Here is a 71,691-nt window from a genome sequence, read left to right as displayed (position 1 = left end):
TGTGAGATTATCCACTTTGGTGGCAAAAACAGGAAGGCAGATTATTATCTGAACGGCAATAGATTGGGAGAAGGGGAAGTGCAATGAGACCTGGGTGTCTTATAAGTATATTAAGGGCAAGAGGATAACTAGGGAAAGAGTAGGGCCCATTAGTGTGGTGTATGTGCCTTTAAGAGCAATTGTGGTGTATGTGCCTTTAAGAGCCCCAGGTGTGCGTAATGCCGGTAATTGCCACTTGGGCTATATAAGCCTGTGTATTGTGTATATCCTTTAGAACCCCCCCCCAGACTTGCTTAGTAAATACCTATGAACCAACTCCTGTCTTCAGTGTCTTTATCTACACACGGACACTACAGTGGCGACGAAGTGGAAACGGACTTACCTGCAATTCGGCAGCACCTCAAGGACACCGATTCCTCCAGCGTCCAGAAGACTCAAGGAAGTAATAGAAACTGTGGTTTCACCAGCTGGCCAAGCTGGTGTCAGGTACTGCGCTAATCCTTCCTGGGCGTCAGGCTGGGGCTCCAGCGGCGGGCTCTACAGCTGAGACAGGCAGCGAAATCGGAGGCAAGCAATAACGGACTGGGAGGGTGCACTCGGGAGACGGCCGGCGCGGCAAGCAGGTCAGCGTTTAGACCTCCGTCGGGAACGAATCTCCAACAGTGAATAAACAGAAACCACAGTAAAACAGCGTTGTTATCGGTAGCAGCGGCGGGAAAGCGCGGGAAGCGCCATATTTTTTTTTTGAAATGCCTAAGTCTGGCAATATTGATGCTTTTGATAACGAAACAGAGCCTAACTTTGGCAATATTGATGTTTTTGATAACAAGATAGAGGATTGGACCACATATGTAGAAAGAGTGGAGGTGTTTTGCACCGCAAATGGAATAGAAGATGAAAAAAAAGCTTCAGTGCTTCTGGATCTAATGGGCGCAGAAACATACAAGCTGTTACGCAACTTAATCACTCCAGCTGAACCGATAGACAAGAATTTTGAGGAGATTGTCGATACCCTACACTGCCAATTCGAGGCAGGACTGGCAGATTCTCTGCAAGACAAATTCATCTGCGATCCCCTAAGTGTAGAAACACAAAAAAAGGTATCTTCTGGAAAAGATTTAACACTGGACAAGGCTTTCAGTGCAATAGGAGCGGCAAAGATACAGCAAAGGCCACAGGACTTCGGCACCCATGAAATGACACGGGGTTTCAAGAGATGTTATCGCTGCGGCAGATCCAACCATGACCAGAGGGATTGCTGGTTCAAAGAAAAAGCATGCAGGCGATGCGGAAAGATGGGACACATTCCACGTGTATGCCGATCTGAAAATAAAAAATCCACTAACGGGAAAAGAATCAATAAGGAAAAGCACAGAAAGGTACAAATGATGACGGACAGTAGCTCCAAAGACCAGAAGAGCGATAGCGACTCCGGGAACAAGAGACTAAGCTCTCTCAAATTACATAATGTAATGGCCAATGAAGATTACCAGACCATTTGGGTTACCCTCATAATAGCAGGGTCCCCAGTTAAAATGGAGCTAGATACAGGATCAGCTCTAACCGTAATAAATCGACGAGATTACGAGAGGCTATTTTCGCATATACCTCTAAAAGACACATCCATTATCTTAAAAACATATACGGGGCAGAAAGTATACCCCAAAGGAAAAATAAAGGTGCCTGTGGTATACAACGGCAAAGAAATACAAAAGTTGTATTTATACATTCTACAAGATGGTGGTCCACCGTTGTTGGGACGTGAATGGATAAGGAAGATACGTTTAGATTGGCACTCCATTCAGGCACTGACGGTGACAAGTAAGGAAAAAAACAATGATGACATCATACCTGAACGATTAAAAGACATCTTGGCCAACGCCAAAGAAGTGTTTCAAGAGAAACTAGGAACCTTGAAAGGCATCACCGCCTCAATAAAAGTAGAAGATGCAGCAATTCCAAAAAATTTTAAGGCAAGACCGGTGCCATACGCAATACGTCCGGCAGTCGAGGCAGAGCTGGAGAATTTGGAAAAGGCAGGAGTATTATCCAAAATAGATTGGAGCGAATGGGCAACACCCATCGTTCCAGTCATGAAAAAAGCATTGAAAAATAACTCTGAGGAACAGAGAAAAATTCGCATCTGTGGGGACTTTAAGGTGACTGTAAACCCGGTCCTTCACATGGTACAGTATCCTCTTCCGAGGATAGAAGATATTTTCGCCTCACTATCCGGAGGAAAACGTTTCACAAAAATTGACTTGGCACAGGCATATCTACAGATGGAGGTTGAGGAGACCTCTAAAAAGTATCTCACAATAAACACACACAAAGGCCTGTACCAGTACAATCGACTGGTTTTTGGAGTAGCATCAGCTCCAGCTATCTGGCAAAGAGCTATGGAGCAAGTCCTGCAAGGGATTCCGGGGACTCAGTGCTACCTAGACGACATCCTTATAACAGGAGAAAACGACAACGAGCACCTTGCCAATTTGGAGCAAGTGCTCACTAGGCTGAAAGAACGGGGCCTACGAGCAAATCGCCCCAAGTGCGAATTTTTCCAAAATCAGATATCATATTGTGGCCACATAATTAATAAGGAAGGGTTGCATAAGTCACCTGAAAAAATTGAAGCAGTTATAAAAGCCCCAGCACCTGAAAATGTTTCACAATTGAGGTCATTCCTGGGATTAATAAATTACTATCATAAATTTTTGCCGAACTTATCAACTATTCTACACCCTCTTAATGATCTTCTACACACAGGAGTGATTTGGAAATGGAACGAAGACTGTAAACGTGCCTTCCATAAATGTAAAGACTTAATCACATCCGAGAAAGTTTTGGCTCATTACAACCCATCACTACCAATCAGACTGGCGTGCGATGCATCCCCTTACGGCATAGGAGCGGTATTGTCCCATAGATTCCCTGATGGCTCGGAATGGCCGATAGCTTTTGCGTCACGCTCATTGAACTCAGCTGAGCGTAACTATTCCCAGGTAGACAGGGAAGCACTCAGCCTGGTATGGGGAGTGAAGAAATTCAACCATTACCTACACGGACAAAAATTTACCTTACTGACTGACCATCAACCCCTCATCTCCATATTCAACCCTAAGAAAGGTGTCCCCATTATGACGGCACAAAGACTACAGAGGTGGTCCCTTTTTCTAGGGGCACACCAATACAACATTGAATACAAAGGGTCAAAACAGCATGGGAATGCTGACGGTTTATCGCGCCTGCCGTTGCCAACGATAGAAGAGGCACCTACAGTAGACCCAGTAGAGATATTCCACTCTACCATAGTGGAATGTCTACCGGTGACAAATTCTGCCATTGAAAGGGAAACAAGAAATGACCCTACTCTCTCATGGGTCTACGATTTAACAATGAAGGGATGGCCAGCACATGGCGAACCACTGTTGCCAGCATTCTCGCAAAGAAGAGAACAGCTGTCAGTGTGCCGAGGAACCTTGATGTGTGGATCCAGAGTGGTGATTCCACCCAAACTCCAGGATAAAGTGCTAAAGGAGCTTCACGAGGGGCATCTGGGTGGAGTGAAAATGAAGAACCTAGCTAGGGCGTTTGTATGGTGGCCAGGTATCGATGGAGACATTGAAGACATGACCAAGAGCTGCCTAGGATGCCAGAAGGTCCAAAATGCTCCGCCACAGGCCCCTCTACATCCATGGGAGTGGCCCTCATCTCCCTGGCAAAGGGTGCACATCGACTTTGCTGGTCCATTTATGGACTCAATGTTCTTAATCGCAGTTGATGCACACTCCAAGTGGCCGGAGGTAATAAAGATGTCCTCCACCACCACGGAAAAAACCATCACAGTATTAAGGACCATATTTGCCAGGAATGGGCTGCCGGAACAGATATGTTCTGATAATGGACCGCAATTTGTGTCCGAAGAATTCAGAAAGTTCTTAAAGAACAATGGGGTAAAGCACTACACGTCCGCCCCATACCATCCCGCCACCAATGGATTGGCTGAAAGGTTTGTCCAGACCTTTAAGAAGGCCATAAAGGCCATGGGTAATGAAGACATAAAACTTCAGCACAAGGTGGATAACTTCTTATTTGCATATAGGAATGCAACACATATGGTTACAAACCAAACTCCCGCCATGATGTTCTACAATAGAAACCTAAGATGCCGGCTGGATTTGGTCAAGCCCAACGTCCGAAGGGACGTGGAGAACCGGCAGTTTCAGGGCATGAATGAAAGGCCAACTAGGGCCTTCCAGATAGGCCAACCGGTTTTGGCCCGGGACTACCGTACCGAGAAATGGCAGCCTGGAACTATCTGCACACGACTAGGACCACTGATGTATACCGTGGACATCGGAGAAAGCATAATAAGGCGCCATGCTGACCAAATCATCAAGTCATCCGAAAAGGGACAACCTACACCACCACGCTATACATCTAACGATGAAGTAGAGCTACCCATATCTACCTCCGATCCAGTGATACTGGAACCCGATGAACCCGACACTGGCCTTCAAGCCGAATCAGCCTTGCCAGAAGAACCTACTACACCACCAGAAACTACTACACCCCCGAGGCGCTATCCGGACCGAGTCAGGAAGCCTCCTGAGAGACTAACTTATAATTAATTAATACAGCAATGTATATTATTTTGCATATAACATGTAAATTAATAATTACTTAAAATATGATGTACTAGTTAGCTAGAAGGGGAGGAATTGTGGTGTATGTGCCTTTAAGAGCCCCAGGTGTGCGTAATGCCGGTAATTGCCACTTCAATCACAGAATCACAGAAACCCCACAGTGCAGATAGAGGCCATTTCGGCCCATCGAGCCTGCACCGACACATATCCCACCCGATCCCCGTAACCCCTACACCAACACATATCCCACCCTATCCCCGCGTATTTAATCCCCCTAACACTAAGGATCAATTTTTCATAGCCAATCAACCTAACCTGCACATCTTTGGACTGTGGGAGGAAACCGGAGCACCCGGAGGAAACCCACGCAAACACGGGGAGAATGTGCAAACTCCACACAGACAGTCGCCCGAGGCCGGATTCGAACCCGGGTCCCTGGCGCTGTGAGGCAACAGTGCTAACCACTATGCCACCGTGCTATATAAGCCTGTGTATTGTGTATATCCTTTAGAACCCCCCCCCAGACTTGCTTAGTAAATACCTATGAACCAACTCCTGTCTTCAGTGTCTTTATCTACACACGGACACTACAATTAGGGACCAAAGTGGCAATCTGTGTGCGGAGCCAGAAGATGTAGGTGGGGTTTTAAATGAATTTTTTGCATCTCTGTTTACTATGGAGAAGGACGATGTAGACATAGAAATCGGGCAAGTGGACTGTGATATACTTGAACATATTAGCATCAAGAGGGAGGAGGTACTAGCGGTTTTAGCAGGCTTAAAAGTGGATAAATCCCCAGGCCCGGACGAGATGTATCCCAGGCTGCTGTGTGAGGCAAAGGAGGAGATTGCAGGGGCTCTGACACAAATTTTCAGAACCTCTCTGGCCACAGGGGATGTGCCAGAGGACTGGAGAACAGCTAACGTAGTACCATTATTCAAGAAGGGTAGTAGGGATAAACCAGGATAGGCCAGTGAGCCTAACATCAGTGGTAGGGAAATTATTGGAAAAAATTCTGAGGGACAGAATTAGTCTCCACTTGGAGAGGCAGGGATTAATCAGGGATAGTCAGCATGGCTTTATCATGGGAAGATCATGTCTGACCAATTTGATTGAATTTTTTGAGGGGGTGACTAGGTGTGTGGATGAGGGTAGTGCAGTGGATGTGGTATACATGGATTTCAGTAAGGCTTTCGATAAAGTCCCGCATAGGAGACTGATCAAGAAGGTAAGAGCCCATGGGATCCAGGGTGCCTTGGCACATTGGATCCAAAACTGGCTTAGTGGCAGAAGGCAGAGGGTGATGGTCGAAGGTTGTTCTTGTGACTGGAAGCCTGTGTCCAGTGGGGTACCGCAGGGATCGGTGCTGGGTCCCTTGCTGTTTGTGGTCTACATTAATGATTTGGATGTGAATGTAAAAGTTATGATCAGTAAGTTCGCAGATGACACGAAAATTGGTGGGGTGGTAAATAGCGAAGAGGGTAGCCTCAGTCTGCAGGACGATATAGATGGGTTGGTCAGATGGGCGGAACAGTGGTAAATGGAATTTAATCCTGAAAAGTGTGAGGTGATGCATTTTGGAGGGACTAACAAGGCAAGGGAATACACAATGAATGGTAGGACCCTAGGAAAGACAGAGGACATGGTGTGCATGTACATAGATCTCTGAAGGCAGCAGAACAGGTGGATAAGGTGGTTAAAAAGGCATATGGGATACTTGCCTTCATTAGCCGAGGCATAGAATATAAGAGCAGGGAGGTTATGATGGAGCTGTACAAAACACTGGTTAGGCCACAGCTGGAATACTGTGTGCAGTTCTGGTCGCCACACTATAGGAAGGATGTGATTGTTTTGGAGAGGGTGCAGAGGAGATTCACCAGGATGTTACCTGGGCTGGAGCGCTTCAGCTATGAAGAAAGACTGGACAGGCTGGGGTTGTTTTCCTTGGAGCAGAGAAGGCTGAGGGGGGACCTGATTGAGGTGTACAAAATTATGAGGGGCATAGATAGGGTAGATAGAAAGGAACTTTTTCCCTTAGTAGAGGGGTCAATAACAAGGGGGTATAGATTCAAGGTAAGGGGCAGGAGGTTTAGAGGGGATTTGAGGAAGAACTTTTTCACCCAGAGGGTGGTTGGAATCTGGAACTCACTGCCTGAAAGGGTGGTAGAGGCAGGAACCCTCACAACATTCAAGAAGCATTTGGATGAGCACTTGAAATGCCACAGCATACAAGGCTACGGACCAAATGCTGGAAAATGGGATTAGATTAGACAGGGATTGATGGCCGGCGCGGACACGATGGGCCGAAGGGCCTCTTTCTGTGCTGTATAACTCTATGACTCTATGACTATGACTCCTTGTGCACCAGTCACTGAAGGTAAGCATGCAGGTGCAGCAGGTGGTTAAGAAGGCAAATGGTATGTTGGCCTTCATAGCGAGAGGGTTCGAGTACAGGAGCAAGCATGTCTTGCTGCAGTTGTACAGGGCCTTGGTGAGACCACACCTTGAGTATTGTGTGCAGTTTTGGTCGCCTCATCTGAGGAAGGATGTTCTTGCCATGGAGGGAGTGCAGCGAAGATTCACCAGACTGATACCTGGGATGGCAGGAATGACGTATGAGGAGAGATTGGCTCGATTGGGCTTATATTCGCTGGAGTTTAGAAGAATGAGAGGGGATCTCATTGAAACTTATAAAATTCTAACAGGACTAGACGGACTAGATGCAGGAAGGATGTTCCCGATGGCAGGGGAGTCCAGAACCAGGGGTTACAGTCTAAAGATAAGGGGCAAGCCATTTAGGACAGAGATGAGGAGGAATTTCTTCACCCAGAGAGTGGTGTACCTGTGAAATTCTCTACCACAGAAGGCAGTAGAGGCCAATTCATTAAATATATTCAAGAAGGAGTTGGATATATTTCTTAAGGCTAAAGGGATCAAGGGATATGGGGAGAAAGCAGGGACAGGGTACTGAATTTGGATGATCAGCCATGATCTCATTAAATGGCAGAGCAGGCTCGAGGGGCCGAGTGGCCTACTCCTGCTCCTATCTTCTATGTTTCTATGTTTCCAAGAGATGAATATTGAATTCTTGGGGAGTCCAGGACAATCCTGAAGGGTTGGCAAACCTGGAGGTTCCTCAATTGAATTAAGAATGTTTTGATTCTTAGCAATGTGAAAGGATGTACACATCCATTCCTTATTGGAATTGATTACCAGGAGTAAACCTGATTATCTGTACATCACTAACCTAGCAGACAGCAGTCAGCATGGATATAGAAGGGGAAGATCTTGCCTGACCAACCAACTTAGCTTTTTTGAGGAAGTGACAACCCAAGGGAGCTGTGGAGTGCCCTACCACAAAGCCCCACATGAAAGGCCATTAGTCAAACTCAAAGCTGTGGCGCTTCAGGGTAAACATTTGGCTTGGACAAGAAACTGGCTGAAGAGTTACAAGCGATGAGTATTCATTAGAGGTTGTGTCAGAGAGTGGGGGCAAGTGCTGAGTGGGGCGCCCCATGGGGGCTTGGTGTTGGGACCAGTATTGCTTTCAATTTACAGAAGTGAGCTCGACTCAGAAACTCAATGTAAAGTGGTCAAGTTTACAATTGGTACCAAACTGGGAGGGGCAATGGAATCGGAGAAAACAGCTCAGAAATTACAGAGAAAGTTATAATATAAAAACGGATTGTAAAAGCTTCTACAGGTATGTGAAAAGGAAAAGACTGGCGAAGGTAAATATAGGTCCTTTACAGTCAGAGATGGGAGAATTTATCATGGGGAATGAGGAAATAGCAGAGAAATTAAATAAATACTTAGTTTCTGTCTTCATGGAGGAAGACACAAAAACCTCCCAGAAATACGAGAAAACCAAGGGTATGGCGAGAAAGAAGAACTTAAAGAAATTATTATTAGTAAAAAAATAGTACTAGCAAAATTAATGGGACTAAAAGTCGATAAATCCCAAGGACCGGATGACCTACATCCTAGGGTTTTGAAAGAGGTGGCCATTGGGATAGTGGACGCATTGGTTGTCATCTTCCAAAATTCTCTAGATTCTGGAACGGTTCCTGCAGATTGGAGGATAGCAAATGTAACGCCGCTATTTAAGAAAGGAGGGAGAGAGAAAACAGGGAACTACAGGCCTGTTAGTCTCACATCAGTAGTTGGGAAAATGCTGGAATCTATTATAAAGGATGCAATAACTGGGCACTTAGAAACTATTAGTAAGATTGGGCAGAGTCAACATGGATTTATGAAAGGGAAATCCTGTTTGACAAACCTACTGGAGTTCTTTGAGGATGTAACTAGTGGAGTAGACAAAGGGGAACCGGTAGATGTGGTGTATCTGGATTTTCAGAAGGCCTTCGATAAGGTCCCACACAGGAGGTTGGTGAACAAAATTAGGGCACATGGAATTGGGGGTAATATACTAGCATGGATTGAGAATTGGTTAACAGGCAGAAATCAAAGAATAGGGATAAATGGCTCTTTTTCAGGATGGCAGGCTGTGACTAGTGGGGTACCGCAAGGATCGGTGCTTGGGCCCCAGCTAGTCACAATCCATAACAATCATTTGGATGAGGGGACTAAATGTAACATTTCCAAATTTGCTGATGATACAAAGCTAGGTGGCAGTGTCAGTTGTGAAGAGGATGTGAAGAGGCTTCAAGGGGATCTCGACAGGCTCAGTGAGTGGGCGAGAACATGGCAGATGGAATATAATGTGGATAAATGTGAAGTTATGCACTTTGATAGAAAAAACAGAAAGGCAGAGTGTTTCCTAAATGGTGAAAGATTGGGGAATGCAGATGCTCAAAGGGACCTGGGTGTCCTTGTACATGAGTCACTGAAAGTGAATGTGCAGGTGCAGCAAGCCATTAGGAAGGCAAATGGTATGCTGGCCTTCATTACAAGAGGATTTGAGTACAAGAATAAAGACGCCTTACTCCAATTATATAGGGCCTTGGTGAGACCACACCTGGAGTACTGTGTACAATTTTGGTCTCCTTACCTAAGGAAGGATATACTTGCCATAGAGGGAGTGCAACGAAGGTTCACGAGATTGATTCCTGGGATGGCGGGACTGTCGTATGAGAAGAGATTGAGTAAACTAGGCCTGTATTCTCTTGAATTCAGAAGAATGAGAGGGGATCTCATTGAAGCATACAAAATTATTACAGGGCTTGATAGGATGGATGCTGGGAGAATGTTTCCCTTGGCTGGGGAGTCTAGAACCAGGGGCCACAGCCTCAGGATAAAGGGTAGAACATGGCCTACTCCTGCTCCTATTTCTTATGTTCTCATAAAGTTGGACAAAATAATTAAGCGAACTTTTCAATGGCAAATGAAAATGAATGCAGACAAGTGAAAGGTACTACACACAGAAAGAAAGAAAGAACTTGCATTTCTATAGCGCCTTTCATGACCTCAGGGCATCCCAAAGAGCTTAACAGACAGTTAAGTACTTTTGAAGTGTAGTCACTGTTTTGTTGGTAAAGTAAACATTAAACAATCCTCGAGACTAGTGCTTTAGACTACTCAGCCATTCTGACACAGTAGCTATGGAAAAACGTGCTCCAAATTCTGCACACTTACTGAGCAGCTTCACACTCATTCCTCCTGTGCAAACACACAACAAACACACTCCATTCATTCTTCCTGCATGAATTAACCGGCAGTGCCAGTCATTAAGTTCATCATCCCTGCAATGCAACCAACTTTCATACACACATATTTCTCCCAACAACTCGCATTTTGTAAACTAGCGGCTAACATCCCACAATTCTGCTGGCTCAACTTGACAAAACGCAAGCAGCACAGCTGCCGTTCGAACGTGAGCCATTCAAAATCTAACACTCGTTCCAAACAGGACATTTCAGTCTCTCATTCTCGGGCCTTTGCTTTTCTCACAATACATTCATGTGACAAGTGCTATTTGGAGTCCTGCTCCCCAGAAAATTACCTGGATCTCCCAACTTTGTGAGGGGAAACAAGGCACTCTGCAGCTATTGCGCCCTTGGCCATAAGCATTAGTCTGAGCATTGCCACCCGAAAGGCACGGCCTAAAAAAGGCATCAACTCTGGCAACTTTTACGCACTGGTGACTGAATTGCTTGGCTGTGGTGCCTTTGTTTCTGGCAAAATGTTAATGTGGGAAGTAGCATTGGAAGTAATTCCCTCAGTAACGGAGCAGAATTCAGCAGCCTTTGTGTGGAAGAAGTCTCATTCTTTGACTCTGGTGCCCTTTTCCTGAGAAACACCACATTTTAAGTGTGGGAAATGGTTGAAAAGAGAAGTGTGATTTGAAACCTTATCCCCAAGGACAGTGTTAGGATGTGGCAAGTTTTGTGAGGAAAAGAAGTTGGTCTGTGAGCGTTGCCTTTAGCTTGTTGGCAAACGGCAATACCTTTGAGGTATTTGTGGTGGCCACTTGTAAATTGAAGATGAGTTGAGCAGGCTTTTTGACGCTGGTTGTAATTGTGTGGATGAAAAGGTAATGTCAGAAGTGGGATTCAAACCCACGCCCCTAGAAAGGGACCAGAATTCACCAACCTTTGATAAGGTAAGGATTAACAGTCCTTGAGTCTGGCACCTTAGACCACTCGGCCACCCTGACAACTGCACTGAAAATATTGAGAAAAATGTGCTCCAAATTCTGCAGACTTACTGAGCAGCTTCACACTCATTCCTCCTGTGCAAACATAGATACATAGAAACATAGAAGATAGGAGCAGGAGTAGGCCATTTTCCCCACTACCAATGTCAGGCTTACGAGTCTATAATTCCCCATTTTCTCTCTACCACCTTTTTTAAATAGTGGGGTTACATTAGCTACCCTCCAATCCATGGGGACTGTTCCAGAGACTATAGAATTTTGGAAGATGATCAGCAATGCATCTACTATTTCTAGGGCCACTTCCTTAAGTACCCTAGGATGTAGATTATCAGGCCCTGGGGATTTATCAGCCTTCAATCTCATCAATTTCCCTAACACCATTTCGCTACAAATACTGATTTCTTTCAGTTCCTCCCTCTCATTAGACCCTATGTTGCCCAACATCTCTGGGAGGTTATTTGTGTCCTCCTTTGTGAAGACAGAACCAAAATATGTATTTAATTGGTCTTCCATTTCTTTGTTCACCATTATAAATTCCCCTGATTCTGACTGCAAGGGACCTACGCTTGACTTCACTAATCTTGTTTTCTTCACATATCTATAGAAGCTTTTACAGTCAGTTTTTATGTTCCCTGCAAGCTTACACTCATACTCTATTTTCCCCCTCTTACACTGCTGCAAGCAACTGGGGAAAAAATCATAGGCCTTTAAAAAATCATAGAATGGTTACAGCACGGAAGGCCATTCAGCCCGTCGAGCCCGTGCTGGCTCTCTGCAAGAGCACCTCAGCTAGTCCCACTCACCCGCCCTTTCCCCGTAGCCCTGCAATTTTTTCTATCAGGTATTTAGCTAACTCCCTTTTGAAAGCCACGATTGAATCTGCCTCCACCACCCTTTCAAGCGGTGCATTCCAGATCTTAACCACTCGCTGCGTAAAAAGGTTTTTTCTAATGTCGCCTTTGGTTATTTTGCCAATCACCTTAAATTTGTGTCCTCTGGTTCTCGACCCCTCTGCCAATGGGAACAGTTTCTCTCTATCTACTCTATCCAGAACCCTCATGATTTTGAACACCTCTATCAAATCGCCATTCAAACTTATCTAAGGAGAACAACCCCAGCTTCGCCAGTCTATCCACGTAACTGAAGTCCCTCATTCCTGGAATCATTCTCGTAAATCTCTTCTGCACCCTCTCTAAGGCCTTCACATCCTTCCTAAAGTGTGGTGCCCAGAATTGGACTCAATACTCCAGTTGAAGCCAAACCAGTGTTTTATAAAGGTTCGTCATAATTGCCATGCTTTTGTACTCTATACCTCTATTCATGAAACCCAGGATCCCATAAGCTTTTTTATCTGCTTTTTCAACCTGCCCTGCCACCTTCAACGATTTGTGCACACATACCCCGAGGTCTCTCTGTTCGTGCACCCCCCTTAGGATTGTACCATTTAATTTGTATTTCTTCTCCTCATTCTTTCTACCAAAATGTACCACTTCACACTTTTCTGCGTTAGATTTCATCTGCCAGTGTCCACCCATTCCACCAGCCTGTCGATGTCCTCCTGCAGCCTATCACTATCCTCCTCACTGTTCACTATACTTCCAAGTTTTGTGTCATCTGCTAATTTTGAAATTGTGCCCTGTACACCCACATCCAAGTCATTAATATATATCAAGAAAAGCAGTGGCCCTAGAACTGACCCCTGGGGAACCCCACTGTATATATACTAAAAATTGGAGGAAGGCAAATTTCACTGGGATGTGAACGGATCTGGCCCGGGTAAATTGGAATCAAAAGATTGACAGGCAAAACTGTAGTGGAACAATGGGCTGCCTTCAAAGTGGAAATAGTTCAGGTACAGTCGAGGTACATTCCCACTAGTGGGAAATACTGTGTTTTGTTTTCATTTAACACTTTTATTTATTATAAAAACATTGGCGCTCGGGAAAAGTGCTGTTTGACCGGGCGGGATGGTTGGAGGTGAGAGGTCACATGATGAAACCGCCAGGAATTCGGCCAACCAGAGTTGCCAACCCCGGAATCTCTGATGATTTAAGCATTGGAAACTTTCTTTAATGGAATCATTTAGGTGTAATGTGGCGAATGCTGACTGTACAATCCAAGAAAACATGTCCGGTGCCCACTGGCCCAGGAGAACATCAGAAATAGGAGCAGGAGTAGGCCATTCGGCCCTCGAGCCTGCTCCGCCATTCAATAAGATCATGGCTGATCTTTTACCTCATCACCACCTTCCCTCACTATCCCCATATCCCTTGATTCCCTTAATATCCAAAAATCTATCGATATACTCAACGACTGAGCCTCCACAGCCCTCTGGAGTAGAGAATTCCAAAGATTCACCACCCTCTGAGTGAAGAAATTTCTCCTCATCTCAGTCCTAAATGGCCAACCCCTTATTCTGAGACTGTGACCCCTGGTTCTAGACTTCCCAGCCAAGGGAAACATCCTCCCTGCATCTACCCTGTCAAGCCCTGTAATAATTTTACATTTCAATGTGATCAACTCTCATTCTTCTCAATTCTAAGGAGTATCGGCCTAGTCTACTCAATCTCTCCTCATGGACAATCCCCCCATCCCAGGAATCAGTCTGGTGAACCTTTGTTGCACTCCCTCTTAAGGCAAGTATAACCTTCCTTAGGAAAGACCAAAATGGACACACTACTCCGGGTGCGTTCTCACTAAGGCCCTATATAATTGCAGTAAGACGTCTGAAGGAGAATGATGAACTCGCCCTCTAATGCATTGCACCTCATCTCTTCTGCACTGAAACATGTTTTTGGAGCTACCCTGCCACCCATTCTCTGTAGGTTAGTCACCATTTCCCTCACCAAGGCGGCCTCCAGGTGGAGCTTGCAATTTGACATCGGCGGGAACGTTTAGCCCAGCTTTCTGATCTTGAGAAGCTGCTCCACATAGCTGGGTGGGCCTTCCCTCGGGTCCGGTGTAGGGGGGTAGTGTAGCAGTCGGCACAGACTCCATGGATTTTTAGATTATGAACATATACCCTTATTAAAAACTGGACAGGCTGCTTGGGCGGGGGGAAGCAGTGAAAAACCACTCAAGCTGAAAGTGACTCACGTAACTAGGTTGCATTTGTATGAAAATAGACATAGACATAGACATAGAAGATAGGAGCAGGAGTAGTCCATTCGGCCCTTCGAGCCTGCTCTGCCATTCAATGTGATCATGGCTGATCATCCAAATTCAGTACCCTGTCCCTGCCTTTTCCCCATATCCCTTGATCTCTTTAGCCTCAAGAAATATATCCAACTCTTTCTTGAATATATTTAATGAACTAGCCTCCACCGCCCTCTGTGGCAGAGAATTCCACAGGTTCACCACTCTCTGGGTGAAGAAATTCCTCCTCATTTCAGTCCTAAATGGCTTACCCCTTATCCTTAGACTATGACCCCTGGTTCTGGACTCCCCGGCCATCAGAAACATCCTTCCTGCATCTAGTCTGTCCAGACCTGACAGAATTTTATAGGTTTTGATGAGATCCCCTCTCAATCTTCTAAACTCCAGTGAGTATAAGCCCAATCGACACAATCTCTCCTCATACATCATTCCTGCCATCCCAGGTATCAGCCTGGTGAATCTTCGCTGCACTCCCTCCATGGCAAGAACGTCCTTCCTCAGGTAAGGTGACCAAAACTGCACACAATACTCAAGGTGCGGTCTCACCAAGGCCCTGTACAACTGTAGCAAGACATCCTTGTTCCTGTACTCGAACCCTCTTGCTACGAAGGCCAACATACCATTTGTCTTCTTAACCGCTTGCTGCACCTGCATGCTTACCTTCAGCGACTGGTGCACAAGGACACCCAGGTCTCTTTGCACTTCCCCTTCTCCCAATCTATTGCCATTCAAATAATAATCTGCCTTCCTGTTTTTGCCACCAAAGTGGATAACCTCACATTTATCCACATTATAGTGCATTTGCCATGTTTCTGCCCAATCACCCAACCTGTCCAAATCGTACTGGAGTTTCCCGACATCCTCCTCGCAGCTTACCCTCCCGCCCAGCTTTGTGTCATCTGCAAATTTGGAGATATTACATCCAATTCCCTCATCCAGATCATTAATATATATTGTGAACAGCTGGGGTCCTAGGACCGATCCTTGCGGTACCCCACTAGTCACTGCCTGCCACTCGGAAAACGACCCGTTTATTCCAACTCTTTGCTTTCTGTCCGCCAACCAGTTCTCTATCCAAGTCAATACCTTGCCCCCAATCCCATGTGCCTTAATTTTGCACGCTAATCTCTTGTGTGGGACCTTATCGAAAGCCTTCTGAAAGTCCAAATACACCACATCCACTGGTTCTCCCTTATCTATTTTACCAGTTACATCCTCAAAAAATTCCAGTAGATTAGTCAAGCATGATTTACCTTTTGTAAATCCATGTTGACTTTGTCCGATCCTGTCACTGGTTTCCAAGTGCTCTGCGATTACATCTTTTATAATAGACTCTAGCATTTTCCCCACTACCGATGTCAGCCTTACCGGTCTATAATTCCCCGCTTTTTCTCTACCACCTTTTTTGAATAGTGGGGTAACATTAGCTACCCGCCAATCCATGGGTACCGTTCCAGAGTCTATCGAGTTCTGGAAGATGACCAGTAATGCATCTACTATCTCTAGGGTCACTTCCTTAAGTACCCTGGGATGTAGACCATCAGGCCCTGGGGATTTATCGGCCTTCAGTCCCATCAATTTTCCTAACACCATTTTCCTACAAATACTGATTTCTTTCAGTTCCTCTCTTTCATCAGACCCTATGTTCCCCGGCATCTCTGGGAGGTTATTTGTGTCCTCCTTTGTGAAGACAGAACCAAAGTATGTATTTAGTTGGTCTGCAATTTCCTTGTTTCCCATTATAAATTCCCCTGATTCTGACTGTAAGGGACCTACGCTTGACTTCACCAATCTTTTTCTCTTCACATACCTATAAAAGCTTTTACAGTCAGTTTTTATGTTCCCTGCAAGCTTACTCTCATATTCTATTTTCCCTTTCTTAATTAATCCCTTTGTCCTCCTTTGTTGACTCCTAAACTGCTCCCAATCCTCAGGATTATTGCTTTTTCTAGCCAATTTATATGTCTTCTCCTTGGATCTTATGCTATCCCTAATTTCCCTTGTTAGCCACGGTTGAGTCACCTTTTTTGTTTTATTTTTATGCCAAACTGGGATGAACAAATTCTGTAGCTCATCCATTCGGTCTTTGAATGTTTGCCATTGCCTATCCACTGTCAACCCTTTGAGTGCCATTCCCCACTCAATCCTACCCAACTCGCTCCTCAGACCATCGTAGTTTCCTTTATTTAAATTGAGGACCCTAGTCTCTGAGTCAACTACTTCATTCTCCATCTTAATGAAGAATTCGATCATATTATGATCGCTCCGACCCAAGGGGCCTTGTACAACAAGATTGCTAATTAATCCTTTCTCGTTTCATAATACCCAGTCTAAGATGGCCTGACCTCTGGTTGGTTCCTCAACATATTGGTCCAGGAAACCATCCCGTAAACACTCCAGGAATTCCTCCTCCACAGTATTGTTACTAATTTGATTGGCCCAATCTATATGTAGATTAAAGTCACCCATGATGACTGCTGTGCCCTTATTGCACGCTTCTTTAATTTCCCTTTTAATGCCATCCCCAACCTCCACCTTACTGTTTGGAGGTCTATATACCACTCCCACTAATGTTTTTTTCCCCTTAGTATTTCTCAATTCTACCCATACAGATTCCACATCATCAGAGGTAATATCCTTCATTACAATTGTATTAATCCCTTCTTTAACCAGTAATGCTACCCCACCTCCCTTTCCTTTTTGCCTATCTTTCCTGAATATCGAATACCCCTGGATGTTGAGTTCCCAGTCTTGGCCATCCTTGAGCCACGTTTCTGTAACCCCAACCAAATCGTATTCGTTTACCTCTATTTGCGCAGCCAATTCACCCACCTTATTACAAATGCTCCTCGCATTAAGACACAAAGGCCTAGAAATTGGGTTGGTAACGCCGGCGCTGAGCGCCTAAAGAGACCTAGAATTGGGGCAAAGCCCTATGTTGGGGCGGACGCTATGAAGATAGTGACAACTCAGATATTGACGATACATTTAGCGCCTGGGGTAAGTGTTTGCGCGCGCCCACGAGCGCAAGCAGTTCAGGACATCATTTCAGTGTGCAACGCCTTCTAGGATCGCCTGAGCGCATATTGGATGGCACCCGGAGCCTTAGCGCCCAGCACTATTAGTGACAGTTCGAAGGAGGACTAACAGGCCCTTCTCGGAGTAGGGGGGCGCTATTTAAAGGGGACAGCTTCAGTGCAGAATCTTCTGCCACTTGGCCTGCTCATTGCGATCGTTGCTAGAGAGAGTTGGCGAGCTAATGTGGAGCGGAGTTCTGGGAATTTAGCTTTACAGTACTTGGGTCCTTCAAACCTGTCCGAAGCACTTGCAGCACTACACCTAAAAGCCTTTTGACCAACTGGCATCGGAATGAGAGTTCCGGCCCCATCGCCCAACACTGTGAAGGGGCAGAGAGACGGCGGGAGAGAGGGCCGGGATTGGCCAGAAGGAGGAGGGGCAATGGAGGTCGGCCAATCCGACGGGAAGCTGCGAGGGTCTTTAGGCAGCAGGTGACAAGCCTTGACATGTCGAAGGAGCAGTGTTTGGGAAGGCTCCGATTCTGGAGGGACATTGTTACTGATCTGTGCCACCTGTTTGGTCAGGATCTGCAGCCGCGTGAACGCTGCAGAACCTCTCTGTCCGTGTTCGCTAAACTGACTGATGGCCTCCATTTTTATGCCAACGGATCCTTTCAGTCAGCCATTGGGGACATTGCGACTGTCGCTCAGGTTGCAGTCCACTGTTGCATCGGCAAGTTACAGAAGCCCTTTATAGGCGAGGCCGTCAAATCATGACCTTCCCTCGGACCTTGCACAAGCAGGCGGAGGGCGCGCAGGGTGTCGCTTCTATTGCGGACTTCCCCATGGTGCAGGGGTTGACTGACAGCACACACGTGGCTTTGAGGGCGCCATGCCATCATCCTTAGGACTTCCGCAACCGCAAGGGGTTGCACTCCCTCAACATGCAGCTGGTCTGTGACCACCACCAAATCATCATGGCAGTCACCGCGCATTTCCCAGGGTGCAGCCACGATGCCTTTATCCTGCGGTTGACCTCAGTTTGTAACCTTTTTGAGGGGCTGCCTCGAAGACGAGGCTGGCTTACTGGGGACAAGGGCTATCCTCTCTGGCCATGGCTGATGACAACACTCCGTGTGGCTGACACCCCAGCAGAAGAGCTGATCAGCAGCGGCCATCAGGCGACCAGGCACAGTAAACAGCACACTATTGGTGTTGTCAAAAAGTGTTTCCAATGTCTGGAACATTCGGGGGGATCCCTGCAGTACTCGCTGCAGCAAGTGGCACACATCGTCGTCGTCTGCTGCGTGCTCCACAACTTGGCGAATCGATGCACCCAGCCAATTCCAGCTGTCCCTCAACGACCAGCAGAGCAGGCGAAGGAGGAGGAGTATGAGGAGGAGGAGGAGGAGGAGGAGGAAGAGCAGGCGGAGGAGGAGGAGGAGGAGGAGGAAGAGCAGGCGGAGGAGGAGGAGGAGGAGGAGGAGGAGGAGGAGGAGGAGGAGGACGAGCAGGCGGAGGAGGAGGAGGAGGAGTATGAGGAGGAGGAGGAGGAGGAAGAGCAGGTGGAGGAGGAGGAGGAGGAGGAGGAAGAGCAGGCGGAGGAGGAGGAGGAGGAGGAGGAAGATGGAAGGGCTGCTGAAAGTGGAAGGGCCATACGTCAGAGGCTCATCTGGACTCGTGTCGAGACCCCTGTGGCGGAATGATGAGAGTCTTAACTCATGCGCACTTTGGATGTTTGAGGGCCTCTGAATGCCAGCATCACTGAAACTAGTCACATGCACCATGCCACATTGAAACTTCTGTTTATTGGCACAAAAGTCTTTCATTACAGCTAAACAACGTAATATCAACAGAAACCATAACTTTCAAATTAACTGTGAACTGTTCGGCAAAGCCGCAAAACTCAACAAACCTTCTGCAAATATAACAACAGGTGAGGGTGTCCTTGAATTTGGACAAACAAACGTCTCAGCGCCTCCCTCTACAACTGGCCCACTTCTCTTTCGCGCCCGGCCCCTTCCCTCCCTGCTGCTCCTACGTAATTGGACCCCAGTGGCGGCCTCAAGGCTGGGGGGCGCCTGCTGACTGTCTGGAAGCGCAGAAGCCCCTGAGGGACGGCCTGGCCGACCTCTGGGCTTGGAGGGTGCGGACGCAGGATGCTTGATGTGACCATGGCTGGAAGCAGTGTGCCCTGCAGGTGGTGGCAGCTGTAATGCAGGCGTCCCAGCGCTGGCATGTGCAATGGTCTCCTGCCGAGAGAGGACACCTGCACCATGGTCGGACGACACACTGGCTATCTGAGGGGAGCGGCTCGGCTCATCCGCCACAATCGCATGCTCCACTGATTGCTGGCCTTGTATGGGACTGGAAGGGCCTGGGGTGATCCTAACTGATGCAGAGAGGGTGGCTACAGTGAGAGATCGCGTTGCGTCAATCTGGCTGTGGAGGAGCCCAGCAAGTGACTGCGTGGCAACAGTGAGGACCTGTGTGCCAGGTGCCAGTGCTTCGGAGAAGGCCTGGACAGTTCTTTCCATTGCTTCAGACAAGCCAGGTGCCGACCGCTCCACTGCCTCGGACAAGCCCTGCACAGACCTTTCCAGGGATTGTCCGAAGCCCTGAACAGTCCTTTCCATAGCCGACTCATAGCCGTGGACAGTCCTCTCCATTGTTGGGCCGAAGCCCTGGATAGTCCTGTCCATTGTTGCCCCAAAGCCCTGGATAGACCTGTCCATTGTTGCCCCGAACACCTGCAGAGTCCTGTCCATTGTTGCCTCAAAGCCCTGGAGAGTCCTCTCCATTGTTGCCCCGAAGTCCAACATACTCTTAGCCAATGAATCTATTAACTCAGGCATCTTCTCGACTGCAGCCATCAGCTCCGTGTGTCTGACCCGGGCCTGTTTGCTCATCTCAGCCAGGCGACGCACCTCATCTGCACTCTGTGCAGCAGTCATCACGACCTGCCTTGCCCTCCGGGGAGACGGTGGCCGAACTTGCCTATCCCCCGTGCGTTGCTGCATGCCGCTTGGTCCGGCAACTGGTTCATCCTCAGAGCCCCCGCCCTCCCCTCCAGGGGACTACTATCCCCAGTCTGTAGATGTGTCCGCCCCCCGGATTCTGCAACGGCTGGTCCGGATTCCTCCTGGTCCTCGCCTCCGGTGGCACTGGCACTGGCAGCTTCAGCGCATTGAGCCCGAGTTGGTGCTGCTTCATCTGAAAGTGGGAGGTGGAAGAGTGGCTTTAGCAAAAGGACAGGTTTGCTGAAAGGCATGCCAGATTGCAGCAAGGCTCTGACATGGCTGCACACTGAGGATGCATGCTGGTGGGGGGACCAAGTGGAAGGCAACAGGTGAGAAAGGTGAGAGTCTTACCCTCACTGTCGGTAATGGGGTCGGCAGATGCAGTGGTCACTGGGCCAGACAGACGTCCTCCAAGTATCTGGTGCACTCTCTCCTCCAGATCCGTCAGAGTGACCACTTGTGGAGGTCCGCCACCGGTTCGAAGCTGCTCCTTCCGGATCATCGCCAGCTTGGACTGCAGGGGAAAGAAGGGGAAGTTCTGTAACATGATGCCTTGAGAGATCATCGCATGCCCCCCATGGTGCAAGAGCCCTTACATGAGGCCTTGAGAGATCTGTCCATGCGTGTGCCCAGAAAGGGCCATGGGTGCATGTTGACAGATGGCCATTGGGGCATCATTGCAGCAGGGTGCCCGAAGTCAGCTGCAGATGGAGGGAATCAGAAGATTGCTAAACCATCACTCACCCTAACGATCCGTGTGAGGTCGTTGAATTTCTTCCTGCACTGAACAGGGATCCTGGTTGCCATGCTGCTGGAGTTGACCCTCACAGCAACCTCCCTCCAAGATCGTCGGTAAGCCTTCTGATTCGGCCTCTTGCCATTATCCAGATACAGGACCTCTCGACGGCGTTCAACTGCAGCCACCAAGTGGTCCAGAGCCTCAGTGCTGAAGCGCTCTGCTCTCTGTCTAACCTTCTCCATGCTGAACAAGTTTGTACCGCCAGACAAGGGCGAGCGCCAAATCTGAGGGTTGAAGCTCAAGCTGACTGACCCACCCCTTTAAGAGCCGGCCGGCGCCTGGAGGTCTCGTGGTTTCCCGTAATTGAGATCACCTGCGCTGCGCCCGTCTGCATCGATATTGAGTAGCGCCTGAACTTTTGCGCCTTAAGAGCACCGTGCAATGGCTGAATTAGCGCCTCAATCCCCTTTGGGGGCGATGCAACCCAATATCTCGCCAGGCAGCGATAACTTTCGTCTGGCTATAAACTTAGCGCTCTGCCAGTTCTAACGCCTCAAGCGAGGCTATACCCAATTTCTAGGCCAAACCCTTCAGGCTTGTTTTTTTAACGCTCTTAGACCTATTAGAATTATTATTTACTGTGGCCACGTTTGATTTAAACCGTTGATTTCTCTGACTGCCACTTTTGTTTTTCTCCTTCCTATCTTTTGCTTTTATCCCTGTTTTCCTTTCCTCTGTCTCCCTGCTCAGGTTCCCAACCCCCTGCCATTTTAGTTTAAACCCCCCCGAACAATGCTAGCAAACCTCCCCGCAAGGATATTTGTCCCGCTCTGGTTCAGGTGCAACCCGTCCGACTTGTACAAGTCCCACCTTTCCCAGAAGCAGGCCCAGTGATCCAGGAAACTAAAGCCCTCCCTCCTGCACCAACTCTTTAGCCACGCATTCATCTGCTCTATCCTCCTATTCCTATACTCACTAGCACGTGGCACCGGGAGTAATCCAGAGATTACAACCTTTGAGGTCCTGCTCTTTAATCTGCTACCTAGCTCCCTAAATTCTTGTTGCAGGACCTCATCCCTCTTCCTACCTATGTCGTTGGTCCCAATGTGAACCACGACCTCTGCCTGTTCACCCTCCCCCTTCAGAATGCCCTGCAGCCGTTCAGTGACATCCTTGACCCTGGCACCAGGGAGGCAACAAACCATCCTGGAGTCACGTCTACGGCCACAGAACCGTCTATCTGTTCCCCTTACGATAGAATCCCCTACCACTATTGCTCTCCCACTCTTTTTCCTCCCTTCCTGAGCAGCAGCAACACCCCCGGTGCCAGGAAGTTGGCTGCTGCTGCTTTTGGTGAGTCATCCCCCTCAACCGTATCCAAATTGGTATACCTGTTTGAAAGGGGGACGGCCACAGGGGTCTCCTGCACTACCTGCCTGCTTCTACTGCTCCGCCTGGTGGTCACCCATTTCCCTTCTGCCTGTGCAGCCCTACCCTGCGGCGTGACCAACTCATCATACGTGTAATCCACGACCCTCTCAGCATCGTGAATGCTCCACAACCCATCCATCCGCAGCTCCAGCGCCTCAATACGGCCCGTTAGTAGCTGCAGCTGGATGCATTTCTGGCACATGTGGTCATCAGGGACACCGGCAGCATCCCTGAATTCCCACATAGAGCAAGAGGAGCATAACATGGGGCTGGGCTCTCCTGGCATGACTTACCCCTTTAATTAATTAAAGTTAATTCAATACCACCAGTTAAAGATATACTCTAGGGCGCTTATTTACCAACTGCACGGTGGCATAGTGGTTAGCACTGTTGCCTCACAGCGCCAGGGACCCGGGTTCGAATCCAGCCTCGGTGACTGTCTGTGTGGAGTTTACACATTCTCCCCGTGTTTGCGTGGGTTTCCTCCGGGTGCTCTGGTTTCCTCCCACAGTCCAAAGATGTGTGGGTTAGGATGATTGGCTATGATAAATTGACCCTTAGTGTTAGGGGGATTAAATACGTGGGGTTACGGGGATAGGGTGGGATATGTGTTGGGGATCGGGTGGGATATGTGTCAGTGCAGGCTCGATGGGCCGAAATGGCCTCTATCTGCACTGTGGGGTTTCTGTGATTCTGTGATACACCACAGAGACCCAAAAAAATATAAACCGCAGAATTTAATCTTGTAATAAAAGAAATACTCACCAACCAATCACCTTCCTGGTGACGTCACACTTGGATTACTTTTTACCTCTCTCCTCTGCTGTTGAATTGGTCGGGGCTCGTTCGCTGCCGCCAGTTTTATCTGCCGCCGGTCGCGCCTCTGCTCTCCCCCAGGTCCAAGCTCTCTGGTCGGGCTTCTGCCGCCGGTCGCGCCTCTGCTCTCCCCCAGGTCCAAGCTCTCTGGTCGGGCCTCGTTCGCTGCCGCCGCTTTTATCTGCCGCCGGTCGCGCCTCTGCTCTCCCCCAGGTCCAAGCTCTCTGGTCGGGCCTCGTTCGCTGCCGCCGCTTTTATCTGCCGCCGGTCGCGCCTCTGCTCTCCCCCAGGTCCAAGCTCTCTGGTCGGGCCTCGTTCGCTGCCGCCGCTTTTATCTGCCGCCGGTCGCGCCTCTGCTCTCCCCCAGGTCCAAGCTCTCTGGTCGGGCCTCGTTCGCTGCCGCCGCTTTTATCTGCCGCCGGTCGCGCCTCTGCTCTCCCCCAGGTCCAAGCTCTCTGGTCGGGCCTCGTTCGCTGCCGCCGCTTTTATCTGCCGCCGGTCGCGCCTCTGCTCTCCCCCAGGTCCAAGCTCTCTTGTCCTTGGGAACACTGGCTGGAGAGGCCCACTCCCAAGTCTTGAATAATGAGGCTGGCGACTCATTGTTTCTGGAGGTGAGCTCATTAAGTTAATCGGCTGGGAGATCAAAATGAGTTCGAAACCATCCAAACCTGGGAGGAAGCCTGGAAACCATTTCCCTGAGGCCATGTGTCCATTAAAACCACAGACAGCAGTCTGTGTCTTGGAGGGGTATATTAGAGAGCAGTTTGGATAGCGCTCTCTCTCTCCTGCCCTCCACACAACGGAACATCCAGAGGAGCAGAGCCTTGCTCTTCCAACTGAGACAGACTTCGACTAAGGCTGGGACTCGCATGCCGCAAGGCCGGTACGGAACCAGGTAGCCGAGACGTACGGGAGGAAGCTGCAAGCAAGATAAAAGGGCAATCTAGGTGAGCAATGCCAAGCCTACACACCCACAAGATCACTTAGCTGTGTGAGGGGGTGCCTGTATGTTCCTACCAAACCAGAGGGGGTGAGGGGGTTTAGCGTTGGAAGGGTCCTGTGATAGTTTAGTTCACGGGAGGGTGTTTTTTGGCCGTGGTAAGTCAGCACGGCAAGGGCTTGTTGGATAAATCAGGGTTGTACTGTTTTAAACTGTACTGTTGTGTTCACACTGCTCGTACTGTATGCGAGTGGAGTGGTTTTTGTCAACCTTAATAAACACTGTACGGGTGAGCCCGAAAACGCTGTCCGTGTTCAAATCTGTCCTCAGAAATCCCTATCGTCCAGAACTTGTAGTAAGGGGGTTCGCGTGCTCGCTACGGGCGGGGCAAAACCACTTACAATAATTGCCGATTGCGGCAGGGGCCGTAGGAAATTGGCCACCGCAAAAACCGGTTACAGTAGGGAGCTTGCTGGGTGAGTTTCAGGTGACACCAGTTGCTGGGTTTAGTGGGCAGCAGTGTAGCAATTGTGTTGGCCTTTTTTTTAGTACCCGTTCTCTCATTTGTGACACAGAGTAATATACACACAGACTAGTATACAGAGTAATACACACACTGCAATAATCGTGCACAGTAATATTCTCACACACCTGCTGTAAACAGATTTACATAAAACACACCTGTAACATACACACACTAATAGAATTTAACACAGATATACTGTAAATATACATCAATAACCAAGCAGTAAGCCTGGTATTAAACACACACATACCTTCAACAGCCTGTGATAAACACACACAGACAATTGTTGAATTTACTTTATTGTTAAATCAGAAACAAGACACATAATTTCAGGAATCCTCTCTCTGGCCCATTGGCCACGATTATTACTGATGAACACACAAAGCACAAGTTTACTACAGGAATCATTCCGGAATGTTCTGGATCAGAACCTAAGCGAAGGTGCTGCTATTCCAGCCAACATTAACAGCCTCCAGGTCTTGGAAGACAATGAACATCCTGTGAAACAAACACAAGGTAAAACCATCAGCAAACAGGCAATTCAGAGGCTCCTCAACACCGGTCACACTTCGAATAAAGCCCCGGTTCTGTCGCTCTGACTAAAGCGGCCCCGGTTCTGTCACTCTGACGAAAGCGGGCCCGGTTCTGTCACTCTGACTAAAGCGGGCCCAGTTCTGTCACTCTGACTAAAGCGGGCCCGGTTCTGTCGCTCTGACTAAAGCGGGCCCGGTTCTGTCACTCTGACTAAAGCGGGCCCGGTTCTGTCACTCTGACTAAAGCGGGCCCGGTTCTGTCGCTCTGACTAAAGCGGGCCCAGTTCTGTCACTCTGACTAAAGCGGGCCTGGTTCTGTCGCTCTGACTAAAGCGGGCCCGGTTCTGTCGCTTGGACTAAAGTGGGCCCGGTTCTGTCGCTCTGACCAAAGCGGGCCCAGTTCTGTCGCTCTGACTAAAGCGGCCCCGGTTCTGTCACTCTGACTAAAGCGGGCCCGGTTCTGTCACTCTGACTAAAGCGGGCCCGGTTCCGTCTCTCTTTCACTAAAGCGGGCCCGGTTCTGTCGCTCTGACTAAAGCGGGCCCAGTTCTGTCACTCTGACTATAGCGGGCCCGGTTCTGTCACTCTGACTAAAGCGGGCCCGGTTCTGTCACTCTGACTAAAGCGGGCCCGGTTCTGTCACTTTAACTAAAGCGGGCCTGGTTCTGTCACTCTGACTAAAGCGGGCCCGGTTCTGTCGCTCTGACTAAAGCGGGCCCAGTTCTGTCGCTCTGACTAAAGTGGGCCCGGTTCTGTCGCTCTGACTAAAGCGGGCCCGGTTCTGTCGCTCTGACTAGAGCGGGCCCGGTTCTGTCGCTCTGACTAAAGCGGGCTCGGTTCTGTCGCTCTGACTAAAGCGGGCCCGGTTCCGTCGCTCTGACTAAAGCGGGCCCGGTTCCGTCGCTCTGACTAAAGCGGGCCCGGTTCTGTCGCTCTGACTAAAGCGGCCCTGGTTCCGTCGCTCTGACTAAAGCGGGCCCGGTTCTGTCGCTCTGACTAAAGCGGGCCCGGTTCTGTCGCTCTGATTAAAGCGGGCCCGGTTCTGTCGCTCTGACTAAAGCGGGCCCGGTTCTGTCGCTCTGACTAAAGCGGGCCCGGTTCTGTCGCTCTGACTAAAGCGGGCCCGGTTCTGTCGCTCTGACTAAAGCGGCCCCGGTTCCGTCGCTCTGACTAAAGCGGGCCCGGTTCTGTCACTCTGACTAAAGCGGCCCCGGTTCCGTCGCTCTGACTAAAGCTGGCCCGGTTCTGTCACTCTGACTAAAGTGGGCCCGGTTCTGTCGCTCTGACTAAAGCGGCCCCAGTTCCGTCGCTCTGACTAAAGCGGGCCTGGTTCTGTCACTCTGACTAAAGCGGCCCCGGTTCTGTCGCTCTTTGACTAAAGCGGGCCCGGTTCCGTCGCTCTGACTAAAGCGGCCCTGGTCCTGTCGCTCTGACTAAAGCGGGCCCGGTTCTGTCGCTCTGACTAAAGCGGGCCCGGTTCTGTCGCACTGACTAAAGCGGGCCCGGTTCTGTCACTCTTTCACTAAAGTTCCATCTCTCTGTTAAAACACAGTATAGATTGGGGAGAAGCAGGGAATGTTAGAGGTAGTTTAAGTAGCCACACCTGTGCAAATCCAACCACCTGCCTGGCCAGCAGTGATGGGGCGAGGAGCACGGGCAGGTGACGTTAGTTGGCCATCTTGGGCTAATACCAAGGGCCAAAAGGGGGGATTGAAGGGGTTAAAAGTTAGATTAGCGGCTTAAGTGACCAGCTGGCTGATGTAATAAAGGAGAAGTCTGACAGAACAAAGACAGTTGCTGACAGTTGGAAAAAGCATATTACACGATGATTGGAGGAGTGAAAGAAGGCGAGGAGGCCATGCATTGAACAATGGGCCGCCAATCAAGGACGTGCGGTCAATACTTGGAACGGAAGGAGAATAAATGAGATAAACAAATGTGTTTTGTGGAGATGTGGTTAAGTGTACGTGACTTGGACAATTAATTGGCCAATGCCTGAAGATGTGAAGGAAACAAGATGTAAGATTGTATATAAAACCAACTGCTCGAAAAATTAGACTCTCGTCTCAGCTGCGGCTGAGAGAGCCTCTTCCTGCACGTGCTTGAATAAAGATCGCTTGAAACCAGTACAGGCTCGTCTCTGTCTGCTTTGGGGCAGAGAGAAAACCCCCAACACAAGCCCTTCCGCTATCTCCTCCCCCAATTCCCTTAGCAAACTGGGATGTAAGCCAGCTGGACTGGGCGACTTGTCCACTCTAAGCATACCCAGCCTATCTAGCACATTCTGTCTATCAATTTTCACCCCTTCCAAAAAATATAAAAACAAATAGCAATAGTTTCTACAGCTATATAAAAAGAAAAAGGGTGGCTAAAGTGAACGTTGGTCCCTTAGAGGATGAGACCGGGAAACTAGTGGTGGGGAACATGGAGATGGCAAAGATGCTGAACAAATATTTTGTATCAGTCTTTACAGTAGAGGACACTAAAAATATCCCAACACTGGACAAGCAGGGGGCAATGGGGGGGGGAGGAGCTAAACACGATTTAAATTACTAAGGAGATGGTACTCGGTAAAATAATGGGACTTAAGGCGGATAAATCCCCCGGACCTGATGGCCTACATCCTAGGGTCTTGAGAGAAGTGGCGGTAGGGATTGTGGATGCATTGGTGATTATTTTCCAAAACTCCCTGGACTCAGGAAAGGTCCCGGCAGATTGGAAAACTGCTAATGTAACACCCTTATTTAAGAAGGGAAGTAGACAAAAAGCTGGAAACTATAGACCAGTTAGCCTAACATCTGTGGTTGGCAAAATGTTGGAGTCCATTATTAAGGAAACAGTAACAGAGCATTTGGATAAACATAATTTAATAGGACAGAGTCAGCATGGTTTTATGAAGGGGAAGTCATGTTTGACAAATTTGCTCGAATTCTTTGAGGACGTAACATACAGGGTGGATAAAGGGGAACCAGTGAATGTAGTGTATTTGGACTTCCAAAAGGCATTTGACAAGGTTCCACACAAAAGATTACTGATCAAGATAAAAAATCACGGGATTGGGGGTAATATACTGGCATGGGTGGAAGATTGGCTATCTAACAGAAAACAGAGAGTTAGGATAAATGGTTCGTTCTCGGGCTGGCAATCAGTAACTAGTGGTGTTCCGCAGGGGTCAGTGCTGGGACCCCAACTCTTTACAATCTATATTAATGATTTGGAGGAAGGGACCGAGTGCAACGTATCCAAGTTTGCCGACGATACAAAGATGGGAGGGAAAGCAGCGAGTGAGGAGGACATAAAAAACCTGCAAAAGGACATAGACAGGCTAAGTGAGTGGGCAGAGATTTGGCAGATGGAATATAATATTGGAAAGTGTGAGGTTATGCACTTTGGCAGAAAAAATCAAAGAGCAAGTTATTATCTAAATGGAGAGAAACTGCAAAGTGCTACAGTACAAAGGGATCTGGGGGTCCTGGTGCATGATACACAAAAAGTTAGTATGCAGGTGCAGCAGGTGATCAGGAAGGCCAATGGAATCTTGGCTTTTATTGCAAGGGGAATGGAGTATAAAAACAGGGAAGTCTTGCTGCAGTTATACAGGGTATTGGTGAGGCCACACCTGGAATACTGCGTGCAGTTTTGGTTTCCATATTTAAGAAAAGATATATTTGCTCTCGAGGCGGTTCAGAGAAGGTTCACTCGGTTGATTCCGGAGATGAGGGGGTTGACGTATGAGGAAAGGTTGAGTAGGTTGGGCCTCTACTCATTGGAGTTCAGAAGAATGAGAGGCGATCTTATCGAAACATATAAGATTGTGAGGGGGCTTGATCGGGTGGATGCGGTGAGGATGTTTCCACTGATGGGTGAGACTAGAACTAGGGGGCATAATCTTAGAATAAGGGGCTGCCCTTTCAAAACTGAGATGAGGAGAAACTTCTTCACTCAGAGGGTAGTAAATCTATGGAATTTGCTACCCCAGAGAGCTGTGGAAGCTGCAACATTAAATAAATTTAAAACGGAGATAGACAGTTTCCTAGCAGATAAGGGAATTAGGGGTTACGGGGAGAGGGCAGGGAAGTGGACGTGAGTCTAGGTTCGGATCAGCCATGATCCTACTGAATGGCAGAGCAGGTCCGAGCGGCCGTATGGCCTACTCCTGCTACTTCTTATGTTCTTATGTTCTACCTTTTCCACTTCTACCGATATTTTGTCAGCATCCACCTCCTTAGTAAACACCGATACAAAGTACTCATTGAATATTCTAGCCTTGCCCTGCGCCTCTAAGCATATAACACCTTCTTTGTCTCTAATAGGCCCCACTCCACCTCTTACTACCTGCTTACTGTTAACATGCCAGTAGAAGATTTTTGGGTTCCCTTTTATGTTAACTGCCATTCTACTCTCATATTCTCTTTTTGCCAATCTTATTTTCAACTTCATTTCCCCTCTCAACCTATTGTATTTGGTCTGGTTCTCCCTTGAAGAATTTACCTGACATGTATCATACACCTTTTTTTGTATCATCGGCCTAGATTTTCAGTGTGCCGTGAGGCCGGCTTTTAGGCGGGCCGGGGGCAAAAATCCCGAATTTGGGGGTCCCGACACCATCCTGCCCAAAACCCGCCTTCACGTAAGTTTCAGAGGAGGCGGGTACCCGCCCCGCACTGGGACCCGCCGACCCAAGGCGGGAAGGGGTTAGTGCCAATTAACTTCCTGTTAACAGGTAGTTAACAGGCAGTTTTTAGCCTAATCCCTATTTTGAGGGGTGTCGTGTGGAATTCCCGACGGCTCCAAACCACGCCAGGTTAGAGCAGGCGGGCCGTCGGGTTGAAGGACTTGGAGGGGTCGCGATGTCGGTGTTCAGGTGAGTGATGGGTGCATGAGTGCAAAGATAAGTGTGTTTGGTGTGTCTAAAGTGTGTAAAGAAGTTTAAATTACCTGTACTTACCTTAACAGCCTTTCTTCCTGTAAGCGTCAGGAGTCCATCACTCAGCCGGCACTGAAAGCTGCGATCTGTCAAAAGTGACAGCCTTTAGCTTTTAGTGCCGGTGAGAGCTCTAACTGAGTCTGTGTAGAAGGACTCAGGTTAGAAGTCAGACTGTCAGTGTTTGACAGCTTCAAACAGCTGTGAAACACTGATATTTCATCTGTCAAGACCTCTTGACAGATGAAATTTCAGTCTATGGCGTCACCTGTTGCCGGGTGGCCCTTAATTGGCCGGCTGAGCCCGCTGGGCGGGCTCAACAAGGTTAATCAAGGGAAAATCGCGTGCATTGGCCGGACGTCGATGTAGGCGGGATTAAAACCCGAAAGTTGTAGTCCCGCCTCCTTCCCAACAGCTTAATGAAAATCGACCCCATCATCTTCTCTATCTCCCTCGTCATCCAAGGAGCCCTTGCTTTGGTTCCCTTACCCTTCCCTCTTGTTGGAATGTACCTAGCCTGTACTTGGAACATCTCCTCCTTAAAGACCACCCATTGTTCCGTTACAGTTTTTCCTGTCAGTCTTTGGTTCCATTTTACTCTGGCTAGATCCTTTCGCATCCCATTGAAGTTAGCCCTATTCCAGTTTAGAAGTTCCACTCTAGATTGTTCCTTGCTCCTCTCCATTGCTAATCTAAATCTTATGATACGATGATCACTCGCACCCAAGTGTTGTCCCACAGACACTTGGTCGACTTGGCCCACCTCATTCCCCAGCACCAGATCCAGCAATGCCTCCTTCCTAGTTGGGCCAAGAACATACTGGTCAAGGAAATTCTCCTGAACACATTTCAGAAATTCCTCCCCCTCCTTTCCCTTTACCCTAGCACTATCCCAATCGATATTTGGGTAATTAAAATCTCCCAATATCACCACTCTATAGCTCTTGCATATCTCTGCGATTTCCCTGCAGATTTGCTCCTCTACGTCCCTCTCACTATTTGGAGGCCTGTAGAATACCCCCAATAGCCTGATCAACTCAACTCTAACCAAATGGATCCTGTCCTTGTCCCCTCAAGAACATCCTCCCTTTCCAACACTACAATGTCTTCCTTAATCGGCACAGCCACCCCACCTCCCTTTTTACCTTCCCTATCTTTTCTGAACACCTTGTATCCTTGAATACTAAGTGCCCAGTCATCAAAGTTTTTAAGCCACGTTTCCATTATTGCCACAGGGCTAATTGTGCTTGTAGCTCACCAACCTTATTCAACACACTTTGGGGGAGAAATTCGGTATCGGCCATTTTGAGGTGCGATTATCGGCCGGGCGCAAAGTTTAGCGCCCAGCGCAAATTATCGCCGCCTACTGCAAAATTCGTCTCTATCGCCCCTGGAGGTGATTGGAGCGCTAAATCAGGCACTACACACCTCTCTTAAGGCACTAAACCGGAGGAGCGGGACGCTACCTCACAGCGCTGGCGAAGGTCATGTGATTTCAATCAGCAATGGAACACAGACACACTGGCACCGTCCAATTTTTAAAGGGGAGTTCTGACGAATGGTCATCGACCTGAAACGTTAACTCTGTTTCTCTCTTCACAGATGCTGCTTGACCTGCTGAGTTTCTCCTGCATTTTCTGTTTTTATCTTAAAGGGGAGGGATGATCTTGCTCTCCATCCACATCCTGCTCATTGCAGCCTTGAATCTCAGCCTGAATCTCAGCCTGGAGAGACTGGAAAGAACAATGGAGAGAACCAGGGAAAGAGCTCAGAGTGCAGCCCCCACAGTCTCTTCTAAATCGATACAAGGGCAAATCAAAACCAACCTGCAAAACTCCTTCACACAGCGTGGAATCTCTCCAGAAGTCTCTCTCTCAGAATGTGTGGTGCAAAAATGTCACCGATAAAAAAAGGCAGGAAGCGGTCGCCTTTAAATAGCGCTCCCCTCGTCCCTTTCCGACAGCATAACGCTCCCCTCAACCTGTCGTTGCTAGCGGCAGGCGGTAAGGCAGGGGGCGCCACTCAATTTCTGGTCTGGGGCGCTAACGGGGCGTTGCGCACTCGACTGACGTCACGATCTGTCGGCGCAGGAGATTGTGGCGGTATTGTTTAGCGCCGCCGCAAAATGTCCGCTCAATTTCGCAAGACTCGCCACAACCGGGCGCCAGTTGGTTAGCGCCCCACTGATCGCCCTCTTAAGGCGCTAACGGGTGGCGCTAACAACTGAATTTCTCCCCCTTTGTGCCTTTTCCTACAGGCATTCTAAACCTACCGTTCCTCCTTCTGTGGCTCGGTGTCAAACTTTTGTCTTTTAACAGCAGCGCCTTGGGGCGTCTCACTGTGCGGAAGGCGTGATATAAACACAAGGCCCAGGATGGCAGGGTGAGGCCCTGCTCCCGCCCACCTGCTTGGGTTTGCCTAGCTCCTCCACCAGGACGTCCGGGATGGTGGAGCGACTCAGGTTTGCATTGAGCACGAATTTCGGCATCTCGGTTCCCGCACCTCCTCCCGGCCGCCAGAGGGCGCTGCACCGCGCCCGCAACTCCTCCCGGCCACCAGAGGGCGCTATACCGAGCCCGCACCTCCTCCTGGTCGCCAGGGGGCGCTGCACCCTCTCCGCAACTCCTCTCGGCTACCAGAGGGCGCTATACCGAGCCCGCACCCCCTCCCGGCCGCCAGATGGCGCTGCACCCTGCCTGCTGCAGTAACTCCACCCGGCCGCCAGAGGGCGCTGCACCCTCTCCGCACCTCCTCCAGGCCGCCAGGGGGCGCTGCACCCTCTCCGCAACTCCTCCCGGCCGCCAGAGGGCGCTGTACCCTCTCCGCAACTCCTCCCGGCCGTCAGAGGGCGCGGCACCCTGCCCGCTGCAGTAACTCCCCCCGGCCGCAGGCGGTGCTGTCGGGCTGTCCCGCCCAGGAGCAGGAGCGCGGGCGGTTTCTATGACAACCACAAGGCCTGGTCTCTGCTTCAATAACAAACTCGGGCAGCGCATCCGCCAACCTCCTGTGGAAAGTGTTTCGGGCTCTCGGTCATAAATCTGACATTTAATCTTGTATCTACAGCGCTGCTTGCAGACCTCGCCCACTGGAAGCTGTTGCTATCTCCTCAGTCCCAACCCGTCCTGATCAAACCAGCCTCAGCCTCCTGTGTTCCCAACAGGCTGCAAACTGTGGGGAGCCAATCGTGTTCCCTGGGATCACACACACGTTCGCATAATTTACTCCCTCATTGTGCATTTGCCAAAAAATTAAAGATAACTTGCCAACCCATTCTGCAAGAATAGGGAATTCTCCCGGTAAATTTAGGGTCAGTAGCCAGTCTATTTTGTCACATTACGGGCTACAACCCGTCTCCTTTCTCATTTATTTTGCCTGCACGTCTCAGGCTAAAACCAGCTTCCGCCACTAATCACCCGCAACGGTTTCTCTTCCCGCTCCCGCATCATTACCTCTAGTGTCCTCTAAGGATCTCTCCTTGGCCCTCTCCTATTTCTCATCTACATGTTGCCCCTTGGCAACATCATCCGAAAACACAGCGTCAGCCACTGTTTTCGGTCCTCGCCACAAACTCCGTTCCCTAGCCACTGACTCCATCCTTCTCCCTAACATCTGGCTGAGGCTGAACCACACTGTTCGCAACCTTGGTGTCATATTTGACCCTGAAATGAGCTTCCGACCACATATCCTCGCCATAACTAAGCTCACTTATTTCCACCTCCGTAACATCGCCCGTCTCCACCCCAGCCTCAGCTCATCCACTGCTGAAACCCTGATCTATGTCTTTGTTACCTCTAGACTTGACTATTCCAACGCACTCCTGGCTGGCCTCCCACATTCTACCCTACATAAACTTGAGGTCATCCAAAGCTCGGCTGCCCATGTCCTAACTCACACCAAGTCCCGTTCACCCATCACCCCCCTGTGCTCGCTGACCTACATTGGCTCCCGGTTAAGCAGTGCCTCGATTTCAAAATTCTCATCCTTGTTTTCAAATCCCTCCATGGCCTCTCCCCTCCCTACCTCTGTAATCTCCTTCAGCCCCACAGCCTCCCGAGGTATCTGCGCTCCTCTAATTCTGCCCTCTTGAGCAATCCTGGTTATAATCGCTCCACCATTGGTGGCCATGCCTTCTGTTGCCTAGGCCCTGAGCTCTGGAATTCCCTGCCTAAACCTAAAACCTACCTCATTGACCCAGCTTTTGGCCATCTGCCCTAATTTCTCCTTATGTGGCTCAAGGTCAAATTCTTTGGCCTAGAAATTCACTGGCACCCCCCCAGGGCGCCGGAAGTACCGCCCCGGAAGGAGTTGCGAACGCCCGCCGCAAATTCAGTTTCAGCGCCCCAGACAGAAGCGCAGCGCTACTCAAGGCGCCCTGCATCCCTCTTGGGCAACTGAAAATTGCAGCGCAACGTGCCGCAGCGTCACACGCTGCGGCACGGTGCACTGCGGTACTGCAGGCCTTCCTCCCCTTCTTAAAGGGAATTTCTAGGCCTTTGTCTTATAATACTCCTGTGAAGCGCCTGGGGACATTTTACTATGTTAAAGGCGCTATATAAATACAAGTTGTTATTACTGTTGTTCGACTGTCATCAGGCATCTGAGAATTGGTGATTGCTATTTTCCCTCTGATTTAACCCTCGGTTGGGAGATGGGGCGGGGAAGCATCAATCTTCCATTTTCCCCCCATGACCAATGTTCCCTCTAATTTTTTTCCTTTAAATTTGCTGCAATGGCCGCACATGCACGGTCTTCCAGCGGCAGCAGCCTTCGTGGGCCATGCGCCCACGAACCTTAGGGGGAACATTGCCCATGACACGGGTGTAATCTGGAACTCAGCACCATAGTGGGGAAAGCCACTTGTGTCTTTTCCCCCTCCCTTAAAGTGTCTGCCTGTTCTGGTGGTGTAAAAGATCCCGTGACTCTATTTGAAGAGCAGCTGAGTTCTTCCGATGTCCTGGCTAACATCCCTCAACCAATACCAGCAAAAAAACATATTGGCCCGGATTTTGGGTTGAGAATAACGGTGAGGCTAACAGAGCTCACCATTATTATGGAGTAAATCGGACAGCAACTTCCAGAGTACGCATTTGCGCGGAAATCCAGAAGTTGCGGCCCGAGTTACCCTGCTCCTCCACGGGCTGCGCTATAACAGTACCTCACCGATAGACTCGTCATTCAAATCAATGCAAGAGGGTGAAGTTGCTGTACTTATAATACTTAAAGGGGAGGGGCCTGCTGCAGTGCGATCGGCGATCGCGAGTGCCGGCAAAAGAGCCCGGCACCAAGGAGAAGTGCCGGGCTCTTGGGACACAGCCAGCACAACGCGGGGGGCGGGAGGGCTCAGGAGGCCGGGGACGGCGGCGCGAAGAGGCAGGCAGCCAGCAAAAAAAATGGCCACCCCGCACCTCCGCTCCTCTACTGCCGCAGGTAGGCCCCCCATAACCGCATTAAAACAGGAGGCGCTACCAAATTTCGCGATCAGTTAACAGGAGGAGGGGGCTCCAAAAATATCCCCATCCTCAATGATGGTGGAGCCCAGCACGTGAGGGCAAAAGACAAGGCTGAAGCATTTGTAACTATCTTCAGCCAGAAGTGCCGAGTGGATGATCCATCTCGGCCTCCTCCTGAGGTCCCCAGCATCACAGATGCCAGTCTTCAGCCCATTCAATTCACTCCACGTGATGTCAAGAAACGGCTGAAGACACTGGATACTGCAAAGGCTATGGGCCCTGACAACATTCCGGCAATAGTACTGAAGACTTGTGCTCCAGAACTAGCTGCGCCCCTAGCCAAGCTGTTCCAGTACAGCTACAACACTGGCATCTACCCGGCAATGTGAAAAATTGCCCAAGTATGTCCTGTCTACAAAAAGCAGGACAAATCCGACCCGGCCAATTACCGTCCCATCAGTCTACTCTCAATCATCAGCAAAGTGATGGAAGGTGTCATCGACAGTGCTGTCAAGCGGCACTTACTCAGCAATAACCTGCTAACTGACGCCCAGTTTGGGTTCCGCCAGGGCCACTCAGCTCCTGACCTCATTACAGCCTTGGTCCAAACATGGACAAAAGAGCTGAACTCAAGAGGTGAGGTGAGAGTGACTGCCCTGTCCATATGCAGCAAGACCTGGACAACATTCAGACTTGGGCTGACAAGTGGCAAGTAACATTCGCACCACACAAGTGCCAGGCAATGACTATCTCCAACAAGCGAGACTCTAATCATCTCCCCTTGACATTCAATGGCATTACCATCGCTGAATCCCCCACTATCAACATCCTGGGGGTTACCATTGATCAGAAACTGAACTGGACCAGCCATATAAATACTGTGGCTACAAGAGCAGGCCAGAGGCTGGGAATTCTGCGGCGAGTGTCTCACCTCCTGACTCCCCAAAGCCTTTCCACCATCTACAAGGCACAAGTCAGGAGTGTGATGGAATACTCTCCACTTACCTGGATGAGTGCAGCTCCAACAACACTCAAGAAGCTCGACACCATTCAGGATAAAGCAGCCCGCTTGATTGGCACTCCATCCACCTTCAACATTCACTCCCTCCACCACCGGCGCACTGTGGCTGCAGTGTGTACCATCTACAAGATGCACTGCAGCAACTCGCCAAAGCTCCTTCAACAGCACCTTCCAAACCCACGACCTCTACCACTTAGAAGGACAAGGGCAGCAGATGCCTGGGAACATCACCACCTACAAGTTCCTCTCCAAACCACACACCATCCTGACTTGGACCTGTATCGCTGTTCCTTCACTGTCGTTGGGCCAAAATCCTGGAACTCCCTTCCTAACAGCATTGTGGGTGTACCTACACCATATGGACTGCAGCGGTTCAAGAAGGCGGCTCACCACCATCTTCTCAAGGGCAATTAGGGATGGGCACTAAATGCAGGCCTGGCCAGCGACGCCCACATCCCATCAATGAATTTAAAAAAACTTACCCCCTAAACATGCCAGAAAATGTCAGGGCTGGTGCATTCAGGAGTAAGTGACTTTTTAAACAGCATGATAATTCATAATTACTGCTAAACAACCTCTCTGTCCCTGAAAATTTAGTTTTACAAATTTAATTGGTTGGAGATTTTTTTTAATGTAAATAATTTTTTTAACTTTTTCTGTTTTTTTTTTATTTCTCTCTCTTAATCCTAACCTTCTTTCCGGATCTTTATTTTGCTTTCTGTACATGATTTCAATCTAATTTATACTTGCTGGTTTAGACTCTGCGTGGCTCAGTGAGGATTCTTCAATCCGATTGGTTGAAGAACCTCGCTGTTGCTCGTCCTGCTCACAGACACGACAGATCCCCTGTAGATGGTGTTGTGCTGAATCAGACAACCAATGGCAGCAAGCCTATGCTCAAAAGCCAGCAAAAACTCTGTGACCAGCTGTCAGCGTAGTGAACGGTGAGCACCGTTCCTTTGCCACTGACCGCAAAATCTGGGCCAATAACTGGTACATTTGCTTTTTTGTGGGATCTTGATGTGCACAAATTCACTGCCGTGTTTGCCTGCATTACACCAGCGACTGCACTTCGAAGTGATTCATTGGCTGTGAAGCGCTTTGGGACGTCGCGAGGTTAGAAATACAAGCTTACATAACATAGAAGATAGGAGCAGGAGTAGGCCATTCGGCCCCTCGAGCCTGCTCCACCATTTAATGAGATCATGGCTGATCATCCAAACTCAGTACCCTGTCCCTGCTTTCTCCCCATATCCCTTGATCCCTTTAGCCTTAAGAAATATATCTAACTCCTTCTTGAATATATTTAATGAATTGGCCTACTGCCTTCTGTGGTAGAGAAATCCACAGGTTCACCACTCTCTGGGTGAAGAAATTCCTCCTCATCTTTGTCCTAAATGGCTTACCCCTTATCCTTAGACTGTGACCCCTGGTTCTGGACTCCCCGCCATCGGGAACATCCTTCCTGCATCTAGTCTGTCTAGTCCTGTTAGAATTTTATAAGTTTCAATGAGATCCCCTCTCATTCTTCTAAACTCCAGCGAGTATAAGCCCAATCGACCCAATCTCTCCTCATACGTCATTCCTGCCATCCCAGGTATCAGTCTGGTGAATCTTCGCTGCACTCCCTCCATGGCAAGAACATCCTTCCTCAGATAAGGCGACCAAAGCTGTACACAATACTCAAGGTGTGGTCTCACCAAGGCCCTGTACAACCTTGTTCCTGTACTCGAATCCTCTCGCTACGAAGGCCAACATACCATTTGCCTTCTTAACCGCCTGCTGCACCTGCATGCTTACCTTCAACGACTGGTACACAAGGACACCCAGGTCTCGTTGCACTTCCCCTTCTCCCAATCTATTGCCGTTCAGATAATAATCTGCCTTCCTGTTTTTGCCACCTTGCATTTATCCACATTATACTGCATCTGCCATGCATCTGCCCAATCACCCAACCTGTCCAAATCATACTGGAGTTTCTCGGCATCCTCCTCACAGCACACACGCCCACCCAGCTTTGTGTCGTCTGCAATCTTGGAGATATTACATCTAGTTCCCTCGTCTAGATCATTAATATATATTGTGAATAGCTGGCGTCCTAGCACCGATCCCTGCGGTACCCCACTAGTCACTGCCTGCCACTCAGAAAAAGACCCGTTTATTCCAACTCTTTGCTTCCTGTCTGCCAACCAGTTCTCTATCCAAGTCAGTACCTTGCCCCCAATCCCTTGTGCTTTAACTAAAGCTTGTTCTTTCTGACCTGGAGGTGAGGGTGCTGGCAACTGAGGCAAGCCGGAATGTGGAAAAAAAGTTTCAAAAAGTTACGGCAAGACTCTGAGCAATGATTGAAAGGCAGCCATTAAGCATTAAATTCTAATGTACAAGAAGAACTCACATACATTACACATTGCTTAAAAAAGTCCGTTTATTTTTAGATACATTTTCACAATAGATAAAAGTCATAGTTTTGCCATTTTAATTAATAATGCTAAACGCTAAGTAACAAACAGTAAACAATGAATGCAGAAGGTGAATCAGAGCCCATCGAGAGCCGAGCGGATGCACTAGGATGTGGCACAGTGTGCTGGGAACGCTGGAACTCCACATACACCGAGCGCCTGGTCTTGGCCGTGTTGCTGTGGAGAGGATCCCAGCAGAGGCCTCTGGCTCCCGAACAGGCGTCTGCATCAGTCTGTTATTCAGGGTCAAATAAATAGACTTTAAAATGCCAGGCAAGATAGAGAGAGGGCTCCACGATAAATAAGAGGTTTAGGTTCCTGTCGAGGCTACCCTGTTGAGTTCAGAGTTCAGCAAGCATCTTCCAGGTGCTCACGTATTAAATTAACTAAAATGGAGGTGAGCTCTTCAGAAGGAAGTCACATGGGCTTCCCTGTGCGCTGCCGATGTAAACTCTTTACGTTAGACTCCCATGAAGGAGTCGTGGGGATTCCTTCACCTTCAATGTAAACGAGTTACGTTAAGATTTTGAGGGATGTCACATGTACCTGCATGTGCTCTATCAACGAAGACCAATCCTGTTAAGGGGAGAGCTCAACCTGGTTGAGATAATGAAGAGCAGCAGTGAGTTGAGCGGGGCTTCCTTGGCACCACGATTTATCATCTCAGCATAACATCTGAGGTGAAGTGACAGGAACAGAGGTTTGTTGCTAGTGTAATGCAAGTGTGAAGATCGCGGCGTTGGAGTGAAGATAGCGTATATAACTTGCGGCCTGCTAACAAGATGAGATTCTCAGACATGGCGCCTTCGGGGTTTGTAACAAGACTGGCATTCTCCCGTTTTCATTAAGAGAAGTCTCACTCTAGTCACTGGGGCCTTTTCCCTAATCATACCCGCCATTTCCCAACCAGCGCTCCCCACGCACACCACTCGGCACCAAGCACGTGATGGGGAATTGGCCCTTTGACGTCAATCGTTAACTTAAGATTCAAATCTAAGGTGACTCTTGTTATAAATCTCATCATCAAGAAACTACTTATGAAATAACACTGGACGGCCAGCTGGTGGCGCCGTCCAAGGAGTATAAATACTCGGGCATTGGCCCCAGCTTGCCAGGGACATTTTGTAAGACAAGGAGCTAGTGAAATACAACTAGATGTCCATGTTCTGAAACAAGTTGATTAAAGCCTTGCTTTATGCTCAAACGAAGTGCGTAGTGAGTGTTATTACGTCAACTCTTTTGCTCAAATGCACTGTCCCGCCCGGATAATAAACACGTCACAAAGCACAGTTGCATAAAGACACTGCACTGTAGCTGCCCGCTTCTCCAAACAGCACTAAAGTGAATAGGGTGTGTGTGGGGGGGGGGCGGGGAGGAAGCCCAAGGAACTAAAAGGAACACTTCCCGTCTCAGTGAACGAGCACCACCCTCCGATCAAAATAAAATGATCACCAAATAAATTAGAAGTAAACCAGAAAGCAGCGAGTCCCAGTTTGGATTCTGCGGTGTCCCCTGTTCAGATATTCCTGCAGTTCTGAAAATTGTGTTGCTCCCCTCATTTTCACTCCTGGGGGTAGGTTTTGACTTTGTGCAATTGAAGTCAATGGAAATAAAAACCAGGAGTGATGTATCACGGGCTGCCGATTGACTCTCACCCGTTTAACACCATCTCACACAGTCAAAATCTGAAGATATGTGTTGTAGTGAAGATGGGGGAAGCAGTGGCAGGTGTAACAGGCGTAACAGGCGGCCTGCTAACAAGACAAGTCAAAGCCCCCTGTTGTTCTCAACCAATGTCTGTACAGTGCCCAGTGCAAATAGTGCCGAGGAGCACACTGGATCTAGTGGTTTTGATAGGACTGATTGGCTTACTGGGCTACTTCAGAGGGCAGTTAAGAGTCAACAACGTTGGTGTGGGACTGGAGTCACATATAGGCCAGACAGCAGGTTTCCTTCGCTGAAGGATATTCGCGAACAGTTGATTTTTTATGACAATCCGACTGCTTCATGGTCACTTTTACTGATACCTTTTCTTTTTGAAGTGAATTCAAATTTTCAAACCATGCCACAAAACCCAATTAAAATCAGCGAAATATTACAGGCGCTTCAGTGGACACCCTGGGGGCTTTCAAACTTTAAACATGCTGACCCAATGCTGTTCGGCCACTAAGTCCGTGTAACAGCGATGCTGTGCCCAGAGTCAAGGGGCTGACACTTTCGTGTCATCTTCCTGTCAGCCGTGGCTCAGTGGGCAGCACTCTCGCCTCTGGTCGTAGATTCAAGTCCCACTCCAGAGACTTGAACACAAAATCTAAGCTGACACTTCCGTGCAGTACTGAGGGAGTGCTGCAATGTCGGAGGTGCCGTCTTTCTGATGAGACATTAAACCGAGGCCCCACTATTCCGAAGAAGAGCAGGGGAGTTCTCCCTGGTGTCTTGGCCAATATTTATCTTTCAACCAACACCTAAAAACAGATGACTGGTCATTATCACATTGCTGTTTGTGGGAGCTTGCTGTGTGCAAACTGGCTGCTGCATTTCCTACATTACAACAGTGATTACACTTCAAAAGTACTTCATTGGCTGTAAAGTGCTTTGGGACGTCCGGTGGTCATGAAAGGCACTTTCCTTCTTTCTTCCTATGTACTGTTTTAACGGTAGATCCCTACAATTTCAGGTTAGCAAGACACACCGACAATTGCACTGAGAATAAGGTACAGAGAGAATCGAACCCACTAGCATTATCCGGCGAGGGGCAAGAGCAGTAAAACCACTTAAAGCCTCAAGTCGCTTTGGGCTAACTCTTCGAAACTGTTCAAAAATATAACAAATCCATCGCTCAGAGCCTCTGTGCCTGCCTCTTATTCGCTTCCAGTTGTAGAGAGGGTTCCCACGGAGACAGCTGTTCACTGACTGATTGGAAATGCAGTCTGCAAAAGGTGCCGAGGTCAGAGTGCGCAAGGCGGTGACGCTTTATCTCCCCACCACCCCCTCTCCGGACCGGATCCGACACTACTTTTATCTCTTTAACCGGTTACAGTCTGGTAACAATGACAAAGATCTCCGGAACGTGCTGTGGGGCTTTACTGCGAACTGCCACAGAGCTACCTCCCATCCTTTTCCGGTTTATTTTCCGAAACTCTTCGGTGATTTCCAGAACGGTTTTTCCTTTTGTTTCCGGCAGAATAACGAAGACAAACACCGCGATGATCAGGCAGTCGCCCAGGAATATCAGGAAGCAGAATGGGCCCAATCCCTCCTGGAAGAGAAAGAAAGGGAGGGTAACTAAAGAGTCTCAGGTTAAACACACAAACTCACCCCCAGCTTTGGTCAACTCAGTTACTTTGCTTATTTTTATTTAAATAAAAAGACTTCTATCTAAACAGCACCTCATCACATCTCTCAGAAACACCTCAAAGCAATTCAGATACAAATGAATTACTTTGAAATGCAGCTGATAATGACAATTTATGCTGGTTAAAGGATGAATGTTGGCCAGGGCACTGGGAGATCTCCCGAATCCTTGAATCGTGCCATGGGATCCTTTACACCCACCTGAGAGGGCAGACGAGGCCTTGGTTTTTAACATCTCATCCAAAAGACGGCACCTCCGACAGTGCAGCACTCTCTCAGCACTGCACTGAAGTGTCAGCCTGGATTTTGTGCTCAAGTCTTTGGAGTGGGACTTGAGCCACAACCTTCTGACTCGGAGGCGAGAGTGCTACCCACGGAGCCAAGTTGAGTTAACAAAAGCAGTGAGGACCATTAAAAATCCAGATTCTTTGCTATTTCTATCCTTTTGGTCATTTTCTGTGTTTCTTTTTTCCTCAGTTTTTTTAATATCATCCAAAACTTCACACCATGAATTCTTCCTCCCATTGATGTAATTGCCCCCAAGGTACCAGGGCTAAAAGGGTTAAATTATGAGGACAAGTTGCATAGACTAGGCTTGTATTCCCTTGAGTACAGAAGATTAAGGGGTGAACTAATTGAGGTGTTTAAGGTGATTAAAGGATTTGATCGGGTAGATGGAGAGAAACTATTTCCTCTGGTGGGAGGGTCCAGAACAAGAGGGGCAGAACCTTCAGATTAGAGCCAGGCTGCTCAGGGGAGATGTGAGGAAGCACAAAAGCTGTGGATACTGGGGCAATTGAAACTTTAAGACTGAGATCGACAGACACGGTGGACATGACATTAGAAGAGGAGATCAAAAAAGATCTCAAGATATTTAAGATAGAAAGGGGGGAGATAATTGATAAATTAATAAAACTTAGAGAGGATAAAACCCCTGGTCCAGATGGATTGCATCCGCACAGATTAAGAGAAGTTAGGGAAGAGATAGCAGCGGCACTATTACATATATATAAAAATTCATTAGAAAAGGGAATAGTGCCAGAGGTCTGGCGGACAGCTAATGTTATTCTTAGATTTATAAAGGGAGATAGAACAAGTTTATCAAGTCAGGGAACAATTAGCTTAACATTGGTGGTAGGAAAGATAATGGAATCTTTACTCAAAGATGTAATAGAAAAACAACTAGAAAATTAAAATATAATAACGTGTAGTCAGCACAGATTTCAAAAGGGAAGGTCCTGCTTGACCAACCTTATTGAATTCTTTGAAGAAGTAATAGAAAGGGTAGACGAGGGTAATGCAGTAAATGTAATATATTTGGATTTTCAAAAGGTCTTTGATAAGGTACTGCGGAGGAGACATAACTACGGTCAGAGCACGTGGAGTCAGGGAACAAGTAGCAGAATGTACAGCAAGCTGGCTACAAAATAGAAAACAGAGAGTAGGGGGTTAAAGGAATTTACTCTGCCTGGCAAAAGGTGGAAGTGATGTTCCACAAGGATCGGTGCTGGAACCACTGCTCTTCACCATTTACATAAATGACTTGGACTCGGGACTCAGAAGTACAATTTCAAAATTTGCCGTGACACCAAAGTGGGAGGTGTAGTCCAAAGGAGGACTGTGACAAAAGACAGGAAGATATTAATAAACTTGAAGAATGGGCACATAATTGGCAAATGAACTTCAATATAGATAAATGTGCGGTGATACATTTTTGTAGGAAGAATAAGGAGGCCACATAATCCTTGTAAAATAAGTGTCTAAATGGGGTAGAGGAGCAGAGGGTTTGGGGGTACACAGATCAGTAAAAGTTGCAACATAAGGGCATAAAAAAGCAAAGAAAGCACTGGATTCATTTATAGGGAGATAGAATTGAATAACAGAGAAGTTATGTTAAACTTGCATAGAATCTTGGTTAGACCACACTTGGAGTACTGTGAACAGATCTGATCTCCATATTATAAAAAGGATATAGAGACACTGGAGATGGTGCAAAAAAGATTTACGAGGATGATCCCAGAACTGAGAGGTTTATACCCAGCAGGATAAATTGAACAGGCAGAGGCTCTTTTCTGTAGAAAAGAGAAGACTGAGGGGTGACCTGATGGAGGTCTTTAAGATTATGAAAGGGTTCGATAAGGTAGACGTAGAGAAGATGTTTCCACTTGTGGGGGAGACCAGAACTATGGGCCATAAATAGAAGATAGTCACTAATAAATCCAATAGGGAAATCAGGAGAAACTTCTTCACCCAGAGAGTGGTGGGAATGTGGAACTCGCTACCACAAGGAGTGGTTGAGGTGAATAGCATCGATGCATTTAAGGGGAAACTAGATAAACAGAGGCAGGAGAGAGGAATAGGAGGATATGTTAATAGGGTTAGGTGAAGAAGGGTGGGATGAAGCTCATGTGGAGCATAAACACCAGTATGGACCAGTTGGGCCGAATGGCCTGTTTCTGTGCTTTTTAGATAGATTTTTGTTAGGCAAGGGTATTAAAGGATATAGAACCAAAACTGGTAGGAGGAGTTAAGTTGCAGATCATCCATGATCTAATTGAATAACGGAACAGGCTTGATGCGCTGAATGCTCTACTCCTGTCCTTATGTTCCTAGATACCAGGCATTGAAACCTATTCACAGTTTTCCAAGCGATTGTTATACTGAGGAGTCTCCCAGTTCTAAGATTTGTTTGTGATCTTACTTACCACAATAAATGGGAAGATCATTCCCAGAAGGACAAGGCCCAGCCACTGGAAGGAGCCGTTTATCACAAACGCAACAGGTCGGTACGACTGAGTGAAGATTTCGAAGGGGATGATCGCAGTCACGCCCGCTGGAAAATCAAACACATTCTCAGCGTCACCGCAGACAGTCCTGGTACACAGAGCAGCCAACTCAGTGAATAACCCCGGGGGCTAGACCCCCCTGCCGTGGTGGGACACCGCTCTCCCCCGCCCCTCACCTGCTGTGGTGGGCCTCTGCCCCTCTCCCCCCCCCCCCGTGGGGCCTCTGTCCCTCCCCTCACCCCCCGCCGTGGGGCCTCTGCCCCTCTCCCCCCCCTCCCCCCCCCCCCGTGGGGCCTCTGCCCCTCTCCCCCCCCACCATGGGGCCTCTGCCCCTCTCCCCCCACCCCCCCCTGTGGGGCCTCTGCCCCTCCCCTCACCCACCGCCGTGGGGCCTCTGCCCCTCTCCCCCCCCCCCCCATGGGGCCTCTGCCCCTCTCCCCCCCCCATGGGGCCTCTGCCCCTCTCCCCCCCCCCCGTGGGGCCTCTGCCCCTCCCTTCTCCCCACCTGCTGTGGTGGGCCTCTGCCCCTCTCCCCCCGCCGTGGGGCCTCTGCCCCTCACCCCCCGCCGTGGGGCCTCTGCCCCTCACCCCCCGCCGTGGGGCCTCTGCCCCTCTCCCCCCGCCGTGGGGCCTCTGCCCCTCACCCCCCGCCATGGGGCCTCTGCCCCTCTCCCCCCGCCGTTGGGCCTCTGCCCCTCTCCCCCCGCCGTGGGGCCTCTGCCCCTCTCCCCCCGCCGTGGGGCCTCTGCCCCTCTCCCCCCGCCGTGGGGCCTCTGCCCCTCTCCCCCCGCCGTGGGGCCTCTGCCCCTCTCCCCCCACCGTGGGGTCTCTGCCCCCCCCCCCCATGGTGGGCCTCTGCCCCTCCCCCCCCCCCATGGTGGGCCTCTGCCCCTCCAGTTTGTCAGTGAATAAATGTGAACTCACCAGGACCAATTCCATAGCTGAAGATATAAGCGAAGATGAGGCAAATGCTGCAGTATGGCATCCAAGTGAACTGATCCTGGAAAACAAGAGGTTGATAGAGAATCAAACATTACACACCGGGGATATCAGAACACAGAAATATCTAGTAATCCCCAGGTTTGTGATCAGCTCTCAGTAAAAGTGCCACAAGTATGCACGGCACCTGTCAGTGTGTCAGTCATAGTGACAGAGACAACAGCCAGACTATAAACCCCAGCGAACCCTACTATTGCTCACTCCAGGGTACCTGTTATTCTTTATATAATACCACCCCCGCCCCCTCGATTAGATCCCAGATACAGTAACACTCACCTGCAAAGGCAGGGTAATAGACAGGAGCGCTGCCCACAGAGTCATCAGGCTGTACCCTTTCCACAGCAAGGCCTTTCTCCCATCCCGCTCGATGAAGAATCCCTGTCCAAAAACAACAAAAGAACTTCAGCAACATTAATAAAGTGAGCCGCTCGAACAGAGGGCTGGATTTTTCCAACCTCGGCGGGTCCATGGTGGGCGACATCAGTGGCGGGTCTCGACCCCGCATCTGTCTCACCCCCGGCCTCCAACATGACTTTCCCCTGATTGGGCTGGTTGAGCCCCGCCCAGCGAGGTTCCCAGACAATTAAAAGGAAGCGGGTCTGGTGACGTCATTTGATGACGCGTCATCAGCAGGTTTCCTTAAAGGGGCCATGCCCAAATTAATTTTGACAGTTGTGCTGTCAGTGTTCTACAGCATTGAGGTGCTGCAAACACTGACACGCACTGCACAAAGGTGCATGGCTGCACCCAGGCTCTCGCATAACTCCCTCCATATGCTTATGGAGGGAGTCACAGCACACAGGGAGGTTCTCGTCCCTACCAAGGGGCGGAAGAGACCTCCCAAGGAGACCAACACAGCCTGGTTACACATTGCACAGGAGGACACAAGCAGGTATGTGGTCAGGAGGACCAGGCTGCAGTGGCGCAAGCCTTTCAATCATCTCAGTAGATCACGACACGTTGCTGCAAAGCCACACTCAACCTCATCCTGCTGTGCCTCTCATCACATCCCCACCACTCTGCCTTCTCTACCCTACTCCTGCATATCCTTACTCACACCAACTTACCGTACTCCTCCACCCATCCCTCTCTATCCACATTATCACTGCCCCATCTCACTAACCACCCCTCACACTCACCCTCATCCTACTGCAAGCATACCAACTAACAACACACATTGGTAGGCACTTGGGTAGTTTAGCCAATGTTCATGTGAAGTTTCTGGTAATGTGCTGTCAATCATTGAAATCTTTATTTTCAACACTTTGCGTTCTTGGACAGATTTGTGTGCACCTTTGAAAGTGTATTCGTGAGTTGCAGTGAATGGTGAGACATAACCCCCGTGCCTCCACCCCCCTCCCCTGCAATGGTGATGAGTGTGAAAGGAATGACTTGGACATTGTAGGGATGCTGTATGGTGCTGGTGTGGGGTGGTACCAACCTGGTGCATCATGTGGCAGCCAGGGTGTACAGTGTTAAGTAAAGCTAATCTGGACATGGTGAGGCCATCGCTGGCATCCTGGGCAGCAATGTGCATGGGTGATGATGCTCTGGGTCCAGTGCAGCGTCGGTTGATTGCAGAGAAGGCTGGTGTGGCTGTTGGTGCTGCTGATGTGCCCGGCGATGCTGGTGTTGGGGCTGATTGTGTTGGGATTCTGATGACCAAGGTGAGATTTTTTTCAAGGGCACCGATGCTGATGGAATAGATGGCAGCTGAGGTTGAGATGACAGAAGTAATCTGTCAATGGTGAGAGAGGTTGCTCCAAGGAGGTGACAGTGGATGGAGAGATTACTCTAAACACTTCAAAAGCTCAAAAGTGGGTTCCAAATACTGAAGGCTGAAGCTTGTGATTGGAAAGTGACCAGCTATAAAATGGTAGCTTTTATACCAGTTTGCAGCTGTGACCTAATGAAAGAAATGGAGGGTTGTTCCGAACCCGACATACTTACCTGGCGTGATCCCCGAGCGATGGGAACCTCGAGGGATACTTGGGAAAATGGTGATTCAATTGCTTTAACTACCCTGCTAACTATCAGCATTGCCTGACCCGCCGCTCAGTGCCGGGTCTGCACTAGGGAAACTCACAAGGAGGCGGGTTCCGAGCGGGACACCGGCCCGCTGGCAATCTTTGTGATTTTGACAGCGGAGCCGCCTCCAAACCCGCCCTGAGCGCCGGCGAAATTCAGCCCAGACCGTGCGAATCCCGTCCCCTCTCCACATCACTTCCTCATCTGACAGGCACTTACACAAATCATTGATGTGAGCAGGAGCGTTGCACCTGCTCCTAGCACCACATACGGTATCGTCCAGTCAGGAATTCCGGCTTCCTGGAACACTTCGGAAGAGTAGAAATAAATCTAGGGAACAGGAAATCAAGTAAACCTTAGTGTTGAGATCTTTATTTCACAGTGACAGCACACATTCAGTGTGCCTTAGTCATCTCTCTGACTCTCATTCTCTGCTTGTGCTTTTCCCTCTGTCACTCGGTCATCTCTCCCGTCACTGTCTCTGCCTATCTATCAGCTCTCTATCTCTCACTGTGTGTCTCTGCGAGCGAGTGTGTGAGTGTGTGAGTGAGTGAGAGAGAGAGAGAGAGAGGGAGGGAGGGGTGTGTGTGTGTGAGGAGTGTGTGAGTGAGTGAGTGTGTGAGAGAGGTGTGTGTGTGAGTGAGTGAGTGAGAGGTGTGTGAGTGAGTGAGTGAGAGAGAGGTGTGAGTGAGTGAGTGAGTGAGAGGTGTGAGTGAGTGAGTGAGTGAGAGGTGTGAGTGAGTGAGTGAGTGAGAGGTGTGTGAGTGAGTGAGAGAGAGGTGTGTGTGAGTGAGTGAGTGAGAGGTGTGTGAGTGAGTGAGTGAGAGAGAGGTGTGAGTGAGTGAGTGGGTGAGAGGTGTGTGAGTGAGTGAGTGAGAGAGAGGTGTGAGTGAGTGAGTGAGTGAGAGGTGTGTGAGTGAGTGAGTGAGAGAGGTGTGTGAGTGAGTGAGAGAGAGGTGTGTGTGAGTGAGTGTGTGAGAGAGGTGTGTGTGTGAGTGAGTGAGAGGTGTGTGAGTGAGTGAGTGAGAGAGAGGTGTGAGTGAGTGAGTGAGAGAGAGGTGTGAGTGAGTGAGTGAGAGAGGTGTGTGAGTGAGTGAGTGAGAGAGAGGTGTGAGTGAGTGAGTGAGAGAGAGAGAGAGGTGTGTGAGTGAGTGAGAGAGAGAGAGAGGTGTGAGTGAGTGAGTGAGAGAGAGAGAGAGGTGTGAGTGAGTGAGTGAGAGAGAGGTGTGAGTGAGTGAGAGAGAGAGAGAGGTGTGAGTGAGTGAGTGTGTGAGAGAGAGGTGTGTGTGAGTGAGTGAGAGAGAGAGAGGTGTGTGAGTGAGTGAGAGAGAGAGAGAGGTGTGAGTGAGTGAGTGAGAGAGAGAGAGGTGTGTGAGTGAGTGAGAGAGAGAGAGGCGTGTGAGTGAGTGAGAGAGAGAGAGAGGTGTGAGTGAGTGAGTGAGAGAGAGGTGTGAGTGAGTGAGAGAGAGAGAGAGGTGTGAGTGAGTGAGTGTGTGAGAGAGAGGTGTGTGTGAGTGAGTGAGTGAGTGAGAGGTGTGTGTGAGTGAGTGAGTGAGTGAGAGGTGTGTGTGAGTGAGTGAGTGAGAGAGAGGTGTGTGTGAGTGAGAGAGAGAGAGAGGTGTGAGTGAGTGAGTGAGAGAGAGAGAGAGAGAGGTGTGTGAGTGAGTGAGAGAGAGAGAGGTGTGTGAGTGAGTGAGAGAGAGAGAGAGGTGTGAGTGAGTGAGTGAGAGAGAGGTGTGAGTGAGTGAGAGAGAGAGAGAGGTGTGTGTGAGTGAGTGAGTGAGTGAGAGGTGTGTGTGAGTGAGTGTGAGAGAGAGGTGTGTGTGAGTGAGTGAGTGAGAGGTGTGAGTGAGTGAGTGAGAGAGAGAGAGAGGTGTGTGTGAGTGAGTGAGAGAGAGGTGTGAGTGAGTGAGTGAGTGAGAGGTGTGTGTGAGTGAGTGAGTGAGAGAGAGAGAGGTGTGTGTGAGTGAGTGAGAGAGAGGTGTGAGTGAGTGAGTGAGTGAGAGAGAGAGAGAGGTGTGTGTGAGTGAGTGAGTGAGAGGTGTGAGTGAGTGAGTGAGAGGTGTGTGAGTGAGTGAGAGAGAGGTGTGTGTGAGTGAGTGAGTGAGAGGTGTGAGTGAGAGAGAGAGAGAGAGAGAGAGAGAGGTGTGTGTGAGTGAGTGAGTGAGAGGTGTGAGTGAGTGAGTGAGAGGTGTGAGTGAGTGAGAGAGAGAGAGAGAGAGGTGTGTGTGAGTGAGTGAGTGAGAGGTGTGAGTGAGTGAGTGAGAGAGAGGTGTGAGTGAGTGAGTGAGAGAGAGGTGTGAGTGAGTGAGTGAGAGAGGTGTGTGTGAGTGAGAGAGAGAGAGAGGTGTGTGTGAGTGAGTGAGTGAGAGGTGTGTGAGTGAGTGAGAGAGAGGTGTGTGTGAGTGAGTGAGTGAGAGGTGTGAGTGAGTGAGTGAGAGGTGTGTGAGTGAGTGAGAGAGAGGTGTGTGTGAGTGAGTGAGTGAGAGGTGTGAGTGAGTGAGTGAGAGAGGTGTGTGTGAGTGAGAGAGAGAGAGAGAGGTGTGTGTGAGTGAGTGAGTGAGAGGTGTGAGTGAGTGAGTGAGAGGTGTGTGAGTGAGTGAGAGAGAGGTGTGTGTGAGTGAGTGAGTGAGAGGTGTGAGTGAGTGAGTGAGTGAGAGAGAGAGAGAGAGAGGTGTGTGTGAGTGAGTGAGAGAGAGGTGTGAGTGAGTGAGTGAGAGGTGTGAGTGAGTGAGTGAGAGAGAGAGAGAGAGGTGTGTGTGAGTGAGTGAGAGAGAGGTGTGAGTGAGTGAGTGAGAGGTGTGAGTGAGTGAGAGAGAGAGAGGTGTGTGTGAGTGAGTGAGTGAGAGGTGTGAGTGAGTGAGAGAGAGAGAGAGAGAGGTGTGTGTGAGTGAGTGAGTGAGAGGTGTGAGTGAGTGAGTGAGAGGTGTGTGAGTGAGTGAGAGAGAGGTGTGAGTGAGTGAGTGAGTGAGAGGTGTGAGTGAGTGAGTGAGAGGTGTGTGAGTGAGTGAGAGAGAGGTGTGTGTGAGTGAGTGAGTGAGAGGTGTGAGTGAGTGAGTGAGTGAGAGAGAGAGAGAGATGTGTGAGTGAGTGAGTGAGTGAGAGGTGTGAGTGAGTGAGTGAGAGGTGTGAGTGAGTGAGTGAGTGAGAGAGAGGTGTGTGTGAGTGAGTGAGAGAGGTGTGAGTGAGTGAGTGAGTGAGTGAGTGAGAGAGAGGTGTGAGTGAGTGAGTGAGAGAGAGGTGTGTGTGAGTGAGTGAGAGAGAGAGAGGAGTGAGTGAGTGAGTGAGTGAGAGAGAGGTGTGAGTGAGTGAGTGAGAGAGAGGTGTGTGTGAGTGAGTGAGAGAGAGGTGTGTGTGAGTGAGTGAGAGAGAGAGAGGAGTGAGTGAGTGAGTGAGAGAGAGGTGTGAGTGAGTGAGTGAGAGAGAGGTGTGTGTGAGTGAGTGAGAGAGAGAGAGGAGTGAGTGAGTGAGTGAGAGAGAGGTGTGTGTGAGTGAGTGAGAGAGAGAGAGGAGTGAGTGAGTGAGAGAGAGGTGTGAGTGAGTGAGAGAGAGGTGTGAGTGAGTGAGAGGTGTGAGTGAGTGAGTGAGTGAGTGAGAGGTGTGTGAGTGAGTGAGAGGTGTGTGAGTGAGAGAGAGAGGTGTGTGTGAGTGAGTGAGTGAGAGGTGTGTGTGAGTGAGTGAGAGAGAGAGAGAGGGGTTTGTGTGTGTGAGGGGTTTGTGTGTGTGAGTGTGTGAGTGAGAGGAGTGAGTGAGTGAGTGAGAGGTGTGTGTGTGAGTGAGTGAGAGAGAGAGAGAGGGGTTTGTGTGTGTGAGGGGTTTGTGTGTGTGAGGGGTTTGTGTGTGTGAGGGGTTTGTGTGTGTGAGGGGTTTGTGTGTGTGAGGGGTTTGTGTGTGTGAGGGGTGTGTGTGTGTGTGAGGGGTTTGTGTGTGTGAGGGGTTTGTGTGTGTGAGGGGTTTGTGTGAGTGAGGTGTGTGTGTGAGGGGTTTGTGTGTGTGAGGGGTTTGTGTGTGTGAGGGGTGTGTGCATCCTTCTCTCTGTTTCAGTCTCTCTCTTTTTCTTTTTCTGTCTATACTTATCTCTTGTCCGGTCTCTTTCTGCCTGTATGTCAGTCTCAGTCTGTGTCTCTCATTCTGTCTCCTATACTGAGTTCAATGCCACCTGACGATTAAATGCCACCTCTACTCACCGCATTGATGCCACACAACTGCATGGCGACTGTCAGCATGATGTTGGTAATGAGCTGCCAGCGTACCGAGCGGTCTCGGAACAGCTCCAGGGCGGTCTTCGCACGTTCCCCCATTGTCGCAGCCTGTTCAGCCTCCATGTCCTGAACCTCTTCGTAAAAGTCTCCCTGACCCCAGAGTCTCCGGAGTGCTGTGGGGCGAGAAACAAACACAGACAGTTATTTGGGGGAGAGGGGCTTCACTGGGAGTCTGGCATCTCCTTACAGACCTTAGTTTATAAATCCAACCCAGGAAAAGGAAATCGAGGGGCTGATTCATTCCGGTCTGTCTGATCTCAGCTGTTCCAATTGTTAACCCAGTCCTCGATTTTAAAATTCTCACCCTGATGTTCAAATCCCTCCATGGCCTCCTCCAGCCCTACAACCCTCCAAGATATCTGCGCTCCTCCAACTCTGGCCTCTTCTGCATCCCCGATTTTAATCGCTCCACCATTGGTGGCCGTGCCTTCAGCTGCCAGGGTCCTCAGCTCTGGAATTCCCTCCCTAAACCTCTCCGCCTCTCTACCTCTATCTCCTCCTTTAAGATGCTCCTTAAAACCTACCTGTTTGACCAAGCTTTTGGTCACCTGTCCTAATAGCTCATGTGGCTCAGTGTCAAATGTTGTCTGATAACGCTCCTGTGAAACGTCTTAGCTCCTCAAAATAGCGCTGGATTTTCACGGAAACAGGAGGGGCAATGATAGTGCAGCGCTACACAACCATTCACGGTTTTTCTAAAAGAGGGGAAATGGCCTGGTTCAGACTGGACCAACCCTGTCTTAGGTTTCACTGTTTGACCCTGTGTGCATGTTTCGGGGTCACGGAATGTGTTCAATAATCTAATCATAGCACCAACACCCAACCTGCCACTGGGACTATTGACTATTTTGCCAAAAACGTTTTGAATAAATCCAGCCCATGTAAAACACGGCCCACCCCCACCATCCCGCCTCCACTCACCGTCCACACACAGCTCCTTATTGCCCCTGTCGATCAGCAGGTATCTGGGGCTCTCTGGGAACCAGGGCAGCAAGACAAGCTGAATGAGGGCAGGCAGGCCACTGAAGGCCAGCAGCAACGGCCAGGCCGCCTCGGTGCCTAAAATCTCCCTGAGGAAAGACAAAGAGGGAGAGAGAGCGGTGTTAGAAAGCGACACTGTGAGTATTCACATCAACACACGCGCTCATGTAGTCTATAGCGGTGTCATCCAATAGGAATGGCTGACAGGCGTGGCTACCGCGTCAGTATTTAGCCACATGCACTAATTTTAGTAGAAAATGCCTTACACACAATACAGGTAAATGTACTTCACCCGTATATTTATATATACATGTATTTATTTAGCAAATATCTACCACCAATCAGTAATTGAAGAAGTAAAGCACTCACAATGATCAAAAAGGCACTCACACACTCTGCTTTTCATCCTACCATTTTACAAGCAAATGTACCAAAATGTTGAAGTTCACACACATTCACTGTGCGAATGAGTATTGAGGTCACATGCCCAGTGTCGATTATTCATTTTTAATTTTCTAATCAGAAATGTAATTAGCTGCATCCAGATTCCCAATTAGCAATCAGCAGGGTTGGAACTAACCAGTAGTTTTGAAGCTAAGGGGAGGGTCACTCAGTGTCAGGGGCAGGGGAAGAGCCTCATAGTAACGGGGCAGGGAGGGGCACTCATGATGTTGGGGTTAGGGGCAGTGCTCAGTATAATTTTTGGCCTCTCATGCATCCCCGACTACCTTCACCCCTCCATTGATGGCCGTGCCTTAAACTGTCTGAGCACCAAACTCTGGAATTCCCTCCCTAAACCTCTCCGCCTCTCTACCTCTCTCCCCTCCTTTAAGATGCTCCTCTTTGACCAAGCTTTTGGTCATCTGTTCTAACGTCTCCTTCTTTGGCTCGATGTCAATTTTTGTCTGTGTACATTCCTGTGAAGCATCTTTGTACATTTTACTACACTAAAGGTGCTATATAAATGCAAATTGTTGTTGTTTGTATCAAGGATTTGTCAGTAATAATGCATCCACCCTCAGAGGGGTTGTGGTTTTTTTGGGAGCACGGGGAGACTGGGGGGGGGCACACGGGGAGAGACTGGGGGGCACGGGGAGACTTGGGGGGGCACATGGGGAGAGACGGGGGCACGGGGAGAGACTGGGGGCACGGGGAGAGACTGGGGGCACACGGGGAGAGACTGGGGGCACGGGGAGAGACTGGGGGCACGGGGAGAGACTGGGGGCATGGGGAGAGACTGGGGGCAGGGGGAGAGACTGGGGGCACGGGGAGAGACTGGGGGCAGGGGGAGAGACTGGGGGCAGGGGGAGAGACTGGGGGCACGGGGAGAGACTGGGGGGCACACGGGGAGAGACTGGGGGGCACACGGGGAGAGACTGGGGGGGCACACGGGGAGAGACTGGGGGGGCACACGGGGAGAGACTGGGGGGCACACGGGGAGAGACTGGGGGGCATGGGGAGAGACTGGGGGGCACGCCCACATTAAATGGTTGACTCTTAATTCCATCAGGTGTCATCCACTTCCAAAGAACAAATTTTTGGAAAGGTTTATTTTAGCTGAACCAAGGGACAACTGAAACCATTGGTTGTCCCTTGGCAGGAAGCATGAGCTGAGTACTGGGTGAGATTTGTCTGTACAAATATTGAGAGTTTTACCTGAGTCCAACCACTTGTCCTATGAATTTACCAAAGGCAACAAACATTGCCCGGGTCAGAGACACAAGACCTCGCAGTTCCTTCGGTGCACTTTCCCCAAGGTACATACTGTGAACGTTGAGGCCGATACCTTCAAATAACACAACAACAAAATCTGAGCTGATAAAAACACACCCAACAGTACACCCATCAATAACACTCCCAACAGTACACCCATCAATAACACACCCAACAGTACACCCATCAATAACACACCCAACAGTACACCCATCAATAACACTCCCAACAGTACACCCATCAATAACACACCCAACAGTACACCCATCAATAACACACCCAACAGTACACCCATCAATAACACTCCCAACAGTACACTCATCAATAACACACCCAACAGTACACCCATCAATAACACTCCCAACAGTACACTCATCAATAACACACCCAACAGTACACCCATCAATAACACTCCCAACAGTATACCCATCAATAACACACCCAACAGTACACCCATCAATAACACTCCCAACAGTACACTCATCAATAACACACCCAACAGTACACCCATCAATAACACTCCCAACAGTACACCCATCAATAACACTCCCAACAGTACACCCATCAATAACACACCCAACAGTACACCCATCAATAACACACCCAACAGTACACCCATCAATAACACACCCAACAGTACACCCATCAATAACACTCCCAACAGTACACCCATCAATAACACACCCAACAGTACACCCATCAATAACACACCCAACAGTACACCCATCAATAACACACCCAACAGTACACCCATCAATAACACTCCCAACAGTACACTCATCAATAACACTCCCAACAGTACACTCATCAATAACACACCCAACAGTACACCCATCAATAACACACCCAACAGTACACCCATCAATAACACACCCAACAGTACACCCATCAATAACACACCCAACAGTACACCCATCAATAACACTCCCAACAGTACACTCATCAATAACACTCCCAACAGTACACTCATCAATAACACACCCAACAGTACACCCATCAATAACACTCCCAACAGTACACCCATCAATAACACACCCAACAGTACACCCATCAATAACACACCCAACAGTACACCCATCAATAACACTCCCAACAGTACACCCATCAATAACACACCCAACAGTACACCCATCAATAACACACCCAACAGTACACCCATCAATAACACTCCCAACAGTACACCCATCAATAACACACCCAACAGTACACCCATCAATAACACTCCCAACAGTACACTCATCAATAACACACCCAACAGTACACCCATCAATAACACTCCCAACAGTACACCCATCAATAACACTCCCAACAGTACACTCATCAATAACACACCCAACAGTCCACCCATCAATAACACACCCAACAGTACACCCATCAATAACACACCCAACAGTACACCCATCAATAACACTCCCAACAGTACACTCATCAATAACACACCCAACAGTACACCCATCAATAACACTCCCAACAGTACACTCATCATTAACACACCCAACAGTACACCCATCAATAACACTCCCAACAGTACACTCATCAATAACACACCCAACAGTACACCCATCAATAACACTCCCAACAGTATACCCATCAATAACACACCCAACAGTACACCCATCAATAACACTCCCAACAGTACACCCATCAATAACACTCCCAACAGTACACTCATCATTAACACACCCAACAGTACACCCATCAATAACACTCCCAACAGTACACTCATCAATAACACACCCAACAGTACACCCATCAATAACACTCCCAACAGTATACCCATCAATAACACACCCAACAGTACACCCATCAATAACACTCCCAACAGTACACCCATCAATAACACTCCCAACAGTACACCCATCAATAACACACCCAACAGTACACCCATCAATAACACACCCAACAGTACACCCATCAATAACACACCCAACAGTACACCCATCAATAACACACCCAACAGTACACCCATCAATAACACTCCCAACAGTACACCCATCAATAACACACCCAACAGTACACCCATCAATAACACACCCAACAGTACACCCATCAATAACACTCCCAACAGTACACCCATCAATAACACACCCAACAGTACACCCATCAATAACACTCCCAACAGTACACCCATCAATAACACTCCCAACAGTACACCCATCAATAACATACCCAACAGTACACCCATCAATAACACTCCCAACAGTACACCCATCAATAACACACCCAACAGTACACCCATCAATAACACACCCAACAGTAAACCCATCAATAACACTCCCAACAGTACACCCATCAATAACACACCCAACAGTACAGTGAGAGAGAAATTTGCCTGTAAACAAGTTGATGATGTTGCAGTTCAGCACCTTGGACAGTGCACGTGTGAAGCAGCAAGCCAGCATGATTGAAACAGTGGCCTGGTCCAGGAACCCAACTTTGCCCAGAATCTCAGCACTGAAGCAGCTTGATAATCAAGCATACAGTCAGAGGCCCAGTGCTTTGTCAAACCCATTCCATCACTTAGTTAAAACAAGGCTCAGTCTCACATCTTCTTAGTCAACTTAGTATATTGAAAACACTTGCGGGGTCAGGAAATCCTCTGGTCAAATGGACTAGCACATCATTCAGATGTCCCACAGTCCCTGTCTATAGTCCCAGAGGGTGTACATTATTTCTCTCAAGAGCTGTATTCCTTTTTAAGGTGTTTTGTTGGCTTGTCTGCCTCTCCCCCTCCTCCTCAACTGCTCCTGCCCTCCCCGCCAGACCCCGAGTGGGCCAGGAATCACCACACCACATCAGACTAAACAGTCGAATTACAGCTGTCAAAAATATTACGGCAAATCTTGAAAAACAACCAAAGAAGGAGGCAACAATTCTGCTGTTACCTGCATTGACTCCGTACAGGAACCTCCCCACCAGGATCATCTCGAAGGACTGTGCTATCTTGCTGAACATCATTATTATTGCTGCTATGATGGCCACAATGTTGTTGAACAGCAGAGTTTTCTTCCTGGAACACAAAACCATTGGTTTCATTAGGGGGAGCAATTCAGTAAAGTCAGATATTCCTCTGCAGATTACTGGTGTGGACGAGTCTAGGGGTGGTGGCCAGTCTGTGGGTGGTGGCCAGTCTAGGGGCGGTGGCCAGTCTGTGGGTGGTGGCCAGTCTGTGGGTGGTGGCCAGTCTAGGGGCGGTGGCCAGTCTAGGGGCGGTGGCCAATCTGTGGGTGGTGGCCAATCTAGGGGTTGTGGCCAGTCTAGGGGTTGTGACCAGTCTAGGGGCGGTGGACAGTCTGTGGGTGGTGGCCAGTCTAAGGGCGGTGACCAGTCTGTGGGCGGTGGCCAGTCTGTGGGCGATGGCCAGTCTAAGGGCGGTGGCCAATCTAGGGGTTGTGGCCAGTCTAGGGGCGGTGGACAGTCTGTGGGTGGTGGCCAGTCTAAGGGCGGTGGCCAGTCTGTGGGCGGTGGCCAGTCTGTGGGCGGTGGCCAGTCTAGGGGCGGTGGCCAGTCTAGGGGCGGTGGCCAGTCTGTGGGCGGTGGCCAGTCTGTGGGCGGTGGCCAGTCTAGGGACGGTGGCCAGTCTAGGGGGTGGTGGCCAGTCTAGGGGTGGTGGCCAGTCTGTGGGTGGTGGCCAGTCTAGGGGCAGTGGCCAGTCTAGGGGCGGTGGCCAGTCTAGGGGCGGTGGCCAGTCTGTGGGCGGTGGCCAGTCTGTGGGTGGTGGCCAGTCTAGGGGCGGTGGCCAGTCTAGGGGCGGTGGCCAGTCTGTGGGCGGTGGCCAGTCTGTGGGCGGTGGCCAGTCTAGGGACGGTGGCCAGTCTAGGGGGTGGTGGCCAGTCTAGGGGTGGTGGCCAGTCTGTGGGTGGTGGCCAGTCTAGGGGCAGTGGCCAGTCTAGGGGCGGTGGCCAGTCTAGGGGCGGTGGCCAGTCTAGGGGTGGTGGCCAGTCTAGGGGATCTGGCCAGTCTAGGGGTTGTGGCCAGTCTAGGGGCGGTGGCCAGTCTAGGGGTGGTGGCCAGTCTAGGGGCAGTGGCCAGTCTAGGGGCGGTGGCCAGTCTCAGGGCGGTGGCCAGTCTCGGGGCGGTGGCCAGTCTGTGGGCGGTGGCCAGTCTAGGGGCGGTGGCCAGTCTGTGGGTGGTGGCCAGTCTGTGGGCGGTGGCCAGTCTAGGGGCGGTGGCCAGTCTAGGGGCGGTGGCCAGTCTAGGGGCGCTGGCTAGTCTAGGGGCGCTGGCTAGTCTAGGGGTGGTGGTCAGTCCAGGGGTGGTGGCCAGTCTAGGGGCGGTGGCCAGTCTAGGGGTGCTGGTTAGTCTAGGGGTGGTGGCCAGTCTAGGGGCGGTGGCCAGTCTGTGGGCGGTGGCTAGTCTAGGGGTGGTGGCCAGTCTAGGGGCTGTGGCCAGTCTAGGGGCGGTGGCCAGTCTAGGGGGTGGTGGCCAGTTTAGGGGTGGTGGCCAGTCTAGGGGCGGTGGCCAGTCTAGGGGTGGTGGCCAGTCTAGGGGCGGTGGCCAGTCTAGGGGTTGTGGCCAGTCTAGGGATGGTGGTCAGTCTAGGGGCGATGGTTAGTCTAGGGGTTGTGGCCAATCTAGGGGTGGTGGCCAGTCTATTGATAATTCTTTTCCTCATCGAGAGGGAGGGCAAATTAGCTGACAAGTTACCCCTAGGCTGTTGGCGTGAGACCCCAGGCAGTGGCACAGTCCTACAGGCAAGCGACCTCAGCCTGTGGACGTGTTGCCTCGGCTGGTGGACAAATCACCTCAGCTTACAGATAAGCCACCCACAGTACTGAGCAAGTCCCTGTGTGCCAGTCTGCCTCACCTCCGGTCTGCCTCAAGGGTGGTAAATATCTCTAGACCCGAGACAAAAAGACTGGAATCCACGGAAAAGACATTTACACCTTGTGCATTATTTTCAGTGACCAGATTCCCGGTGATCCTTACCTCCCATACTTTACTGAGAGATGCCCAGCATTCAGGGCTCCAAGCAGTCCTCCGATCGGATAAATCGAGACGATCAGGTACCAGAGGAGTTTGACGGTAGTTTCGTCCAGCACTGTGCCAAAGCGCTTGATCCACGTTTCAGCAATGAATCCCTTAATAAACTGCATTACAGTTGTGCAAATAAACACTCTGGATTAGCAACATGAAATTCAGTGTATAAAATAATAGAAAGAAAAAAAGATTTGCATTTATATAGCATCTTTCATGACCTTAGGATCTACCAAAAGCCCTTTGCAGCCAATGAAGTGTAGTCACTGCAGAGTCAGGAATGTCTACAAGATGAGCATGGATTGGCGCAGCCTCGGATTTGCCCAAATTTCCCACATACTTGCCAGTGGCAGGAAATCTTGTCCAATGGCGGAGATTGTTGGAAAATCAAGGGCAGGCGTGAAGGGCGAGACTCCTCACAACTAGCAAGTGAATGGGAAATTACCACCTCATCACACCTATATCCGTCTTTTGGATGAGATGATAAACTGAGGCCCCGGTCTGCCCTCTCAGGCGGACGTAAAAGATCCCACGGCCACTATTTCGAAGAAGAGCAGGATAGCTCTCTCTGGTGTCCTGGCCAATATTTATCCCTCAACCAACATCACTAAAACAGATTATCTGATCGTTATCTCATTGCTGTGTGTGGGATCCTGCTGTGCGCCAACTGTCTGCTGTGTTTCTTACATCACAACAGTGATTGCACTTCAAAAAAGCACTTCATTTGCTGTAAAATGCTTTGGGACGTCCTGTGGTCGTGAAAGGTGCTATATAAAGTTCTCTCTTGAATATAAAATCTCGTTCTTATTGCTGACCAGGTTCTTTTTGGTAAGTCAATTAGTGTCTTACGACACGCGTCATGTACCCAACGAAGGAGCTTAGCAGGCCACTTGCCTGGAGTTTCGCTTTACCAATGAACTTCTGTATCCTGGGACAAACATAACTAAAAAAAATGTTGTAAAAAAAAAAATCGGAAAATGCCTTTTGCTCCTTGCTTTCTGATTTTTCCCTCCCTCTGTCCCTGTGTGGAGTCTCCTATTCAGCTCCTTGTGACGCCTCATCCCGAGCTTCAGAAGACCGCTTTCCCCCCCACACCGACCAACTCGCAACCGCTCGGTGAGTGAAACTCTCAGCTCCGCGATGGCCACAGCATTTGTAGGTTTAGTATTGTGAACCCACGAGAAACTCAGCTCAGACTGCCCCGGAAACTGTTTCCACTGGGAGGAGAGCCGGTAACCAGAGGACACAGATTTAAGGTAATTGGCAAAAGAACCAGAGGGGAGATGAGGAGAAGTTTCTTTTACTCAGCAAGTTATGGTGATCTGGAATGGACGGCCTGAAAGGGCGGTGGAAGCAGATTCAATAGTAACTTTCAAAAGAGGATTGGACAAATACTTGAAAAGAACAACATTTGCAGATATACGGGGGAAGAACAGGGGAGGGGGGCTCGTTGGAGAGCTCTTTCAAGAAGCCAGCACAGGCAGAATGGGCCGAATGGCCTCGTTCTAGGCTGCAGGATTCCATGACTCGTTTCATGTCAGGGCACTTTCAGCCTGCCGTGGGGGATTTTCATCCCATCAATCTGGGCAGGTTTGCTCCCTCGAACCCCGGGGGAAAAGGTCGGTGCCTTACCCACTGCACCATCCAGTCCCCAAACTCTGTCAAAGCGGTCGTTACCTCGGGCCTCTTGCCGGGATTACATGTAAATGATCCGCTAAACCCCTTTCACTACAAATGGGAGCTGCTTACCATTGAAGGCGAGTTGATGGAAGACATGTTGAATCCATATTGGAAGCCACCTCCAATCCCGGTCACGAGGATCAATGGGAGAAGCATCCGTCCCTGGAGCTGCAGTGTGAACAAAGGGAGACAGGGATCACAGTTTAAACTCTTCACACTGGTGAGAAGAGCCACTCAAAGATACCACAGAACAAGTGAGTGGGCAAAACTGCGGCAGGTGAAGTTCAATGTGGAAAAGTGCGAGGTGGGAAAGAGCACTTTGGGCCCAAGAAAGACAGATCAGAGTATTTTCTAAATGGCGAGAAGCAGGGAACTACAGAAGGGCTGGAATACAAGGGGGTGAAAGTTATCTTACAGCTGTACAGAGCTCTGGTTAGACCCCATTGGACACTGCATTCAGTCCAGGGCACCGCACCTCAGGGAGGATATATTGGCCTTGGAGGGGGTGCAGCGCAGATTCACCAGGGCTAAAAAGGTTCAATTGAGGACAGGTTGCATAGACTAGGCTTGTATTCCCTTGAATATAGAAGATTAAAGGGGTGATCCAGTTGAGGTGTTTAAGATGATTAAATGATTTCATAGACTAGATAGATCAAAACTATTTCCCTGTTGGGGGAGTCCAGGACCGGGGGGCATAACCTTAAAATTAGAGCGAGGCTGCTCAGGGGTGATGTCAGGAAGCACTCTTCACATAAAGGCTGGTGTAAACCTGGAACTCACTCCCCCAAAAAGCTGTTGAGGCTTGGGGTCAATTGAAAATTTCAAAACGGAGATTGATAGATTTTTCATCTTTCGATTAGGCACTTTATAGCCTTCTGGACTCAACATCGAGTTCAATCATTTTAGACGATAACCTCGGCCCCTATTTTTTCTCTCACATGGCAACTGTTGATGATTCTGCCAGTGCCATTTACACTTCATCTAGAGCCATCTTTTGTTTCTTAACTTGTCCCATTACCATCTCCTTTTGCCTCGCACCATCATCCCTTTTGTCTTTAATCTCTCCAGCCTTCCATCCTATCACAGACCTTCCCTTTTGTTCTTTCCTCCCCTCCTCCCTTTTCCTGCCCCCGCACTTGCTTAAAATCTGTTACATCTCTAACTTTTTCCAGTTCTGATGAAGGGTCATCGACCTGAAACGTTAACTCTGTTTCTCTCTTCAGGGATGCTGCCTGACCTGCTGAGTATTTCCAGCATTTTCTGTTTTTATTTCAGATTTCCAGCATCCCCAGTATTTTGCTTTGGTATTGATAGATTTTTGTTAGGTTAGGGTATTAAGGGTTACAGAACCAAGGCGAGATACAGATCAGCCCTAATCTCATTGAATTGCGAAACAGGTTCGAGGAGATGAATGGCCTCCTCCTGCTTCTATGTTCCCAGCAACAAAAGCTCAAATAAACGTCACTTATTTAACAATGGCAACCACACACATTGGTTTGTTTTGCCATACGTCACTGTAAAATAAGCACAACTTTGTGTTTGAATGGGGTTTGCAATCTGTGACTGTTACCAGTCACAGCTGATGTTCACCGTGGCCATCTATTACTGTGTTACATCCCCATTTCCAAAAATATTCACATTTATAAAGCACCGTATCCTGTCGTCGAAATGACTCAAAGCACTTCACCTGAATGACTATTGAAGTGAAACGGCAATGGTTGTTCCAACTGAGCCACACTGCCACCCAGAGGCATCGCAGTGCTCACAAGTGTGAGAGGAAACAGTGACGTTCTGATTGTAAACCATGGACTGCTTCGGTGTAAGTGAACGCCCTCTCTAAGTAGGACAGATATTCACCATGCGCCAATCCTATCACTGGGATTTGGACAGTCTGCAGTCACCAGCAGAATATTACTGATATCAAGTCTCAGTGAGGAGATGATCGTTCTTGTCTCAAGTACTTTCGGAGAAAGTAAATCCAGCTCACACCTGCTATCTCAGCCAATATTTCAGGACTAAACCTTCCTCACAAGTGCTCCAGTGCCTCCTTTTCTGCACTAGAAGATATTGGTGATATGTTGAAGCAACCCGCAACATTTTTCGAGCATTTTTCTCCAAAGTTGATAAGTTAATAGGAAGGAGCTCAGACGAGCTTAGACAGTGTGAACCCACCATTACAACATGCACTCAGAACAGTAATGGGCACTGGTTGGTACAGTTGTTTCAACACTGTCCATTCACCTCTGGGATCTGTGCTTGAATCCAGCCCACACCAATGGGATACCGGTGTCTTTCTCTGCCAGTTGTAAGGGTTCTTTATGAAATGTGTTTGAGCAATGATTATTGTCCCATCCAACACTCCCAGGCCATGTGCAGCATGGGTTAGATACAGAATAAAGCTTACTCTAAACTCCCCTATCAAATACTCCCAAGGCAGATACAACCTGAGTTCGATACAGAGTAAAGCTCATTCTAAACTCTCCCATCAAACATTCTCAGTGCAAGTACAGCACAGGATAGATACAGAGTAAAGCTCCCTCTACGCAGGCCCATCAAACACTGCAGGGGCTGGTACAGCACGGGTTAGATACAGAGTAAAGCTCCCTCTACACTGCCCCATCAAACACTCTCAGGGCAGGAACAGCACGGGTTAGATACAGAGTAAAGCTCCCTCTACACTGCCCCATCAAACACTGCAGGGGCTGGTACAGCACGGGTTAGATACAGAGTAAAGCTCCCTCTACGCAGGCCCATCAAACACTGCAGGGGCTGGTACAGCATGGGTTAGATACAGAGTAAAGCTCCCTCTACACTGTCCCATCAAACACTGCAGGGGCTGGTACAGCACGGGTTAGATACAGAGTAAAGCTCCCTCTACACTGTCCCATCAAACACTGCAGGGGCTGGTACAGCACGGGTTAGATACAGAGTAAAGCTCCCTCTACACTGTCCCATCAAACACTCTCAGGGCAGGAACAGCACGGGTTAGATACAGAGCAAAGCTCCCTCTACACTGTCCCATCAAACACTGCCAGGGCAGGTACAGCATGGGTTAGATACAGAGTAAAGCTCCCTCTACACTGCCCCATCAAACACTCACAGGGCAGGTACAGCATGGGTTAGATCCAGAGTGACGCTGCCTCTACACTGCCCCATCAAACACTCACAGGGCAAGAACAGCACGGGTTAGATACAGAGTAAAGCTCCCTCTACACTGCCCCATCAAACACTCACAGGGCAAGAACAGCACGGGTTAGATACAGAGTAAAGCTCCCTCTACACTGCCCCATCAAACACTCCCAGGGCAGGTACAGCACGGGTTAGATTCAGAGTAAAGCTCCCTCTACACTGTCCCATCAAACACTCATGGGTCAGGTACAACATGGGTTAGATCCAGAGTGACGCTGCCTCTACACTGCCCCATCAAACACTCACAGGGCAGGAACAGCACGGGTTAGATACAGAGTAAAGCTCCCTCTACACTGCCCCATCAAACACTCCCAGGGCAGGTACAGCACGGGTTAGATTCAGAGTAAAGCTCCCTCTACACTGCCCCATCAAACACTCACAGGGCAGGTACAGCATGGGTTAGATCCAGAGTGACGCTGCCTCTACACTGCCCCATCAAACACTCCCAGGGCAGGTACAGCACGGGTTAGATTCAGAGTAGAGCACCCTCTACACTGTCCCATCAAACACTCCCAGGGCAGGTACAGCACGGGGTTAGATACAGAGTAAAGCTCCCTCTACACTGCCCCATCAAACACTCACAGGGCAGGAACAGCACGGGTTAGATACAGAGTAAAGCACCCTCTACACTGTCCCATCAAACACTCACAGGGCAGGAACAGCACGGGTTAGATACAGAGTAAAGCTCCCTCTACACTGCCCCATCAGACACTCCCAGGGCAGGTACAACATGGGTTAGATCCAGAGTGACGCTGCCTCTACACTGCCCCATCAAACACTCACAGGGCAGGAACAGCACGGGTTAGATACAGAGTAAAGCTCCCTCTACACTGCCCCATCAAACACTCCCAGGGCAGGTACAGCACGGGTTAGATTCAGAGTAAAGCTCCCTCTACACTGCCCCATCAAACACTCACAGGGCAGGAACAGCACGGGTTAGATACAGAGTAAAGCTCCCTCTACACTGCCCCATCAAACACTCCCAGGGCAGGTACAGCACGGGGTTAGATTCAGAGTAAAGCTCCCTCTACACTGTCCCATCAAACACTCCCAGGGCAGGTACAGCACGGGGTTAGATACAGAGTAAAGCTCCCTCTACACTGTCCCATCAAACACTCCTAGGGCAGGTACAGCACGGGTTAGATTCAGAGTAAAGCTTCCTCTACACTGTCCCATCAAACACTCCCAGGGCAGGTACAGCACGGGGTTAGATACAGAGTAAAGCTCCCTCTACACTGTCCCATCAAACACTCCCAGGGCAGGTACAGCACGGGTTAGATACAGAGTAAAGCTCCCTCTACACTGTCCCGTCAAACACTCCCAGGGCAGGGACAGCATGGGTTAGATACAGAGTAAAGCTCCCTCTACACTGTCCCATCAAACACTCCCAGGGCAGGTACAGCACGGGTTAGATACAGAGTAAAGCTCCCTCAACACTGTCCCATCAAACACTTCCAGGGCAGGTACAGCACGGGTTAGATCCAGAGCAAAGCTCCCTTAATTGTGCCATCAGTGCGCCTTAGCCTCAGAATGACAGCCCTTACTGCACCAGTGCGACATCTCCATTTCACACAGCAGCCTTCCTTGGTGGATTCTGAGTGACAATTCCAATTTCAAGCCAACTTATTCCGGCTCTTTGCACCACCCAAATGCATCTGTGTCAGCAAAACCAATGGGTAGAAGAGAGCCATGCTGTTAGGTATTCTGCAAAGGACAGGAATGCACAGGTAAAGTAATAATCAGGAAGAATCCATGGATAGAACGTACCAGTTTCTTCAGCATGGTGTCGTTTCGATGTGTTCAATAGGAACTCCCTGTCTTCTGTCATTCCCGTTGGGTTTGGCTGTCTCTGGGTGGAAGCGAGGTATTTAAAGGTGGACACAAACATGACGCAACCAGGCTTCACACGTCTATTGTTGTTTTTTAACCAGGGGCCTAATTTATTAACTATCTTCTGCCAACAGTAAAATACCCAAAGCTTGTGTTTTCACGGGCCATTAACTATCTCAGCTGAGATTACGTTTCCATCAGAATCTCTGCGTCATGAAGCCAGGGGTAAAAATTAAACTTTAAACGTAACGAGAGTTGGCAGCCAGGAATCGCTCACTGCGCCCGTGTTACTCCAGAAATCGGCCAGCTTGGCAGCCCTCATCGTTTCTGGGCACCGTGGGAAAGCCGAATTGTGCCTCGTCTTTTCTCCTCAGTTTGAAATTAAAGAGAAAAAAAAACCTTCCTTTTGAAAAAAAGAGATGAAATTGGTGAACTTGAATTAATTACAAAGTATTTACAGCACAGAAACAGGCCATTCGGCCCAAGGGGTGCGTGCGGGTGTGTACGCTCCACGAGCAATTTATACAGCGGCTTTCATCTCCTTCGGACGTCCCAAAGCGCTTCACAGCCAATGAATTACTTTTGAATGTGCAGTCACCCTTGTTAAGTAAACAAACACTGTAACCAATTTACACACAGCACGATCCCACAAACAAGAACAGGGTAATGATAGAGTTATGGCGCTTCGGTAGTTATAGTGGTTATGTTACTGGACTAGGAGAGGCTTCATCCTCCAATGAGGGAAAATCAACCCCCGTAACAGCATCCAAACATACAACTGGTTCTTGAGTTTTGCATCCAATGCCTAACCTGGAAATCTGTTCCAAAGTTTGCTTCTATCCAGGTGTTGAGCAATCTTTGTTGAAGAGATATTTATTGGCATCTGTTAGATCCGTGTATCTTAATGTTGTGTCCTTCAATAATCAGACAACAGGTTGCAGGGAATGATTCAACAGGTGTTTACTGCATGAGGGTTACTCTAGAACTAACTATACAGATCACTACTCAGGGTTTATATACAGGTGTGGTCACTGCCGGTACTACAGTATACAGCAGCTGTAAAAAGTAGTTCTCCCCTTAAAGGTACATACATTACAATTCCTCCCCTTTTAGATGAACAGTACCATAACACTCATTTAACAATTAAATATCAAACTAATTACAATTAACACTTTCAACATGCAACATTAGCTGAAAATAGTCTATTTATAAATTCAGTCTTTGGGGAGGCTTCCTGATCCTTTCTGGATAGCGCCTTTCCCGAGTGTCTTGCTCTTGGTGCGGAGGCGATTCTGGCCCCCTGTCGTCGGTTGGTTCATCAGCTTCCGATGCTACTGTTTCTGGGGTAGATGCTACCTGTACGTCGGGTTCATCACCAGGTACGTATAGGCGAGGCATGGGGTTGACTTGTTCCTGTGACTCTAGGATCTGGTCAGCATGGCGTCTCACGATGCTCTCCCCAACATCTACTGTGTACATTAGTGGGCCCTGCCATGTGCATATCGTTCCTGTCTGCCATTTTTCTGTTCGGTAGTCGCGGGCCAAGACTGGTTGCCCTACATTGAAGCTCCTTGTTGGCTTTTCATGGATGTGCTGGAATTCCTTACTCTCAACATCTCTTCGTACGTTTGGTCTGAGCAAATCCAGGCGAGATCTTAACCTTCGGTTAAAGAACATCATGGCTGGGGCCTGGTTGGTGACTGCATGTGTCGCATTCCGGTAGGCGAGCAGTCATTGTACATAGCCTTTATTGCCTTCTTAAAGGTTTGTATGAACCTCTCAGCCAATCCATTTGTGGCTGGATGATACAGGGCGGATGTGTAATGCCTTACCCCATTCCTTTTCATAAATCTTCGAAACTCTTCGGACACAAACTGTGGTCCGTTATCAGAGCAAATCTGCTCTGGCAAGCCGTTCCTGGCAAAAATGGTCCGTAGGACTGCAATAGTTTTCTCCGTGGTGGTGGAGGACATTTTGATGACCTCAGGCCATTTCGAGTGCGCATCCACGGCTATTAAAAACATTGAGTCCATGAATGGACCAGCAAAATCAATATGCACCCGTTGCCATGGAGATGAGGGCCACTCCCATGGGTGTAGAGGGGCATGTGGTGGTGCATTTTGGACCTTCTGACATCCTGAGCAGCTCTTTGTCAGGTCCTCGATTTGCTGATCGATCCCCAGCCACCACACATAAGCCCTAGCAAGGCTTTTCATTTTCACCCCTCCCAGATGACCTTCGTGAAGCTCATTGAGCACTCTCTCCCTTAACTTGGGTGGAATTACCACTCGGGATCCACACATCAAGGTCCCCTGGCATACTGACAGCTGTTCTCTTCTGGATGAGAATGCTGGCAACAGTGAGTCGCCATGTGCTGGCCATCCCTTCACCGTCAAATCATATACCCGAGACAGTGTCGGGTCATTTCGGGTCTCCTTCTCTGTATCAGCGTTAGTTACTGGCAAGCATTCAATTATAGTCGAATGAAATATTTCGACAGGATCCACTGCTGGTGCTTCCTCCACAGTAGGCAGTGGCAGGCGTGATAGCCCATCAGCGTTTCCATGCTGTTTCGTGCCCTTATACTCGATTTCATATTGGTGCGCCCCTAGAAAAAGGGACCACCTTTGTAGCCGTTGCGCAGTCATCACCGGAACGCCCTTCTTTGGATTAAAGATGGAGACAAGTGGTTGGTGGTCAGTCAGCAAGGTGAACTTCTGCCCGTGCAGATAGTGATTGAACTTTTTCACTCCCCACACTAGGCTGAGGGCCTCCCTGTCAATCTGGGCGTAGTTACGCTCGGCTGAGGTTAGTGATCGTGACGCAAAGGCTATTGGCCTCTCTGAGCCGTCCGAGAATTTGTGCGACAGCACCGCTCCAATGCCGTAGGGTGACGCATCACATGCCAACCGAATTGGTAATGCCGGGTTGTAATGGGCCAATACCTCTTTCGATGTGATTAGTGTTTTGCTCTTCTGGAAAGCTCGTCTACATTCATCACTCCACTTCCATGGCACCCCAGTTTGCAGTAGGGTGTTCAGTGGGTGTAGTATTTGTATTGTATGTACCTTTAAGGGGAGAACTACTTTTTGCAGCTCCTGTGAACTGTAGTGCCGGCAGTGACCACACCTGTATATAAGCCCTGAGTAGTGATCTGTACAGTTAGTTCTAGAGTAACCCTCATTCAGTAAACACCTGTTGAATTGTTCCCTGCAGTCTTGTTGTCTGATTGTTGAAGGACACAACATCAAGATACATGGATCTAACATTGGCGACGAGCAGATTCGAACCTACCTGCAACTCTGCATCACCTCCCAGGGATTCGCTCCTGGAGAACAGTGGAAGGAGATCGAGTCCAGGAGCACGGGCGTCGATGACGGGCAACCGCCCAGTCATCCAGCGGAGATTTGAGCATCGCAGGGGAGGCTGTCGAGAGCCAGGCTTGGCTTTCCAGTCACAGTGGTCCAGCGAAACGGGCTGGCAACAGGTACTGCGCAGACCCTTCCCGGACAGCGGCAGCTAGAGCCGACTGAGTGACACAGAAAAAAGCCGAGCAGCATCGACGGGGGAGAGAGAGAGTGTAGAGCGCACAGGGCGCAGCCGGTGTTCAGGACCGAGCGGCGTCAACGGGGGAGAGAGGCGAGCGAGAGCAGAGCGCAGCCGGTGTTCAAGGGCCGAGCAGCGTCAACGGGGTAGAGAGGCGCGCAGGAAAACGTGCAGAGCGCAGCCGGCGTTCAAGGGCCGAGCAGCGTCAACGGGGGAGAGAGGCGCGCAGGAAAACGCGAGGCGCTGCCATTGCCACGAGGACCACAGAGAGCGGCATTGGCAGCAGCGCAGGAGCAGCGCATGAAACCCACAGGGCGTCGCCATTTGCCACGAGGACTGCCGAGAGCGGCGTTGGCAGCAGCGCGGGAGACGCCATTTTAAGCCGCAGCGGGGAAGAAAGGAAAGCGCGGGAGACGCCATTTTAAGCCGCAGCGGGGAAGAAAGGAAAGCGCGGGAGACGCCATTTTAAGCCAGTCTAACCACACCCAAAAGAATGCCGAAGAGTGGCAGTATCACAGCGTTCGACAATGAAGTCGAAGATTGGACGACATATGTCGAATGCATAGAAGTATACTGCAAGGCGAATGAAGTGCCAGATGACAAGAAAGCGCTGGTATTGTTGAATTCAATGGGTGCAAAAACGTATGGCTTACTATGAAACCTAGTAACCCCAGAGAAGCCAGTAGAAAAGGATTTTGAAAACATAGTGTCAATCCTACAGGACCACTTAAACCCCACACCGCTGCTGATAGCAGAAAGATTTTATTATGTCCGTGTGTAATTGAGACACGGACTGCAGGAGTTGGTTACAACAGGTGTTTACTGAGTGGAGACAAAACTGGAACTACTATGCAAAGTTACTACACAGGCTTATATACAGGGGTGGTCACTACTGGTACTGCAGTATACAGGGGCTGCAGAATATAGTTCCTTCTGCAAAGTACATACACTACAATTCCTCCCCTTTTAGCTAAACAGTACATAACATTCGATTAATAATTAAATAACATATTTACAATTACAGTTGCTATATACATCAGCTGAAGTTAAG

At 49.3% G+C, this 71,691-nt stretch overlaps 1 protein-coding gene and 1 long non-coding RNA gene across 2 annotated transcripts; both read right to left on the bottom strand.

The window, feature by feature from the left end:
* Positions 1-25,189: 25,189 nt before the first annotated feature.
* LOC147104626 (uncharacterized) lies at positions 25,190-32,887 on the bottom strand. Its single transcript, XR_015072401.1, has 2 exons — positions 32,638-32,887; positions 25,190-25,406 (listed from the first exon to the last, which is right to left on the bottom strand). It is a non-coding gene; the product is annotated as an uncharacterized LOC147104626 (long non-coding RNA).
* A 6,360-nt stretch (positions 32,888-39,247) lies between these two features.
* On the bottom strand, positions 39,248-67,126 carry LOC147104625 (solute carrier family 2, facilitated glucose transporter member 11-like). The gene is made up of 12 exons (XM_085962043.1): positions 67,032-67,126; positions 62,145-62,243; positions 60,348-60,508; positions 58,304-58,428; positions 55,362-55,491; positions 53,646-53,794; positions 52,650-52,837; positions 48,682-48,792; positions 46,711-46,812; positions 46,360-46,435; positions 45,355-45,482; positions 39,248-42,554 (listed from the first exon to the last, which is right to left on the bottom strand). Exons 1-12 carry the CDS (start codon positions 67,044-67,046, stop codon positions 42,330-42,332), a joined length of 1,509 nt encoding a protein of 502 aa, XP_085818169.1. The 5' UTR covers positions 67,047-67,126; the 3' UTR covers positions 39,248-42,329.
* Between the last annotated feature and the right edge of the window lie 4,565 nt (positions 67,127-71,691).

The sequence above is a fragment of the Somniosus microcephalus genome, chromosome 19 (assembly GCF_052327205.1).
Source record: "Somniosus microcephalus isolate GS21.2 chromosome 19, FLI_Smic_1.0, whole genome shotgun sequence".
Classification (NCBI taxonomy): Eukaryota; Metazoa; Chordata; class Chondrichthyes; order Squaliformes; family Somniosidae; genus Somniosus; species Somniosus microcephalus.
This window is presented reverse-complemented; position numbering and strand designations above follow the sequence as displayed.

Bases quoted from the DNA above. Each gene is read 5' to 3' on its own strand.
- LOC147104625 (XM_085962043.1), bottom strand. The intron at 53,795-55,361 runs GTAAAACTCTCA...GTCTTTCCTCAG, and splicing joins GGACAAGTGGTTGGACTCAG to GGAGATTTTAGGCACCGAGG. The intron at 45,483-46,359 runs GTGAGTTCACAT...TTGATTTTCCAG, and splicing joins CAGCTATGGAATTGGTCCTG to CGGGCGTGACTGCGATCATC.